We start from the raw sequence: 60,948 nt of genomic DNA on the forward strand, positions 1-60,948 counted from the left end.
GGGTTTTGTGAACCCATCTGCTAGGTTCTCTTGGCTCGGACAATACCTCAACTTCACCAAGCCTGCCTGTATGCCTGTAGCAGACAACACACAGAATTCAGCTTCCATCGATGACATATGGTTACTTGTTACTCCTCACATTTACTCTGTTCTTCCTGCACACATGGGACAGGAGGTTTAAATTTTAATTTACAGATTTAAACCTCAATCCATCTCCATGAAGGGGTAGGTCTTGAAGATCCTGGATCTGTAGGGGTGCCTGCAAAAAGTCATGACTGACAAGGTATCTTCTATTTTTCCTCCTCAGGTCAACAATACTACCCGTTGTTGCTCCTTATTCTGCTTTGTTTTTCACCATATGTTGTTGCTTTTGTCTCTGTTGCTGCCCGTTGCTGCTTTTCAAGGCAATGCAAAGCCCATTGGCAACGTGGAGGAAGTGATGTGGAGTTGATAAGTCTTCAGCCATTAAGCAGTTCTGATTCTGAAATTCCATCCCCTGAGACTTCTGAGGACTAGGCAATCAACTTTATCCCATCAGCTCTTGCAGCTCATGCTCCTGATTCCAGCTTGGAGCCAACTTGGAAGCTGAACCTGCTTTGTAGCCAGTGATGTTCTAGGATCTTCTTCTCTAATGGACAGACTGGGCAGGCCTCTGAAGCACAATACTGTTTTCAATAATAATTAAGGGTGATATGTCTTGTACAATGCATTATTGATTATGCTTCTGGTTATGAATAAACTAGATTCACAACTGCAGGAACAAGCAGTGCTCTCCTTGTCCAAAGTATTTCCTTCACCTTTAGTGAAAAATGTGCTGGTATGTCATAATATGCATAGAATGGGATACTCACTACATTCTCTTGTCCCAATCAATACATCAGGAGAAAAAGTAGTGAGGAAAGCACAGTGATCTCCTTATTGCTCTCTTAAGGGTAGAACTTGTACATAAACAAAGTGGGAGCATAACAGGAATACATTTATACATATGTTGGATCTTCACATGCTACGCACCTACCTGGACTTTATGGCAGTATGTTAAATGTTTTGCCCTCAATAATAAGTCCACCATTGGGACAACTCTCATGAGAAAATGGCAGCCTAAAGGGGCTTTTCTGCCTCTGATTCGGAATATTGACTAGATGGCATATAAGAAAACCCATGTGGTGTCCAATATGTTGGTTGAAGGGAGAGAAGGAACCATGCCAAAGGCATTGCAAAGCCACTAAGCCTTTCCTTGATGCTGTCAACAAGTCTGATACTGACAACTCCCTAAAGAAACCACTGGTTAGGCAAAGCATGGAGGCTGTCAGTGAAAGCAGCTCTGAGAACATTGCCAGTGAAGAAGGGACAAAGCATTGTTGAGCTCCCATGTGAAAGCCTTGGGTGGCTGACTCCTGCAGGTATGTGGGAATGTTCAGGGAGGCAGGAGAGGATATATTGTTTAAATATATCCCTTCCAACTTGTGTTAACAAGTTCTATAATTTAGCAAAGTAACATTCCCCTTTTAAACATACACAGCGGATAGGTTTGCCAGGCTTGCTTAAGCCTCTATAATAAGTTTTCTGGTTATTCCCCTTTATTCCCTCCTAAATGTGGGATGGTACACTGGGGCAGACAAGTCACAACAGTTCCTAGAGTGTCCACTAAGGAACTCACCTGGAGGAACACCTGACTAAGTTAAGTTCCTGTTCCTCCAGATATGCAGATGAGATGGATTAGCTGCCAGACAAAAGCCCCTAGCCAGCAGTCATTCTCTCTCTTAGCCATCTCTTCTTCAATGGGAACACATCTCCAGAAAAGGATGGTTCTCCCTCTCAGCCTGCTGCCAAGAGAGAGACCAGATGGAGCCTTACTTTACTAAGTAGTCTCCACATGTATATATATGTAACTTTTCTAAGCAAGACTGCCTTTCTGAGATTATGCTGTTAACTCAGGATGAACCTGTAAGTAAACTCTATCTTATTTTATGAACACTGTGTTGTGTGTTTCTTTTAGGAGGGACAAAGGGGATTTGCCAGGAAGTAGAATATTGTTGTAGAGGTTCTAACAAACCTAACACTCACAAGCTTGTATAGGATTTATCTAATAATATATCCTAATCCACATCCCTAACATTCCCACACTAAAAGGAATAGTAATAATAATAATCATCATAATAAATAATAATTTATTATTTATACCCCACCCATCTGGCTGGGCTTCCCCTGCCACTCTGGGTGGCTTCCAACAAATATTAAAATACATCAAATATCACAGATTAAAAACTTCCCTAAACAAGGCTGCCTTTAGGTATTTTCTAAATGTCAGGTAGTTGTTTATCTCTCTGACCTCTGATGGGAGGGTGTTCCACAGGGCGGGTGCCACTACCGAGAAGGCCCTCTGCCTGGTTCCCTGTAGCTTTGCTTCTCACAGTGAGGGAACCGCCAGAAGGCCCTCGCCGCTGGACCTCAGTGTCCAGGCAGAGCGATGGGTGTGGAGACGCTCCTTCAGGTATACTGGACTGAGGCCGTTTAGGACTTTAAAGGTCAGCACCAACACGTTGAATTGTGCTCGGAAACGTACTGGGAGCCAATGTAGGCCTTTCAAGACCGGTGTTATGTGGTCTCGGGGGCTGCTCCCAGTCACCAGTCTAGCTGCCGCATTCTGGATTAGTTGTAGTTTCCGGGTCAGCTTCAAAGGTAGCCCCACATAGAGCGCATTGCAGTAATCCAAGCAGGAGATAACCAGAGCATGCACAACTCTGGCGAGGCAGTCCACAGGCAGGTAGGGTCTCAACCTGTGTACCAGATGGAGCTGATAGACAGCTGCCCTGGACACAGAATTGGCCTGCACCTCCATGGACAGCTGTGAGTCCAAAATGACTCCCAGGCTGTGCACCTGGTCTTTCAGGGGCACAGTTACCCCGTTTAGGACCAGGGAGTCCTCCACGCCTGCCCGCCTCCTGTCCCCCACAAACAGTACTTCTGTCTTGTCAGGATTCAATCTCAATCTGTTAGCTGCCATCCATCCTCCATCCGCCTCCAGGCACTCACACAGGACCTGCACCGCCTTCACTGGTTTTGATTTGAAAGAGAGGTAGAGCTGGGTATAATCCGCATACTGATGAACACCCAGCCCAAACCCCCTGATGATCTCTCCCAGCAGCCTCATGTAGATGTTAAAAAGCATGGGGAGGACAGAACCCTGAGGCACCCCACAAGTGAGAGCCCAGGGGTCTGAACCCCCATCCCCCACCACCACTTTCTGAACACGGCCCAGGAGGAAGGAGCGGAACCACTGTATGACAGTGCCCCCAGCTCCCAACCCCTCTAGACGGTCCAGAAGGATGTTATGGTTGATGGTGTCAAAAGCCACTGAGCGATCCAGCAGAACTAGGAAACAGCTCTCACCTTTGTCCCTAGCCCACTGGAGATCATCAACCAGTGCGACCAAGGCAGTTTCAGTCCCATGATGAGGCCTGAATCCCGACTGGAAGGGATCCAAGTGGTCCGCTTCTTCCAGGCATGCCTGGAGTTGTTCAGCCACCACTTGCTCAATCACCTTGCCCAAGAATGGTAAATTTGAGACTGGGTGATAATTAGCCATATTTGCTGGGTCTAAAGATGTCTTTTTAAGAAGCGGTTTAATGACCGCCTCTTTCAGCGGGTCTGGGAAGACTCCCTCACAGAGGGAAGCATTCACCACCCCATGGAGCCCATCACCCAGCCCTTCCCAGCTCGCTTTTATTAGCCAGGATGGACAAGGGTCAAGGAGACAGGTGGTCAGTTTCACTTGTCCAAGCAGCCTGTCCACATCCTCAGAGGTAAGAGATTGGAATTGATCCCATAGATAGAACATGACTAGACAGGGCTCTGGCACTCTCCCACCCCGGCCCTGCTCCCACGGTGGAGGCTACCTCTTTCCGAATCTGAGCGACTTTATCTGCAAAAAACTTTGCAAAAGCATTGCAGGAGATATTGGGGTCCTTACCAGGCCCCGATGACGAAGGTGGTTCTGATAGATTCTGAACCACCTGGAACAGTCTCCTGCTGCTGTTTTCTGCAGATGCAATGGAAACAGTGAAGAAGGTCCTCTTTGCCATCGCCATTGCCACTTGGTAGGCTCGAAGTTGAGCTCTAGCCCGTGTCCGGTCTGATTCAGAATGACACTGGCCTGCTCTGCCCCCATAAGTACAGCTTAAAGGGAGAATGGTAGATCAGGAATTCTGAATACTTACAAACAAGCCTTCAGTCTTAAGAGCTTTTGAAGCACTATGCCCACCAAATAACTTACTCCCATGTAAACCTGTGTAGGAGCAAACAGAAAGTGTGTTTACTCAGAAGTAAGTCCCACGGAATTCTATGTATGACAGGACAGAAAGCTTTTCCCAGTAGGTAAGCCTTGCAACCTAGTTCCCTATTTGCTTCCTCAGAAGTCAGTATGATTCATTCAATGGAGCTTCCTAGCGCATATTTTCTGCACACTTACTTGAGAGTAAGCCCCTTTAAATTGAGTGAGATTTACCACTGTAGAGCCATGCTTAGGGTCCTGTTGCGGCACAGCCTCAGAAAAGGCCTAATTCTGCAAAACTTGGATTAGGCAGAATTTGAGCTTGCCCAATGGAACGAATTTCCAACTAAACTCCAGCATTTGGCAGCGGTCGAGTTCTTATCATTAGCGGCCCACTAATCAGGGCCACGGGCGGTGCCGGAGCAATCTGGGAGGAGTCCTCCTTAATAGATGGGTGGAGATCGAGGCTTACCTAACCAAGGCAATTTGCGCTTCCCGGACCCCTTAAGGGATACAGGTATATAAAAGCTGGTTTGCGAGTCTTGCAGCAAGCGTGTGGTTGGTCATAAGGCTACTTAATTGCTATTGGGCTGGGAGGGCTCGGCGTACTCAAGTGCACTGCGGGAAAACTTGTTCTCTGTCTAGAATAACTCGCCGGCATGGAAAGGGTTTTGCTTTGCGTTGTATTCCTGCTGCTGATTTCTAGAGGGGCGCCTGAAAAGAAGGGGGGCGAGCTGTCCACCGCCTCCACGGGTGAGACGGAGCCTCCGGCGACAGTTTCGGAGAGGACGGAGGGGCATGGCAGACCCGACCCCAGCTTCTCCGGCAGCACCGCAGAAGTCGGACTAAATCAGACGGAGAGCCCCACCGATGGAGAGTTACAGTCGAACACAACGCACCTTCCGCTTCCCGAGAAAGGTAAGCTGCCTCCACCCCCAGCCTAGTAGTTGCGAAGGGGACTTTCTAGAACCCCAAAAGCCACTTTACTTTCTCTTCGAGTCGAAGACTTCGACCTTTCTGTGGAAACCCTGACTCCCCTGTTCAGAAGAGGCTCTACTCCCGTCCAAGGAAAACAGAGGAGTCTTTCCTCCTTCCAGCACCTGTTTGCAATAGTGGCTCTCAGGCAGCTTTCCTCTTAACCCAGGGTCTCCAGGTGGTGGAATCCAAAGATGCCTTGGACAACAATTCCCATCAGCCGCAGCAAGCATGGCTGTGGTCCCAGAAACACAGCTGTTGTAGTCCAAAGTATCTGCTGGGAGACAGCAGGCTGCTAAAGGCTGCTTTAGATCCATGCCTGGGATATAACTAACTAGTGGTTTTGCAGTTGCTCAAGAACCTGCGTAGTGCTCAGGTTTGAGCCCAGGATTGCCTCCCTTTCCTTCTGTAGGACATTGCAGTGTTCCTGCAAAAATCTTCTGTTGTAACCTTTTAAGAACTATTAAATACCTGAGTTATTAAATACCTCAGAGAGCTTGGCTGATGTATAAAGTGAGCCTCCTAAATAAGTAACCCCACCTTGGTCTGCTTGGGCAGCAGTGTGTGGCTGCCTTAACCTGACATGACAAGGTGTGAGTATTTTGCATATGCAACATTATTCTCCTAAAGCCAGGCAGCTGGGACTTTGACACTGTAAGATGAAGGACAGAGGTGAGTCTTGATTTATAGGGGTCCTGACTGCACAATTTTTTCTTTTTTCTCTCTCTTCCCAGATCGAATTAACTACATCTGGTACTACGTTGCACTGTGTTGTTTTTTTGCCTTTGCTTGTTCCTTTTCCCTCCCTTGCTGTCCAACGCTGCCTTCAGAGGAGATATCCTGCAGTTCGTCTGATGAGATGGAACAAAGTAGATCTGAACGTGATTCAATAGCTTCAATGGATGCTGTCATTGACCTGCCTGGGACTTCTGAGGACTTAAGGCAATCACCTTGAGACCACCAGCTATCGCAGTGCATGCTCCTCAATTTACTTGAAGCAATGCTTGGAAGCTTTTTAGCCAGTTTAAAATGCACGTTTAGTGCCATCATTGCATGTATTTTCCCATCAATGTTCCTTATGCTTAATAAAAATTGAAAATGGCATTTCAAAATGGACTACTTCGGGTGGTTTGTTCAACATCTGGTGATCCCCAGCCCTCATTGCCACTTGGTATCTGGTCTACATTTTCAGCTCCATGTTTTCAAGATGCAAGGTTTAGAAGTCCATGTTACCAGTCAAATCTATGACTGGGAGGTCTCACTGATGTTCCTCTTAGGCAGATGTGGGACATCTTTTACTTTCCAGATGTTGCTGAACTACAGTTCCCATCATTCCTGGTGACTTCTTATGCTTGATGGGACTAATTGTAGGGAGCAACACTGGGCAGGCCCAAGGGTTAACTTTCAAGTGGATTGAGCACCCAGTAAGCGGCAACTCACTCAGCATAGCCATCTAAATTTCTAGCAGCAAGAAATAGTAAGTAATAAGGCCTTATTTTAGAGTCTTAAATTCACAAATTCTCTTTCAGCAATATATAGATTCCCCTCCGTTTGCTTCATTCTCATAAGAGCTTTTAGTCTCTGTATTTTTAGTAGTTCCTTTTCTCCTAGAACTATGAATCTAGCCTGCCAATTGTTGCATATCTTTCTAGTCCTCCTACTTTTAAAGAAATCAAACAAACTGAAGACAGCTGAAGTAGCCCTGTGGCCCAAACTGATGTCACAAGCCACTTCCTCGGGCAGCGGCACCAGCAAACTGCTATGTACAGCAGATGTGTGGCATCGCTACGTACAGCGCATGCGTGCCACACTGCACATGCGTTGAATGTAGTGGTTTGCTGCCGGCACCGCTCAAACGCTGTACGGATGGTGGTGAGATCCTCTGCTCGCAGCTGCAGCCGCAAATGGAGGATCCTCCCCATGCGGTGGTGGAGCGGCAGGGCAAGCACCCCATGGGGTGCCTTTTTGTCACCTCCCAGACATGGAACTCGGGGCGAACTAATGCCCCCCCACACCTTGTGATGCCACTGCATATCCCCTCCCAACTTAGAGTGAAAAATTGAACTTTCCCCCATAGGCATCTGGTTGGCCTTTGTGAGAACAGGATGCTGGACTAGATGGGCCATTGGCCATTGAACATGTTCCATAATTTTCACTATTTCTTTTAGATTTAACTTCATTTTCTGCTGCTGAATCCATAGCCATCTTCCTAGTTTGCACAATGTTGTTGAGAAACTTATCTACAACAGAGCTGCATTCATTAGGAGTAACCTTTCAGGTGTTGGGTAACTGGGGTTTTATTAGTTTATTCACATAGTCAGACAGAATACTTCTTTTGAAACATAAAATTCTGCACAATGATGAAAATTGATTTGATTTATTATATTTCTATGCTGCTTTTCATTCAAATGAATCCCAAAGCAGCTTACAAGCAATAAATAACAACATGACAATCTATACAACACTTTTAACAAAGTAACAACTAAAAATAAAATAAACATCATAATTAAAGCAAAAAAATTCTTTTTAGAATTTTTTAATGTTATTCATACTTTTCAAATATATACATTTCACTTATTTTGCATTCATTCTGACATTTTAAAACTTGACTTCCTTCCCCTGCTTAATGCAGTTCCTTAAATTTATTTTTACTGTCTTCTCAATATTCAAATTAACTTTGAATATCAACAAAATGAATTTCAAAAGGGACAAATGTCAGTTTCTATGCTTTGGCAGAAAGAACTAACTGCACAAATATAAGATGGGGACACCAGACTTACCAGTAGTATGTATAAGAAGGATCTAGGGGTCTTAGTAGATTGCATGGTTAACATGAGTCAACGATGTGGTGCAGCAGCAAAAAAAAGCAAATGCCATTCTGTTCTGCATCAACAGAAGTCTAGTGTCAAGATCAAGGAAAGTAATAGTACCACTCTGTTCTGCATTGATTTGACCACACCTGGAATACTGTGTCCAGTTCTGGGTGCAACATGTGCAGAGGAGGGCAACCAAAATTATCAATGGTCTGGAAACCAGCCTTATAATGATTGAGGGAGTTGTGTGAGAATGTTAAGGAAGGAGAGGATATGTTGTTTTGATATTCTCCCCCTTCACTCATGCTAGTGAGTAAACAGCAGAGCATGTTCCCTTTGTAATTTATTGTAAGAAAGTTTATGATTCGTTAGAATCCTTTAATTAAGCAATCCAGTCTTATAATAATAACACAACACAGTCTTCTTTAAAAGTAAGAATAAAGTTTTACTCGCATTCAGTTCCCAGCAGTAATCTCAAGGCAGGCTTTATCTTGTGATTACAGTGAAAAGAAGGCTGAGCCAGTGGCGAACGGTGCTGCTTGGCTGCCCAGGGCGGCACCCCCTGGGGGCAGGGCATCGCTCCATAGTGCACATGCATCCTGACATCACGACGCACAATGTGCGCGCCAGGACGAGCCAGGACAGACTGTGCATGTGCAGTCTGTCCAGGTTGGTACTGCTGGTCTGCTCAGCCGGTGCGCTCTGAAGCAGAGCGCACTACGGAGCGGGTTGCCGGGCAGTGGCGGTGCCGGCAAACCGTGAGAAAGCTGCAGAGAGGAGGCGAGGAGCGGGCCAGGGCCCGGGGCTCCTGCCCCTGCACACTGCCCCCCTGCTGCCCCCGCCAGAGTGGAGCTAGGGGCAGCCCGCCCCCTTCGCCACTCCCTTGCTAAGTGCCTGGGCTGAGCTACATCACAGACTTTCCGCTTGTGGGCTTCATTCTATGTGAAGGTTGAGCCATGCATGGCTAAGAGCCAGGAGAGTCCAAGGGTAAGAGTCCAAGAGTCCAAGAGAGAGATTGTTGCATAGCCAGCCCTTTTATCTGGTCAGCTAGGGTTATGCCCATTTACCTGGTCACACAGGAGCCACATCCCCCGGCTGTGGGTTCATTCTAGGCAACAGGAAAATGTTGTACTTGACTGCTCAAGTAATAATACAGCCCACATAACTTGCTGGTCAACACAGAGTTTCTCTCTGCACAGTTTGGGCATACCCAGAGATATGAGTTTCCAAGAGACTTTTGGAACTTTTTTGCTTATACAAATATTTCACAAAACAAAATGAAAATCCCTACACTGTAGACCAATATCAGTGGCCCCCAAACTTACCCAGCTTTCGGCCAGATGTCCACTGCACCGATTGCGTGGTGGGCTGGAGGGTGAGGGAGTGCACGTGGGAGCGTGTGGCTGTGTGCGCCCATGCGCAAACGCTATTTCTGGCACACTCCTGACCTGGAAAGCGCCAGGAATAGCTTGTGCGCATGTGCAGAAGCCTCCTCCGACCCAAAAGTACACCAGAAATGACACGCATGTGCACATGCGCATCCATTGCTTTTCTGGGTCAGAAGTTGGCAGCTGCGCCTCACTGCACTGGTAAGAGCGGGCGGTGGCAGCGGGCAGTGGGGGTCCCCAGGGGCCGCAAAAAGAGCCTCGGGGCCTTATGTGGCCCCCAGGCTGTAGTCTGGGGACCCCTGACCAATATGATGTTGCTGTTGCTGTTGCTGTTGTTGTTGTTTAGTCATTTAGTTGTGTCCAACTCTTCGTGACCCCATGGACCAGAGCACACCAGACACTCCTGTCTTCCACTGCCTCCCACAGGTTGGTCAAACTCATGTTCGTAGCTTCGAGAACACTGTCCAACCATCTCATCCTCTGTCGTCCCCTTCTCCTTGTGCCCTCAATCTTTCCCAACATCAGGGTCTTTTCCAGGGAGTCTTCTCTTCTCATGAGGTGGCCAAAGTACTGGAGCCTCAGCTTCAGGATCTGTCCTTCCAGTCAGCACTCAGGGCTGATTTCCTTCAGAATGGATAGGTTTGATCTTCTTGCAGTCCATGGGACTCTCAAGCATCTCCTCCAACACCATAATTCAAAAGCATCAATTCTTTGGCGATTAGGCTTCTTTATGGTCCAGCTTGTGGGAATGTTAGGGGTGTGGATTAGGATATATTATTAGATAGATCCTATCCAAGCTTGTGTTATCAAGCTTCCAATATCAGCAGAGTGACATTCTCCTTTTGTGCGCAGCAAGACGAGTGCGTTTAGGTTTGTTAAAACGTCTACAATATTATACTTCCTGGCAAATCCCCTTTATCCCTCTTAAAAGAAATACATGACACAATAGTCTTAAAATAAGAGAGTTTACTCACATGACATCTTGAGTTAACAGCATAATCTCAGAAAGGCAGGCTTGCTTAGAAAAGTTACATTTATATACATGTGGAGACTACTTAGTAAAGTAATACTCCTTTTGGTCTCTCTCTTGGCAGCAGGCCGAGAGGGAGAACCATTCTAACTGGAGATTCTCTGGAGATGTGATCCCCTTCAAGAAGAGATGGCTAAGAGAGAGAATGGCTGCTGGCTAGGGGCTTTTATTTGCCAACTAATCCATCTCATCTGCATGTCTGGAGGAACAGGAAACTGAGCCTTGGTCAGGTGTTCCTCCAGGTGAGTTCCTCTTAGTGGACACTCTAGGAACTGTTGGGATGGAACTGTGGGATGGAACACTTGTCTGCCCCAGTGTTCCATCCCACACAGCTCTCACTTCCATACATCACTACTGGGAAAACTATAGCTTTAAGTATACGGACTTTTGTCGGCAAGATGATGTCTCTGCTTTTTGAGATGCTGTCTAGGTTTGTCATTGCTTTCAGTGGAAGAATGGCAAATAAAGATGTTGGAATACATGGAACTTGCTGATCTGACCGGAAGACTGTGTGACCGGGGAGAGGAAAAGGTGGAACAGGAATGGAAGAAATTTAGAATTTATTATAAAAAATATTGTAGAATTGATGTATGAGGGGAATTATAAGCAATTGTGAAGCTGCAGATAAAGAAATTAAGTGAGATATAATTGAAAATTGGTTAGATATTACAGGCACGTCCAACAGGTAGATTGTGATCTACCAGTAGATCACTGGATGTCTGTGGTAGATCACTGCTAGATCACTGGCACCCCTAAAAAAAGCTCACCCAAAATTTTCCTCCTCCCTAAAAAAAGCTGAACTATGACCTGAAGCCCTAAACAAAAATGGGCCTCCCTCACTCCTAAAAGAAGCTCAACAAGTTTGACCCAAACCCAAAAAAACAGGGCTTCCCTTCCTTAAAAAAACTCAACCTGAACCCCCCCCCAAAGGGGGTAGATCACTCCCAGTTTTTAACTCTGTGAGTAGATCAGAGTCTCTTGGGAGTTGGCCACCCCTGAGATATTATAATGAGATGCAAAATTGAGAAAAGGGCATTGTAATGAGATTTGGATAATAAGATATAGAATATGCCAAGAATGATATGCAATGAACCGTTAGAAGGGGACCCCGAGGAAGTACCCTACTAAAATGAGAAAAAATGATATGTATATGTTGATGTTTTTCTTTTTCTTTTTTCCTTTTTTCCTCTTTATTTCCCCCCCCCCTTATTTTTCCTCTTTTTGTTTCAAATTTTGTATACCGATGTTATAACAATGTACAACAATATGGATGTTATTTTTCCCTCTTTGTAAAATCCAATAAAAATCATTTTTTTAAAAAAGGGTTTTGTTTTTTTTTTGCTTTTCTCCCAAGAAGCAGGCGTCTTTTAATTTCGTGACTGCTGTCACCATCTGCAGTGATCATGGAACCCAAGAAAGTAAAATCTCTCACTGCCTCCATTTCTTCCCCTTCTATTTGCCAGGAGGTGGTGGGACCAGTGGCCATGATCTTGGTTTTTTTGATGTTGAGCTTCAGACCATATTTTGTGCTCTCCTCTTTCACCCTCATTAAAAGGTTCTTTAATTCCTCCTCACTTTCTGCTATCAAGGTTGTCAGCATATCTGTGGTTGTTGATATTTCTTCCAGCAATCTTAATTCCATCTTGGGATTCATCCAAGCCTTTCACATGATGAATTCTGCATATAAGTTAAATAAGCAGGGAGACAATATTCAGCCTTGTCATACTCTTTTCCCAATTTTGAACCAATCAGTTGTTCCATATTCAGTTCTAACTGTAGCTTCTTGTCCCACATAGAGATTTCTCAGGAGACAGATGAGGTGATCAGGCACTCCCATTTCTTTAAGAACTTGCCATAGTTTGCTGTGGTCGACACAGTCAAATACTTTTGCGTAGTCAATGAAGCAGAAGTTCTGTAGATGTTTTTCTGGAGCTCTCTAGCTTTCTCCATAATCCAGCGCATGCAGCACCGTCTTAAGCGCTCCCGGCGCCGTGGTGTGCCGGATCCTCGGGCGCCCGCCGGATCCCTTCGGCGCCCTCCCGCCCCGTTCCGGCGCCCTCCCACCCCATTTCCCAGCGCGGTGGGCGCCGCGCGCAGTGCGGGTGCAACAGGCGCTGCTGCGCGGCGGACCGGTCGGCCAGCAGGTGGGCGCAGCTCGCGGCGCCCTCCTGGCGGGCTGGCGCCATGGTGCCCTGCGCCACCCAGCCTGCACGTAGGGCCGGGCCTGAGCGCATGTTTGCAATTTGGTCTCTGGTTCCTCTGCCCCTACGAAATCCAGCTTGCACTTCTGGGAGTTCTCGGTCCACATACTGCTTAAGCCTGCCTTGTAGAATTTTAAGCATAACCTTGCTAGTGTGTGAAATGAGCGCAATTGTGGAGCATTCTTTCGCACTGCCCTTTTTTGGGATTGGGATGTAGACTGATCTTCTCCAAGCCTCTGGCCACTGCTGAGTTTTCCAGACTTGCTGGCATATTGAGTGTAGCACCTTAACAGCATCATCTTTTAAAATTTTAAATAGTTCAGCTGGAATACTATCACTTCCACTGGCCTGTTATTAGCAGTGCTTTCTAAGGCCCATTTGACTTCACTCTCCAGGATGTCTGGCTCAATATCAGCAACCACACTACCTGGGGTGTACGAGACCTCCATATCTTTCTGGTATAATTCCTCTGTGTATTCTTGCCACCTCTTCTTGATGTCTTCTGCTTCTGTTAGGTCCTTTCCACTTTTGTCCTTTATTATGGTAATGTTTGTACGAAATGTTCCTTTCATATCTCCAATTTTCCTGACAGATCTCTGGTTTTTCCCATTCTGTTGTTTTCCTCTGTTTCTTTGCATTGCTCATTTTAGAAGGCCCTCTTGTCTCTCCTTGCTATTTTTTGGAAGTCTGTATTCAATTTCCTGTATCTTTCACTATCTCCCTCACATTTTGCTTGCCTTCTCTCCCCCCCCCCCCGCTATTTGTAAGGCCTCATGATAGAATGATCTTGATACGAATCCAAGGCAGACCTTTTAACATCACAGTAATCCAAGTTTAACTACCAGTGCTGAAGAAGGTAAAATTGACCAGTTCTATGAAGGCTTACAACACCTTCTAGAAATGACACCAACAAAGGATGTTCTTCTCATTATAGGGGATTGGAATGCTAAAGTAGGGAATCAAGAGATAAAAGTAACAACTGGCAAGTTTGGCCTTGGAGTTCAAAACGAAGCAGGGCAAAGGCTAATAGAGTTTTGTCAAGAGAACAAGCTGGTCATCACAAACACTCTTTTCCAACAACACAAGAGACGACTCTACATATGGACATCACCAGATGGGCAACATCGAAATCAGATTGATTATATTCTCTGCAGCCAAAGATGGAGAAGCTCTATACAGTCAGAAAAAAACAAGACTTGGAGCAGAGTGTGGCTCAGATCATCAGCTTCTTATAGCAAAATTCTAGCTTAAACTGAAGAAACTAGGAAAAACCACTGGGCCAGTAAGACACAATCTAAATCAAATCCCTTATGAATACACAGTGGAAGCGAGGAACAGGTTTAAAGATTTAGATTTGGTGGCCTGAAGAACTATGGATGGAGGCTCGTAACATTATACAGGAGGCAGCAACGAAAACCATCCCAATGAAAAGGAAATGCAAAAAAGTAGACCTATATATGTATTTGTTAAAATGTTTGTTTTCTCTATTTAAATATTATTATTTGTTAGTTTTAAAAATCACAGATTACAGGACTTGGGAAATGGATTTGCTGGGGATGGATATGAGTGCAAGGGCTTCCTTCTTCCCCACTCCTCCTTACTAGGCACTTCTAATGGAGGTTTACTCAGCTCCACTGTGAGCAATACTTTCATACAAGTCTTAGGACACTTCCCTTATGAGTAAGTCCCAACTTACTAATCAGGCAAACGTGCTTAGCATCATGCTAAGCATGCACATGAGAGATGAGCACTGCTACACAATATTGAAACTGTTTACACAGAAGTAAGTCCCACTGAACTTGATATTCTTTCCGAGCTTTAAACATGCTAGGATGCAAGGTCTTTCGCTTATGGCCTCAATCTATGCCATTCTGCTCAGACTTACTTTAAGATGGCTTGCGCCTGGCAGTTCTATGCCCCTTACATGGAAGTAAGTCACAATGAACTAAGTGCAACTTAATACTGAGGAGACACGTCTCAGGCTCAGCTCTTGCAAGGAGCAAGTCTTGGACCACTGCTCAGGGTTTGCTTCTTTCTATTCAACCAACATTTGTGCCCAGTTTTTCTAGCTCAGAGGAGCATATTTCCAATAAAAGACAGGCTGACAATGAGGGCTGTTATGGCCTATGAATCAGGACCACGCACTCAGTCGATTCCTCATTCAGAGCAAAAAGGGTCAAAGATGTTCTTGGGATTGGCCCAGTACAGATGAGATGAGTCTCATTTCCTGGCCTCATAAGAGACACTTCTGGGGATGGATAGACTTGGTTCGTATCCAAAACTGGTTGAGTTTGCTGGGCCAGCCTTAGGAAGAAGCCTATTTCATAAGATGTTTGATCTTAGGTACGGGGAAGGTTCTGCTGTGCGCCCTGATCGCATTGCTAACTTTAGGGTGTGAGACTCAGGGTGAGTTATGCAGCACCTGGAAACATGGATTGGCGTTCCCTGTGGGAACTTTCTCATGCCCTGAGTGGAGAGATGATGAGGACGCCAAGTTCTGTTGCGGGACTTGCAGCTGGCCCTACTGTTGCTCATTGGAAGAACCTTGCTTACATCTTTGGGCTATTAGTATCCTTGCTGCAGTTATCGCATATAAAAAAATTTTTACATCATTTTTATGAATTTCTATACCCACCATACCCAATAGAAGGACTTCTGTTTTTTGTTTTTAACAAATGTATATTTCAACATTTTTTATCTCATTATAAATTATTCCCCAGGAGTCCTTCACTTTCTTACATTCCCACCACATATGGTAAAAGGTGCCCTCTTTTTCTTTACATTTCCAACATTTCTTATCTGTTTTATACATTTTAGCTAATTTCACTAGTGTTATATACCACCTATACATCATTTTCATAGTATTTTCTTTCAATGCACTGCAGGCAGTAAATTTTATTCCTTCTTTCCATAATTTCCCCCAGTCTTCTATTTGTATATTATCACCAATATCATTGGCCCAATGGATCATAACCAATTTAACTTCTTTATCTTTCAAATGCCATTCCAATGATAATTTATACATTTTAGATAATATTTTAACCCTATTATTTAATAACTCCAATTCAAATCTTGATTTTGTATATCCAAATCCATTTTTGTTTTTACCCTCTTAAACTTTTCATTGACTTGACAATAATGCAACCAATCATTCACCATACATTTGGACTTAGTCTGACCCCTGTGTTTTCCTCCCTCATGGCTTGGATTTATGGACTACTTAAAATCAGGCTGCATTTTAAATTTTAATACTGTATTTTAATCTGTATTTTAATTAATTGCTTTTTATGTTTTATTGTAATTTTATTGGTGTGAGCCGCCCTGAGCCCGGTTTTGACTGGGGAGGGTGGGGTATAAATAAAAAATTATTATTATTATTATTATTATTATTATTATTATTATTATTATTATTACATCTTCATATGGCTTTAATTTCCATTGGTTCTCCCTCTCTATTACTAGATGTTCATAGGTGGCCCAGTTTTTCCTCATATTTGTCTTTTTTACACTCATTGCCTGAAGCGGCGAGAGCCACCATGGTGTCTTATGTTCTAGTAGATTTTTGTATCTATCCCACACCTCATACAATGACTTTCAAAATATGTGGTTTCCAAATCCTTTATGAACTTTACTTTATCATACCATAAGTATGCATGCCATCCGAATCTGTTGTCAAATCCTGCCAGATCTAAAAGATCTATATTCTCCAACAACATCCAATCCCTTAACCAACAAAGGCATGATGCTTCATAATACAGTTTCAAATCTGGTAAGGAGAAGCCACCTTTTTCTTTTATATCTGTTAACCATTTAAATTTAATTCTTGGCTTTTTCCCTTGACAGATATATCTTGAAATTGCTTTCTGCCACTCTCTAAAAAATGCCAACGCCGTTAATTATCAGGATTGATTGGAATAAGAACAACATTTTCGGTAGCATGCTCATTTTAATAACTGAAATCTTACCCAATAAGGATAGTTTCATTCTTCCCCACACTTCTAAGTCCCTTTTAATACTTTTCCATACCAATGTGTAATTGTCTTTAAATAAATTCATACTCTTTGATGTTAGCCAGATTCCTATTTAACTTTTTTAACAACCTCTATTCCACTCTGATGCTGCAATGTATCAATCAAGTCTTGGTTCGTGTTTTTCACTAACATTTTTCTTTTCTTCCTGATTAGTTTGAAACCTGCAACTTACCCAAAATACCAACTAAAGAAGAGTGGCAAGAGAAATTGATTAACTATGCTGAGATGGCGAGACTAACAGGGAAAATTCAGAACCAGCAGGACCAGACTTTCCTAAAGGAATGGAAGAAGTTTTTGATATACGGTATTTGGAAAGCAATTGTAATCAATTGACATCGCTTGTAGGGTTAAAAGAAGTTTTGTAAGGAGTAATAAATAAATTATTGTGAAAAGAATTAATAAATTATTGTGAAAAGAATTAAGAATAGATGTATTGGACAAAATGCATAATTAGAAAAACTTTAGAAAACCATCTGTCGAGGTTGAAGGTAGTCTTAGGCTGTGATAGCCAAAAAATTTGAAATGATGTTTAAAATGATGTTATGCTGGAAAATATGTGTAAAGACCATTAAAATTTATTTATTTATTTATCTAAAAAGAAGAAGCTCGCTTAAACCAAACTCTCTGCCGCACTAAAGGGCAGTGGGAAGGGATCCTTCTCGACAATGGATGGGAAGTGCTGAGAATGGTATGGTGACTCCACCCTCTGTTGGTGGTAAGTTCGCAGGGGGCAGGGAGGGGATCTTGGCAGCAAAGAGACGTAACCTTTTGAGGATAAGGGAAATGGAATTATGGAAACTGAAGGTGCTGTTAGGAGACCCCTTACAGGGCTGCAGTTCCTAGAGTTCCCTGGGGAGAGGGTTTATTGTGAAACCACTCTGAGAATTTTAGCTCTGTGTGGGGAATGAAGGCCTCCTAAGATCTCTCAGTGTTTACAGCTACTGGGATTCTTTAGGGAAACCCATGGCTGTTAAAGTGGAATTGTGTGGTGTGAATGTGGCCTAAGGCAGCCCTTGTGAAAAATGGCAACTTGAAAGGGTTTCTCAGTTGCCACCTCTTAACTAGAAGGCTCTGTCTCTAAAGGACTGAGAGATGTGGGTAAGGAGGAGGAAGTCATAAACAGGAATCAACTAAAGAGTAAACATCGAAGTAATAGAGAAGCCAGCTAAGAGGTCAAAGGAACAGGGATAGTCTGGGAATCTGGAGGTCTCTGCCAGGCAAAGTCCTCTTCTGCAAGTTGAGTTGCACCAAAACTTCCTGCCCCCATGAATTCCTGGCTTGTCCTTCTTCTACCCACCGACCCCTTGACCAACTCTTCCAAATCTCAGGACCCCTTTAAAACTCTAGACATACTGTGACAACCATGATGGTTGTATTCCTATGCAGGTTGAGCAGGATGGCTCTCCTTTTTTTCTTTTTTAAAAATAATTTTTATTAATGATTTTTTTAGTTTACAACAATATGCACATTGTTTCTTTTTCCAAGTTGTGTTTTCTGCAGATCAGTTAACTTTGTTGTGAGACATTAGTGTTGCATGCAGTATTAGGAAGAGAAGAGGGAGAAAGAAGGGGGAAGGGAATGGTTAGTGGGATGGGGTGGCAATGCTTCTATTCTTCTACTTAGTGTATGTGTGGGGTTTTGTGTCAGCGTCACTTGTGTGGGTTCTCTCTCTAATCGTTTGTTGTATTTCCTTGGTAGTGAGAGTGGTTGGGGTGGCCTAGGGTGTGGTTGGTTGTCTTTGGTTGGCTGTAGTGAGATTTGTTTATGTGTGTGAGTGGGGGTGGGGTGGGGATTTTTGAATCAGGTTAGCCAGATTGATTCATTTGCTGTCGGAGGATTCTTGTTGTCTTGTTGGGATGTGTATGTGATAAAGGGGAACCATACTGGAGTGGCCCTGTGGTCTCTTCCAACTCTATGATTCTATGGTTCTATGATTCTATGAAGGCATCTTCCTCTATTTGTCCCAATGTCAGTTTCAGTTTATTGGTTAGCTTTTCTGGTAAGGCTGTTTCCCATACAATTTGATACCATGGGTCCATGTTTACTACACTGGAGGATGGCTCTCCTTGAATTAAGACTGGCACTGCCTTCAGATTGTGGCCCTATGCAGCAGCGTGTCTGCATTAAGCTTTCAATTGCCCTCAGGGAATTTAACTTCTCCTCTTGGTAGAAATGTGAACCCTTAAATCTTGCTGAGCTTATAGGCATGTGCCACAGATGTGAGGAAGAGATTTTCCTGAGGCTGGTGTACTTCACTTGCTGCTACAACTAGCTCATCTTATTAGTAGAATTGAAAAGGTGAAGTGCTTTGGAGGGGAGCCAAGGATAGTAGCCCTTTTGGAAGGCACTACTGTAGGTTATGGTTCTGTTCTAATTTGGAGACTAAATATCCGACACTGTGACTTTCAGTGTCTTTCATTGCACACAACACATTTGGGACTTAAAAAACAATTAACAACCTGCATAGCCACAACCCAAAGGATATTGCCATTTTTATTACCAAACTTGGTTATACACAGCTTAGATTTTGCATTTAAATCCATTGAATTGGATCCTACCCTCTGGATAAGCAGAAAATGAGTGTGTGCCATCTTGCATGTGATGGCACTTCAGAAAATTGAAGATAGCCCAAATAATTGCCAAAGATTTTGTGCTACATACCCAGTAAGTAGAAGATGTGCATGAAAGAGAGTCAAGAGCCAGTCCAAATTGGTATTTTGGGATGAAATCTATAATAAACTTTTAAAAACGTTTCAAGTATATTTTACAAAGAAACCAGAGGCCTTCCTCCTGGAGATTCTGGGCCCTGAAATACCAAAAAATGTGAGGGAGATACTCTTGTATGCCACAGTGACTGCAAGAATTTTAATAGCTATGAACTGGAAGGGTGAGAAAATTCCGAACAAGCTGGATTGGCAAAACAAAATGATGGAAGGTGCAGAATTGGCAAAATTAACAGAAAAATTGAGAAACCACACTGATAAAACTTTTATTAGGAAATGGGGCATGCTTTAAAAATATATTGTGGATCATTGTAAAAACATGGTGTCTGTGGCAGCCTTTGAATAATTTCTGTGATACATTGGATAAGTACAAGGAAATATTTTATTTATGAAACTTAACAAAGATAACTGAAATAATTAAGTGTGTTAGGTTAACCAAGGTTAACCAAGGCATGAGAGGTTGACAGGAAGTTGTTGGAATCTGGAGAAGAGTGTGATCTAGTGTAACAAAATTACAATTTTCTTTTTCTTGTGGATAATCTTGTCTTATTTTACTTTTTTTCTAATTTTCATTAAAGCATTTTAAAAGCAAAAAAAAAGGTGCCAGTCCAAATTGGTTCCATACTGATTTCTAGTGTTTGATGCATGTACTTATTTTATTTTATGTATCTGCTACATTTAATTCCGTTGTTACTTCAAGGAAATGAAGGCAGTTAAATGAGTTCCTGTTTTGTAGTGGGTGGTCCCTTCCAACTCTACAATTCTATGATTCTACATCATTCTCTCCACCTCAATTCTACCCTGGCAACAATCCTGCAGGGTAGGTTAGATTGAGAGATACTGATCGCCTGGAGATGAGTTTCCTGGCCCAGTAGGGATTTGAACCTAGGCCAGCACTCTGACCACTACACAACACTGCCCCTTAAAAAGCCTAACGGAACAACAGAGACCTCTAAGTGGTCCTGCATCATTCTAGACGGAGTTTTCCTCGCGATCAAATATCTTCGAGCTCCGTTTGTTTGTAACTCCTGAATAAACTTGGGTGGACTCCTGTGAATAGCCCCCTAGGAATTGGGAAGGAAATAAAATTCAGTTCGCTTCTGGAGCTTCTGGCGCCCACTTCCAACGAGGAGAGAGCGTTTCGATGTCCCTAAGCCCCACCAGTACTTCGTACTAGAGCACACTGAAGGCACAAAGTCCCTGGTTCAATCCCCGGGCAAGGACGGGAATGCCCCACCCAATCGGCACCCGTTTGAAAGTCCAGAGAAGCGCTGCTGGATAAATCGATCAGGTGAATCGACCAAGGGTTTGGCTTCCAGTGTAAGCTGGCTTTCTGCAGGGGGCGCTTGTGCAGACAGAATCGGGGCCGCCCCAGCGGAGACGGCGGCCTTGCAGCCCTTATCAGAGGAAGTTTGATACCAAGGACAGCGCTAGCCAGCCAGACGTCGTTGGCTCGCTGGAAAGGGTCGGTTCTTCGAGGTGAGCCCAGCTGGGAGTTGAGCCGCCATGAAGTGGGCTCTGTTCTTCGTCCTGTTGCTGCTGCGCTTTCTGCCTTGTAGCGAGCCCCAGAACACGGTTCCTGCTACAATCGAAGCCCCCTCGCTGCTGAACGAGACCGACGGGTCGACGTGCGCCAAGTGGCTATACGGGACGGAGCCGCCGCGGGTGGAGGCTTTCCAGTGCGTGGAGCAGCGCACCGGCATCGAAGTCAAGTTCTGCTGCGGGACCTGCGGCCAGCCAAGCAATTGCTACTCCGAAAAGCTCCTCGAGGGCCCCCCAGCGCGCCCCACCGACGGCGGCCTAGAGCTACTCCCTCCTTCATCTCCAGCACCACGTAAGGCGGCCACCTCCCTTGGCACTTATTAGCACCTGGGGGGCCACTATCTGGGCCTCGGTCTGCACGCAAACCCGCTGTTCTCTCTCTTTTAGACACTCCCTGTCCGCTGCCCTTTCGGTCTATCGCTCTCTTCCCCGCCCTTTAACTTGAGATGCAGTTCAGAGGCCTCCACTCTACGGGGAGGGCACCTTCGAAGCCCCTTTCGCCTCTCCGAGAAGGCTGCGCGCTTTCGCTTGGGAAGGGAGGCTGGGAACGGGCACTCCGGGAGGGGGGGGGGGCTAGGAACGGCAAGTCCAGTGCTCAGAAGACTTGGGGGGCAAGAACCGCTTCGAAGGTGCTTCAGGGGGGGGGGTGTCGTGTGAGCCCGGGCTTAGACTGCGCTAAGACGTCTTCTGATGCTGTGAAAAAATTCGTTGGTTTTTCACGTGCCTGAAGACTCTGGGTTGGCACGGACGGACTAGCTTGCTGACGACTCTGCAAGTATCTCCGAAAGAGGTGGGCAAGATTTGTATACCGGATGAGGGACGGGAAACGTTTCCCGATGAAGTCCGGAGTGTCCTGCTTTCTGGGTTGCTTCGGTGCAGGCTGCCCCATAGCTGCCAAGTTCTCCCTTTTTTTAAGGGAAATTCCATTATGCTGAATAGGCTTCCTCGCAAGAAAAGGGAAAACTTGGCAGCTATGCGAAACTCTTTGCTTTCCTGTCTTGGAGTCTTGACTCCTGAATTGAGACACGGGGTGGGGGTGAGGTTTGGTTGCGGTATGAGATACTCCACCTCACGATGCTAGCCATACCCGCCCACCGGAGGGGGGTAAAATCCCTCTCTGCATTCCTACAGAGTCCTGTTTGTGCCGTTGAGCAAAACAAGTGAGCAAACTGATAACAGAACAAGCACTGATCAATATATTTCTTCTGTTTCAGACTGGGACAGGGTGACCTGGTTTTGGGGAGGAGCTGTTGCCAATGCGATATTTTACTGGGCTTTTATCCGCACTTGCAGAAGATTCTGGCGGAGGAAGACAATTACCCGTGGAAGACCCGTGGAGGGCCTCGAGCTAGACATCAGCCCTTCTGGGAGATTAAGTGAGCATCGTGACCCCGTTTCGCCATCGTCTGAAGGTGCAGAGGGTCCTGCTGCTGCATCCGGCAGCGCACCGAATGTGCAGCCCCAAGCTGGGGACTCTGATAATGAGACCATCATGTGGTATCCAACAGGATTTGTCCCACTCCGAATTGGCCCTACTTCTCCCTCTAAGCCAAAGCGGGGTGGCAAAAAACGTCGGGCTAAGGCAAAGAAGAGATCCTCCTCTCATTCAAAGAGTTAGGCTTCCCTGTCAAAGTTGAGCCTAGTACCAATCATCCACAGCATGCTTTGTGGAATCATTGAAATTGGTTAATCCTAACCATCTATTAACTAAATAAAAAAAAATCCTTCAGTAGCACCTTAAAGACCAACTAAGTTTTTATTTTGGTATGAGCTTTCATGTGCATGCACACTTCATCAGATACACTTCATCAGATACATCAGATTCATCAGGTGTGTATCTGAAGAAGTGTGCATGCACACGAAAGCTCATACCAAAATAAAAACTTAGTTGGTCTTTAAGGTGCTACTGAAGGAATTTTTTTATTTTGTTTCGACTCAGACCAACAGGGCTACCTACCTGTAACTACATCTATTAACTAGAATTACAACTACTATTGGTAAAAAGGTAAAGGACCCCTGGGTGGTTAAGTCCAGTCAAAGACAACTATGGGGTTGCGGCGTTCATCTCGCTTTCAGGCCAAGGGAGCCAGCGTTTGTCCACAGACAGCTTTCCGGGTCATGTGGCCAACATGACTAAACTGCTTCTGGCGCAACAGAACACTGCGACAGAAACCAGAGCGCACAGAAATGCCGTTTACCTTCCTGGCGTAGGTGTGCTTTCGAACTGCTAGATTGGCAGGAGCTGGGACAGAACAACAGGAGCTCACCCTGTTGTGCGTATTCAAATCACCAACCTTCCAATCGGCAAGCGCAAGAGGCTCAGTGGTTTAGACCACAGCACCACCTGCATCCTTACTACTATTATACAATACTGTCCGGCCCCCTTTTTAGGATGCTGGTTTCTTGCAATAAGCTGTTTTTTGTTTTTTATTATGTATTGTCACTTAAATGTGCATTCATTGTGCTATCAGTGTGGATCAGCCCCCCCCCCTTTAACTTTTCCTACAGGTGATTTGCTGTCAAATGTATCAATAAAAATGTTTGTTTCTCAACCTGGTCTCTTCAATTCTACTTTTCCCAACTTCTGAGTAAATTTGCAGCTGGGACTTGATATGATGTGATCCAAGGGTTTAACTGTGTCCATTAGATCTCTAGCCTTGATTAATCCCTGCACATGAAATTCTGTTAGCTTACTAATATGTTTATGTTTCACCCTTCCTCCAAGGAGCCTTGTGCTGTAGGTTAGAGGGTGAAACAGTGATGGCCTGATGTTGCCCAAGGAGTGCCATGGAGCAGGAGGGATTTGAACCCCGCTCTATCCAACCCTAACCCAACACTCTGACCACTACCCTATACTTGATTAAAGACCCTAGACAGCCACAGGTCTCCCTGGTAATTGTCTCAGGCAAAGATGTTGTGGAACTGGTGGGAGGGTCTTGGGTGCTCTCACCCTTAATGTTCCTGTTTCTCTCTCTGTGTGTTCCTTCCTTGCCCTCCATGAGGTGGGCCTTAGGATGATGATAGGCAGTTGTAAACCTCCCCTCCCTCTTCCACAATTCTGATGGAAGAACACTCTCCCCAAACATAAATCCACATGGGAGTCATGTTGTTGTTTAGTCGTTTAGTCGTGTCCGACTCTTCGCGACCCCATGGACCACAGCACGCCATGGGAGTCATAGGGAGGGAAAATTCAACCAGCTGAGGTAGCATCACTCAGCAAGGGGGAAGAGGTGGGGGGAGAAAAGCATGAAGTATGTCTGATTCTACCCTCTGCTGAAAGATTACTCCAAGAGAATGCAGCTCTTGTTGGGAGAAAGGTGGCCCACTCCTCTTCTCACTGCTACAGTTTGTTTAAATCTATAGCACTGGGTGTTGTCAGGGCACAAGCACAGCATGAGAGCATACCAAACCTCAGCCAGGATGAGCTTCATGATTTAACAAAGCAGCACATCCAAATTGCTCTGCCAGTCTGGAGCCCAAGGTCAGGCCGGATACCATCAAAAATTGGGAGCCTTTCCCCCTCTCTGCCGAGTGGTGGCAAAAACCCATTGGATTCCTGGCACTGATCCAAGGTCTATACTGTAGTTCCTTGGGGAATTGAGACATGGTGGGGACAGTCATAACTTTAAGAAATATGGTTTATTCACCTATTTACACCTTTAATCTTTATGGAGAGGGTCCAGATCTTACAACATGGTCATTTCAAGAGGGCTTGTGCTCCATAGAAGTGTAGCCGTGGAATCTGTGACACCTCTCCCAGCCAGCCTGCAGCAAGCCTGCCCATCATGGATCCCAGCCCTTCTTCCTGCTTCTTCCTCCCGGTAAGCCTTGCCCAAAACTCTCTTTTCCTGTCACCTCACACCCAGTTACCCTGACAATCTTCCAAACTGAGTCTCTGTTCACACCTCAGGAAAAGGGGAATGACAGTTCTCTTGATTGCCAATATCCCTCAATGTTCCTGTATTGTACCTTAATGGTCATAGGTTGGCCAGGTCATTTTGCAAAGGCTGGCTCATAAATTCTTCTGCAGCTTAAATTCTCCCTTCATGTCCGAGATAATAATAACAATAAACCCTACCATTTATTAATTTCTAGGGTCAAATATGATGGCAGTGAGATTGTCTCAGCCCCTCACCCATGGAGCAATTTGCCCCTCTTGCCCCTCCTCTCTTCCCTTCTGCTGCTGTTTCTGCTGGCATGAGCAGCAGGACTGCAAATCCAGTGGTGGCCCTGCCATTTCATTCAGCTCTGAAGCTCCCTTTGGATTGCAGTGTGGAGAAGGGACACAGGCCACATGCATAGCCTCTGGAGCAGGGGTTCCCAACAAAATTTTCTCGAGGACCCCTCATCGAGCCGCTATTGTGACAAGGACCCCCATTAATTCCTAATCCTAAAATTAAAAAGTGAGAGCCAAATTAAGAGTCTTTTTATATTTTATATTTATACGTTTTTTACAGTTCTTCCTCTTCATCTGTAGGCCTTTGTCGTTTTAACGAACCACTTTTAAACCAACGGTCCATTTTTAGCTACGCGAACTGTAGCTTCCGCGAAAAACAACACTTTGTTTACAAACACTACTGTTTTGCAAAGAGGCAGCGCGTGCCAGGGAGGAGGGAGGGGAATGGAGAAGACAGGGTACCTGCGCAGTAGCGCACAAATGAAGCCGACGCGCGCAAAGCATCTTGGGGAGGTGAGCGTTTAGAATGTGTTTGTAAAGTGCCACCTAACGGCATACAGCAGAACTACTGCCTCTATCTAATTCTAGTTTTGCGCTAGACTCTGCTCATGCAGGAAGCAGCCAAAACAAAAAATCTGTTATCATACGAAATATATTTAATATATTTTTTATTCTAATAGCATCTTGCGGACCCCTCTGGCATAGCTCGCGGACCCCTGGGGGTCCCCGGACCACCTGTTGGGAACCACTGCTCTGGAGTGATGTCAGAGAAGGTGAATGCATACTTCCATCAATACGATGGCATTTCTAACATCAAAGAACTTCAAAACAGGAACTTAAAGGTTGGTGAAGCATTATAGAGGTATTAAAGGTAAAGGGACCCCTGACCATTAGGTCCAGTCGTGACCGACTCTGGGGTTGCAGTGCTCATCTCGCGTTATTGGCCGAAGGAGCCGACATACAACTTCCAGGTCATGTGGCCAGCATGACAAAGCCACTTCTGGTGAACTATAGCAGCATACGGAAACGCCATTTACCTTCCCGCTTGTACTTGCATTTTGACATGCTTTTGAACTACTAGATTGGCAGCAGCTGGGACTGAGCAATGGGAGCTCACCCCATCAAAGCTGCCAACCCTCCCTTTTTTTTATGGGAAACTCCCTTATTCCAAGCCACAGCTGTCAACCTTCCTCTTTTTTTCTGGAAATTCCCTTATTCCAGCATCGTTTCCCGCTGCTATCCTGGATTGTTAGATATACCATAGACTGTCCCCAGGACAGGTGAGGCTGCTGATCCCTTATTTTCAAATCCAAAAGTGGACAAGTGAGGCTGCTGATCCCTTATTTTCTAATTCAAAAGTTGACAGCTATGCACCCCATCATGGGGATTCGAACCGCTGACCTTCTGATCGGCAAGCCCTAGGCTCTGTGGTTTAACCCACTGCGCCACCTGCAACCCTATAGAGGTATTACTTGCATACAATTCTAAAGAACTGGAATAGTTACTGCAGGTAACACAGAGCATCTCAACACCAACAAAATGTGCAAGTTAAGTATGGAGCCACCTTCCCCTGTATGTCCATTCTAGGCAACAGGAAAATGTTGTACTTGGCTGCTCAAGTAATAATACATCCTACAAAGTGTTTGTACACCAAGTGCAAAATTGGACAATTTTCTTACCTTCTTGCCTCTGTTGAGGACTTTATTGTTGCCATGGTCAATGACTGAGATTGCACACAGGTTGTGAAACATTTTAGCAAGGATGTGGGAGGTCAAGGAACCAGGAAAGATCTAGTACTATCTAGGAATCAAAGTTGAGAGAGAAGAAGATGGTTCTTTTATTGTAAGTCAGAAGCAGAAGGTTGCTGAACTGATTGACAATCTCGAGACACAAGAAGTACGGTACATCTAGTTGCCACACCCATGAACACTGACTTCTCAAAGAATCAAGAGGATTCAAAGCCTTTGCCTGACAACAATAAATACTGGTCACTAATATGTTGACCCTTATACCTGGCCACAACCTGCAGACTGGATATAGCCTATGCAGTGGGAATTCTGTGCAGAATGGTAAATGTTCCCACTGAACATTACTGGGCGGGTGTGAAGATGGTAGTTTCCTATCTTAAAGGTGTGGGAATGCTGAATCCACCAAAATTACTCAAAAATACTCATCTCTGAGCCCCATAACCCTTTGTGGGAATGTTGAGGATAGTAGGAGAGGGTATATTGATTAAATATTATCCTTCCTCACTTAAGCTAGTGAGCTAGTAGCAGAGCACATTCCCTTGTACATAGGAGGAAGCTAGTTAATAGATTCATTAGAAACATTTGAGTTAAGCAATCCAGTCTGGCTTGTCCAGATTGGATTGTTCCTAGTAAATCCCCTTGGTTTCCCCCTTAAAGGTAATAATGACACAACAGTCTTCTTTTAAAAGAAATTATAAGGTTTACTTACATTCAGTTCACAGTATGATCCTGAAGGCAGGCTTTAGCTTTTAGTTGCAGTTAGAGAGAGAGGTGTGGGTTTATCCTCTTGTGATGGATGAGCCCATGTGCTGGTGGCTGAGAGCCAGCACATAGCAAAAAGCATCAAGAACGTCAAGAGAATGAGAGAGCATCAAGAGAAAGGGGGAAGGTGGCTGTGTGATTGGCCCCTTTATAGGGTCTGCCAGAGTAACTAACGCCCATCTACCTAGTCAACTGCAGGGGGGAGGTTGCTCTAGAAAGTCCTCCTGGCTGGACCAACATTCCCCTGTGTGTCCCTCTGGGCTGGGCAGTTATAAACAGAACTGTATAGCTTTGTCTTCTACAGAGTCTGAATGCATTGCAGCCACAAAAGCCTGCAGAGAAATGTCCTGGCTTGAGCAACTGACCAAAGACTTTAGGTTAGTGAGAAAGGGGCCTGTTTGCCTGATGGAGGGCAACCAGAGTTACCTAAAGCTGCCCCAGAGTGAGAAGTTCCACACAAGGTGCACAAAAGGTCCACACAAGGTGCACATTGGGGTGCAGTATCACTATATACATGAGGTCATTCCAGATGGACTTGTGGAGTTGGCTTGTTGCCACACAAGAGAGATGACTGCAGATATCCTGACCAAGCCTCTACCGAGAGACAGTTGCAGAATGCTTGAGTGAAGATGAGTTTCTGGGTGGTTTCATAAAAGTGTATATGAATGTATGTTGTTTTGCTTGACAAGGGGTGTGTAGGATATAACGATTCATATTTGCTAGACAGGCACATGATAGGAGCTGAAGCTCACAGATATTTCCCGTAAGTTTGCTAGAGAGAACTCTGAGAGCCACTTCCACTATGCCCTGTTAGAGGGCGGGTGTAACCATATATAAACTCATTGCCAAGGCAAAAATGTGAGAACATCTGCATGTCTGGGCTCCATTGCTCAGACACCACCTTAATCTAGACCAGCCATCCCCAAACTGCGGCCCTCCAGATGTTTTGGCCTACAACTCCCATGATCCCTAGCTAACAGGACCAGTGTTCGGGGAAGATGGGAATTGTAGTCCAAAACATCTGGAGGGCCGAAGTTTGGGGATGCATGATCTAGACTAAAGTAGGTCTAAAGCAGCTGTATCTCTTACTCATCAACAAATATTATGAGTAAATAATTGTTATATAATATGTATGATCATTGTTTTAAGGGAGAGGGGAAAGACCAAGATAATCCAATCTGCTTTACAGCATCTTAATCTAAGAAGCTAAAACTAACCTACGATTGATTCCCCATTAGGGGTAATTAAAACCAGAGTATAATTAAAGAATGGGAAGAAGTAAGGGAATATATGAAAAAATATGGTTCCGGAATTGAATTGTTAATAGATAATATGTGAAATGTGCAGGGGTGAACAAATAAGAAAATAAAGACAGAATAAGAGGATTAACGTGGATATAACACAACGAGAAGAAAAATTTGGATATTGAGATCACACACGGGTGAGGGAGAGCGGGATTCAAGAGGGTATGGGGGTGTAGAGATAGAGGATGGAATTTTAAGATAGATACGTGATGGAGCATTAACATGTCATATATGTTTGATGATTGTATGTTTGGAGATTGATATGTTTGTATGTTTTTTCTTTTAATGTATATGTGAAAATTTAATAAAAAAACAAAAAACAAAACTAACCTAAGATTCCCTTTTAATCTCTTCTGAATTCACAAAAGTGACAAAGGAAGGATAATATCTAATAAATACATACTCTCCTACCATCTATAAAGGTAAAGGGACCCTTGACCATTAGGTCCAGTAGTGACTGACTCTGGGGTTACTGCAATCATCTCGCATTACTGGCCGAGGGAGCCAGCGTACAGCTTCCAGGTCATGTGGCCAGCATGACAAAGCCGCTTCTGGCGAACCATAGCAGCACACGGAAACGCCGTTTACCTTCCCACTGGAGCGGTACCTATTTATTTACTTGCACTTTGACATGCTTTTGAACTGCTATAGGTTGGCAGGAGCTTATCCTGTCGCGGGCATTCGAACCGCCGACCTTCTGATCAGCAAGCCCTAGGCTCTGTGGTTTAACCCACAGCGCCTATACACATGTCTATATTTTCGATGTAATCTTCTCAACGGTCTAACAAAGTTACAAAGTTACGGCTTGCTACAAAGTTATAGCTACCTACCATTTACCTCTAGTTTGAATCCATAGGTTTGGATCCTACCCTCTGGAGAAGCAGAAAATGAGCTTGCAACATCGTGCATCCCTACAGACATCCGTTCAGATATTTGAAGATACCCAAGTAATTGCCAAAGATTTGGGTGGTGCTACCTACCCAGTAAGTAGAAGATATGCATGAAAGACCCAGTTGCCAGTCCAATTTGGTACAGTACTGATTTCTAAGTGTTCAACGCATGTATTTATTTTATTTTTGTATTTCCTACAATTGAATCCTGTGTTACTTCAAGGAGTTGAAAGCATAGTTCCTGTTTTGCAGGAGGTTGGATGACCCTCGAAAACCCTTCCAACTCTACAATGCTTTGTTTCTACATAATTCTCTCCCCCTCAGTTCTACTCTCACAAGAACCCGGCCCTCAAAGTAGGTTAGAGTGAGAGAAACTGACTGCCTCAAGGTCACGGGCAAGCAGGGATTTGACCCTAGTACTGTATTCATAGGCCAGCACTCTGACCATTGCATCACACTACCCCTCAAGAAGCGCCTCTGAACAATGGAGACTTCTGAGTTCTCCTGCCTTGGAGCCAGCTGTTTCTAAAGAGTGATGTGTCTAGAAGGAGCAGTTCTTGCGAGCAAATATCCGCCAGCTCCGTTTTTGTTTGTTTGCTTGCTTGCTTGCTTGCTTGCTTGCTTGCTTGCTTCTAATTCAAACGGGTGTTGTGGCTGTTACTACTGAGGAAACTTACAGAGCTCCACAGGAATCGACAGGAGATGGGGAAATCGTCCGAGCGCATTAAGAGCCGCTTCATTCGACTTTTGAAGCTATTGGCACACACGTCCATCGGGGACGGAGCGTTTCGATGCCCCTAAACCGCACCAGCTCTCCGTACTAGAGCACCTGCGTTGAAGGCGCAAGGTCCCTGGTTAAATTCCCGGGCAGGGACAGGAATGTTCCACCCACGCCCCCCTTTGAAAGTCCAGAGAAGAGTTGCCAGATAGCGGAGAGGACACCCAGGGAGATCGACCAAGGGTCTGGCCCTCCGTGTAAACTTGCTTTTTGTTCGGAGCGCTTGTGCAGACAGAATCGGGGCCGCCCCAGCGGAGACGGCGGCCTTGCAGCCCTTATCAGAGGAAGTTTGATACCAGGACATCGTCCCTGACTGGCTGCGCTTGAGTGGGACGGACCTGTCCGTGTGTGGGGCGGATTGTACCAGCCAGCCAGACTTCACTCGCTTACTGGAGAGAGTCGGTCGGTTCCTCGAGGTGAGCCTAGCTGAGAGTTCCGCCGCCATGAAGTGTGCTCTGCTCTTCGCTCTTCTGCTGCTGCTGCGCCTTCTGCCTTGTGGCGAGACCCAGAGCACGGTCCCTGCTCCCACCAAAGTATCCTGGCCACTGAGGGAGACCAATGAATCGACGTGCTCCAAGTGGCTGTACGGGACGGAGCCGCCGCGGGTGGAAGTTTTCCAGTGCGCGGGGCAACCCGACGGCGCCGAAGTCAAGTTCTGCTGCGGGACCTGCGACCAGACGCGCAATTGCGCCTTCGAAGAACTCGCCGAGGGCTCCCTGGCGCGCCCCACCGACGGCGAACCAGAGCAGTGCCCTCCAGTGCCAGGTAAGGCAGCCACCTACTTTCGCATCTTTGGCACCTCTGGGGGATATTACTTGCGCCTCATAGGCGTAACCAGTATTTTTGTTAGGGGGTGCAGACCTCAGATTTGTTATTATTTGTATTCATTTTGATTAATTGGGGAGGCAGCTGCCCCTCGGGGGCAGGGCCCATTCTGCGCCTCATTCTGCATGCGAAACTGCCGTTTTCTCTTTTTTGGACATGGGTCCCCCGCTCCCCTTTCGGTCTATTTCTGTTTTCCCCGCTCATTAACTTGCGTTGAAGCGCAGAGGTGTACACTGGACGGGGAGAGCTCTTTAGGTGCCCCTTTAGCCTCTTCAAGAAGGCTGCGCGCTATCGCTTGGGAAGGGTGGCTGGGAACGGGAACTCCATAGGGTGAAGTCCAGTCCGCAGAAGACTTGGGGTGGGGAGGGCAAGAAGGGCTTCGAAGGTGCTTCAAGGAGGGTTGTGTGGGCCCAGTCTTAGGCTACGCTAAGACGTCTTATGGTGCTGTGAGAAATTCGTTGGTTTTTAACGTGCGAGAAGACTCTAGGTTGGCACGGACGGACTAGCTTACTGCCCGCTCTGCAAGTAGCTCCGAAAAAAATTCTCCCAACGAAGTCCAGGGTGTCCTGTTTTCTAGCTTGCTTCGGTGCAGGGACATTTGTCCCAGGGAGTCTTCTCAGCTGAGTGCAGTCAGGCTCCAGTAAGTATATTGACTCCTGAAGTTAGACACGGGGGAAATTGTTGCAGTGTGAGATACTTTGCCTAAGGATGCTCCATTCCTGGAGAGTCCAGTTTGTCCCGTTGAGCAGAACAATCGAACAAATGGGTAGCAGAACAAGCACTGATCAATATCTTTCTTTTGTTTCAGATTGGCTGTTGGTGACCTTTTTTTGTGGAGGAGTTATTGCTACTGTGATATTCTACTGGGGTTTTTACCGCCCTTGCAGAAGATTTTGGCTTACGAAGACAATCACCTTTGAAATACCGGAGGGGATCGAGGGAGAGATCAGTTCTACTGTGAGACCCCGTGGCTCCGATACCTACACCAGATTGGATCCGCCATTGCCTGTTGGTGCACTGGGTCCTCCAAGTCTCCGTGACGGTCCTGCTTCTACCTCCAGCAATGCACCCAGTGAGCAGCCTCAAGCTCGGATGCCTGGGAATGTGGCCGTCATGTGGTTTTCAACAGGACTTATCCCAATTCGGATGGAACCTTCTCCCCCGCAGCCGAACCAGAGCGGCCCAAGACCCCTGACTGGCCCCGAAACCTAGGAGGTCCTCCTCCCAGTCAAGGGGTTAGGCATCCCTGCCAAAGCAAAGCGGCTTGATAAACGGCATGCTTTGTAGAATCAGGGACACCTGCAGAAGCAAATCAGGCAAGCCCTGATGACTTCCTCCTGAATCATTTTACTTCTAGAATACATGAAATCATGTTTGTATCTGAGGCACTTGTCAAATGTATTTGCAAATAATCAATAAAAGTGTGTGTTTTTCAAACTGGTCTCTTAAATTCCTGCTTTCCATCTTCTGGCTAAATTTGAAGCTGGTACTTGATATATTAAGCACAAGGTTTAATTGCCTCCCTTAGATCTGTAGCCCTGATTGGATCCCCACAATTTGCCTATTAGTACAGTATGTATATATTTAACCCTTTCCCCAAGGAACCTTGTGCTGTAGGTTGGATGGCGAGAGAGTGAGTGTCCTGGTGTTGCCCAAGGAGTGCCATGGAGCAGGAGGGATTTGAACCCTGCTCTCCCCATCCCTAGCCCAACACTCTGACCACTACCCTATACTTGATTAAAGACCCTAAACAGTCACAGGTGGGTCACCCTGGTGATTGTCTCAGGCAAAGATGTTGTGGAATTGGTGGGAGGGTCTTGGGTGCTCTCACCCTTAATGTTCCTGTTTCTCTCTCTCTGCTCCCTCCTTGCCCTCCATTAGGTGGGGCCTTAGGATGCTGAGAGGCAGTTCACCCCACTTCTCAAGGAGCAGAATGTTTTAAACCTCCCCTCCCTCTTCCACGATTCTGATGGAAGTGCCCCCCCCCCAGCTTCAGTCATCACGGGAATCATGGGGAGGGAAGATTCAACCAGCTGAGGTAGGATCACTCAGTAAGGGAAAAGAGGGGGGGGCAGGGAGGAGGGGGGAAAGAAAAGCATGAAGCATCTCTGATTCTACCCTCTGCTGTTAGATTACTCCAAGAGAATCCAGCTGTTGATGGGAGAAAGGTGGCCCACTCCTCTTCTCATTGCCACAGTTTATTCAAGTCTATAGCACTGGGTGTTGTCAGGGCACAAGCACAGCATGAGAGCATACCAAACCTCAGCCAGGGGGAGCATCATGACTTAACAGAGCAGCCCATCCAAATCGCTCTGCCAGTCGGGAGCCCAAGTCAGGCCAGATACCATCATATGATGGCTTCACCCATGGAGCAATTTGCCCCTCTTGCCCCTCCTCTCTTCCCTTTTGGTGCAGTTTCTGCTAGCATGAGCAGCAGGACTGCAAATCCAGTGGTGGCCCTGCCATTTCATTCAGCTCTGAAGCTCCCTTTGGATTGCAGTGTGGAGAAGGGACACAGGCCACATGCATAGCCTCTGGAGTGATGTCAGAGAAGGTGAATGCATCCTTCCATCAATATGATGGCATTTCTATCATCAAACAACTTCAAAACAGGGAATTAAGGGTGGGCAGAGCATTATAGAAGTATAGCTTGCATAGCTTGCATACAATTCTGAAGAACTGTAAAAGAAGCAGCAATGTGACCTGCCCTTTTTTTAGTGGAACTGAGAGCATTTCATGCCAGCTGGGGTGAAAGGCAGGGGTCAGACCACTTCCCAGTGGTGGGCTGGGCCCTAAATGGCCGTGGCATGGATCAGATGGACATCACACCTTTTCCTTTGCAGCCCCCCTTTCCCTGCTGGGGAGCCCTTCTTCAGCTCCCCCTCCCCAGCACCTCTGATTATGACTGTCCCTACCGCTCATCTGATTACTGGAAGGGAATGTTGTGGGCTGCGTAAGAAGAGGCAGTGGTCCAGAAGCAGCCAAGGGGGGTCAGATTGCAAACTTCTGGAAAAGAGATAGAAAAGGGGCATATGTCCTGGAGGCTGTGACCAGCGAGTGTGTGCATTGCGTGGAAAATCTACCAAATACAGGCCAGATATGCACATCCCCTGGAACCTCTTGGGACATTATGCATGCTGACTAGGAAACATGCACAATTCCCTCTTCATGGCTGCATTGGGTGCACATTCTCCGTGAGGTGTGGTGAATGTGCACAATGGCCGCTAGTTACACATATTAACTAGCAATCCCCATAACAGATATCATCCATCCTAGGATTCTTAGGACTAATTAAATTTAGTACTTAATTATTCAATGTGTTTTGTTTTAATCTGTTGTGCTTATGAAGAAAGTCCCCCCCTCTATTTTGTTTGTTTTTATTACTGCCTTAGGTGGTCCAAGGCATACAATAATGATCAGTGCAGTCATCATGTGATGTTCAAATCCTCTGTGAACCATCTCTTTGCCTTCTGGGGCTACACTGGCACACATCCCCAGCCTTTCCCCTGGATTTGGGTGCATCTTTGTATTCAAGATGGTGGTGGAAGTGGCCTAGGTCACGATCTCTTTTTTATATTTCTTTTATTAAGTTTTTTTGGGGAAACTATACATATAAAACATAGCAATTTCAAACATTAGAATACAGAGTTCTTTCGAACCCTTAGACCTCCCTCCCTCCCTCCATGGGTTCCATATTTAAGATTACATTTACTGCATCTTTTACCCTTATCTAGCTACCATAAAACAATTCCACATTAGCAGTGTCTTTACATCCCTGCCAAAGATTTTAGTTGTTTACAGTGGTCTTTTAAGTAAATTACAAATTGAATGAATATCTGAATACAAGTCTAATAAATAAAACAAATAACTGGAATCATAGGATTATAGAGTTGGTAGGGACCCCAAGGTTCATCTAGTCCAATCCCTACAATGCACATGCATGTTTACTCTGGAGTAAGCTCAAGAGGTATGGTTAGGTTAAGGTGGCTGTGGGCCCTGGTGAAGTTCTCGTAATAAGGCTACCACTTCCCTGCAAAAGGAATACAGTACATGAAATAAGACTCAGTCTAACCCACCTCATAAGGCTGTTGTAAAGATACAGAAGGCATAAAAGCTCTGCTTGTATTATGGGCATACAATTGTGATTCTTTTAGCCAAGTGTATCATATATCTTATCTTCAGATGTTGACTGTTAGCAGTTATGTGCTTGCTTCTGAACTAGTTGAAACAAGATGGAGCTGGTAGACCCCCACAAACCTGGGCCAGAGGTGAGATAATTCTCTGATTCAGCCTCTTTTTTTGCTTTTGCTGGCAGAGAACTGTTCAGAAGAGAAGGAGCCATCTGCAAAGGCTTCCCAGTTTTTGGAGTCATTCAATGGCCCATATGTAAAGATTTACCGGTATGTTGGGACTTGCATCCTAACCTACTGCTTCTCATTGGAAGTCTCAAATAGGTCACCCTTGATGCCCTGCCAAAGGCAAGCCATCAGTGCCTGTGAGGTGCCTCAATCACCATGGCAACATGAGAAAGGGCCTTTTCTGCAGTGTCTCCCTGCTTCTGGAATGCTGTCCCAAGGGAGGCTCCCCTGGAACCATAATTCTAGTTACAGGTAGGTAGCCATGTTGGTCTGACGTAGGTGAAACAAAATAAAAAATTCATTCCAGTAGCACCTTAGAGACCAACTAAGTTTGTCATTGGTAAGAGCTTTCATGTGCATGCACACTTCTTCAGATACCTTGTCTCTGAAGAAGTGTGCATGCACACAAAAGCTCATACCAATGACAAACTTAGTTAGTATCTAAGGTGCTACTACCGGTAGAAGGAATTTGTCTGGAACCATAATTTATCTATATCTATATCTATATCTATCTTTAGGCCCCCAGCAAAAACATTCTTCCATAACCAGGCCTTTTAGAAATGGGCAGGATATTTTAATGTATGGGCATAGCCTGGGGGGGCAGGGGGGCAGCTGCCCCCTGCCTACCTTCCCAACATAAAGCCTGCCCCTCACATTAATCCTGGCTATGCCCAGGATTTATGGTTTAACGTATTTCTTTTTCCTCTTGGTTTTGATGTCTCTTTGGTGGGGTTGTCTATCTGTTTGTTTGGTTTTAAATTGCTTTGGAATACCCTGGGCAAATCCTAAGAAATTCAATAATAATAATAATAATAATAATAATAATAATAATAATAATAATAATTTCCCAAGCTGGCATGGGGGGTGTCAGCATTATTCTGCTTACAGCACTAGAGCTCCTTTGGAACAGATGGGGAAAGTGGCAACCTTGTGGATCTCAGAGATCAGGAGTGGATAACGGGCCTTCCTCTTGTCAATGAAGTACATCCCCCATAAGCCCTGACCACTGATAATGCATCATAGATAGGATGTGGCATCATAGAGTCCCCTGTTTGCAACTATCTAGCAATCATGCATTTGTGATTTGGCTGCAGATTCTCCCACAAAACCCTTCTCAGGAAAACATTACATTGCATACCCAATTTTATTAAACTACCCAGAGTCCCATCTTGATTCAAAGGTTCTGGAAACTGTCTCTTGGTAGAAGTTTCATGAGAATATAAAGTCATTTTCTTGGTATGCCAATAGGTCAATTCAACAAGTCTATTCTGGATTGGCTCTTGTACCAAGTGGTACTTTATTCTGATATGTTCAGTTATCAAGTGGAACTTCTCACTGTGTGTTCACTTCAAACAGCTCTTGTTGTCTGCCGCCAGTTAAAATGGCTTCTCTCAAACCAACCCAAAGTCCTAAGTCAGTTGATCAAGACAAGCAAGCTCTCTGCACGCCCCTATAGCAGCTATATGTTTAGTTTCTGTGGAAGAAAGAGCTACACAATTTTGTTTATAACTGCCCCAGGAAATGGGGCCATTTCCATACCTAAAAACATAACCACTGTTGACTTACAGTCTTCAGTGTCCCCAGCCCAATCAGCATAATCAGTTCAGGATTGCTGTCTGCTGGCAACTTAAGCTTACACTTCATAGTTCTTTCAGATATCTGGCAACTCATTTGACACCTGTCCCGTCCTTTGCAGTGGGAACATTCATTTTCCTTCTAAGGATTCCCACTGCATCTATGATATCTGGTCATGTAGTCTTGAAGAACCCACCCACCCCTACCCATCCAAGGCTAAGGACTTACCCAAAGCCTAAACCACCTAAATTGTGGTGATTTCTATGAGGTAGGCAAAACCCTCAGGCCATAGCCAATTCGCCTGATAGGTAAATTCCTACCTGACCCCGAATACGGCGACCACTACTACCATAGCAAGGCCAATCAATAAGTGAAATGCAGAGCTGATGGAGTCGGTGGGTGGATTGATGCAGTGAGGAGATCTGGGTGCAGGGGGCTGGGGTACCCCCCCCCGGTGCTCAGCCCTCTGAGCCAATCTGCCATTGACCAATTGAGCAGGCTGGCACAGAGCTGAAACTCACACCCCAGCTGGGATTAACTCCCCAATGCCCAGCTCTCCTGTGTTCTGCGGGAGGGAGGCACTGGCCATCCTGCAATTCCACTGCACCCCAAAAGGGGGTGAGTGGACTTATCAAGTACTGTACAAAGGTTTCCCTCTTGCTGACTTGTACTGGTTGTTGACAGGCAATAAATAGTTCAGATTCAACTTGATTCTTAAGATTAGAAAATCAGTGGCCATAAGTCTGGTGATAGGATGGTTTAAGACTGTCAAGTGACCTTCTGCTTCTGTCTTAGAAGGAATGATCCATCTTTCTCCCTTTCAGTTTGGTTCCCTAGATATTATGAGATGGGAAAAAGAACTTTTAAAAAGAACTGGGGGGGGGAGATTTAATTGAAGCTTTTTCATAATGCAATAAAATAAAACAACCTAATCTAAACAAAAACAAAGAGAAAAGACAATACCAAAGGAAGAACAAAAGAAAAATGGAAGAAAAAGTAAAGGAAAATAAGAGAAGAGAATTTTTTTAAAGGACTTGATTCTCTGTATGTAAGTTACATACAAAAATTATTCAGAATATTCACCCTAGAACAGTGATGGGCAACCTTTTGAGCTTGGTGTGTCAAAATTCGCCAAAAAACCGAGCATAGCTCCGGTGGTGTGTCATTTCGAGAAAACCATAATGTCACAATATTTATAGTTTAAATAACAAAAATGTATAACTGTAATATATAACTGTATTTAATAAACCAAAAACTAATTATTTAATCAAACCAAACCAAACCAAACCAAAAAACCCTTATTTATCACAAAGTGCCCAGAGTTGTTGAGCTTTTTGGGGGAGCTGCTGACCAAAGTTTTGGAGTTTTGGGGGGCACGCAAAAATTACTTTGCTTTTTTGGGGGGGCGCCCAAAAGCTGCTGCGCTTTTTGGGGGGGAAGAGAACAGAAATAAATGACAAATAATACCTTTGCTGGAACTAACACACAGCACTGACATAGTCTGCCAAAGCGCCAAAAAAGCAGCACAGAAAGGGTTAAAAAATGAACCTGTTGCACCCAATCAGAAGCAGCCACTGACTCGGCAAATTGAAAAAAAGACCAATCGCTGAACACAATCTCTGGCTACCAGGAACAACAACAACAACAACAACAAAAAGGATCTGGGTTTTAACAGCGGAGACAAGCTGTAGCGTGAGGAGGAGCAGGAGAACAAATGGGGGAAAACAACAACAACAACAACAGCGTGATGCGCGTGCCAGCAGTGAGGGCTCTGCGTGTCACATCTGACATGCGTGTCGTAGGCATAGCTGCCAAGTTTTCCCTTTTCTCACGAGGAAGCCTATTCAGCATAAGGGAAAATCCCTTAAAAAGGGGGATAACTTGGCAGCTATGGTCATAGGTTCGCCATCACTGCCCTAGAATAACACCCAACTGATCTACTTTCTGTTAGGCAATATTGTCCCTTATTCAAAACCAAACAGATTAATCATTTTCCTTTCTACATAAAAAGGCTAAAAGGGTGTTCTCTAATTAGGATTATTAATGCATGTCGGCAATAGTTTTTCCTCTAATCAAACATAGCAACATTGTCTGCAATGACTTCAATAATCATTTCTCCATATTAATCAATAACAAGCCTTCCCATCTTTGTCCACATGAGTCTCTCTGCTGTGATCATTCCATGCCCTAAGAGCATGTTTCAGTCCATATAACCCCTTCTGAAGCTTACATACTAAAGAGGCTTCACTGGGTTTAACAAAACCCTTGGACTGTTCCATGTAGATCTCCTCCTCTGAGATCTCCTCATGCAAAAATGTAGTAGTCTTAATGTCAATGTGCCTCACTTCCATTTGTTTTGAGATTGCTGTGCTTAAAGTGTTCTGTTTGTTGTGTATCTGACTACAGGAGCAAAGGTTTCCTCACAGTCTTCTCCATGCTTTTGCAAGTAGCCATTTGTGACTCTTGCTTTGAAGCATTGAACTTCCCTTCTACACCTTGTTGTTGTTGTTTAGTCGTTTAGTCGTGTCCGACTCTTCGTGACCCCATGGACCATAGCACGCCAGGCACTCCTGTCCTGCACCGCCTCCCGCAGCCTGGTCAAACCCATGTTCGTAGCTTCGAGAACACTGTCCAACCACCTTGTCCTCTGACGTCCCCTTCTCCTAGTGCCCTCAATCTTTCCCAACATCAGGGTCTTTTCCAAGGATTCTTCTCTTCTCATGAGGTGGCCAAAGTATTGGAGCCTCAGCTTCACGATCTGTCCTTCCAGGGAGCACTCAGGGCTGATTTCCTTAAGAATGGATAGGTTTGATCTTCTTGCAGTCCATGGGACTCTCAAGAGTCTCCTCCAGCACCATAATTCAAAAGCATCAATTCTTCGGCGATCAGCCTTCTTTATGGTCCAGCTCTCACTTCCATACATCACTACTGGGAAAACCATAGCTTTAACTATACGTACCTTTGTCTGCAAGGTGATGTCTCTGCTTTTTAAGATGCTGTCTAGGTTTGTCATTGCTTTCCTCCCAAGAAGCAGGCGTCTTTTAATTTCGTGACTGCTGTCACCATCTGCAGTGATCAAGGAGCCCAAGAAGGTAAAATCTCTCACTGCCTCCATTTCTTCCCCTTCTATTTGCCAGGAGGTGATGGGACCAGTGGCCATGATCTTGGTTTTTTTGATGTTGAGCTTCAGACCATATTTTGCGCTCTCCTCTTTCACCCTCATTAAAAGGTTCTTTAATTCCTCCTCGCTTTCTGCCATCAAGGTTGTGTCATCTGCATATCTGAGGTTGTTGATATTTCTTCCGGCAATCTTAATTCCGGCTTGGGATTCATCTAGTCCAGCCTTTCGCATGATGAATTCTGCATATAAGTTAAATAAGCAGGGAGACAATATACAACCTTGTCGTACTCCTTTCCCAATTTTGAACCACTCAGTTGTTCCATATCCAGTTCTAACTGTAGCTTCTTGTCCCACATAGAGATTTCTCAGGAGACAGATGAGGTGATCAGGCACTCCCATTTCTTTAAGAACTTGCCATAGTTTGCTGTGGTCGACACAGTCAAAGGCTTTTGCATAGTCAATGAAGCAGAAGTAGACGTTTTTCTGGAACTCTCTAGCTTTCTCCATAATCCAGCGCATGTTTGCTATTTGGTCTCTGGTTCCTCTGCCCTTTCGAAATCCAGCTTGCACTTCTGGGAGTTCTCGGTCCACATACTGCCTAAGCCTGCCTTGTAGAATTTTAAGCATAACCTTGCTAGCGTGTGAAATGAGCGCAATTGTGCGGTAGTTGGAGCATTCTTTGGCACTGCCCTTCTTTGGAATTGGGATGTAGACTGATCTTCTCCAATCCTCTGGCCATTGCTGAGTTTTCCAAACTTGCTGGCATATTGGGTGTAGCACCTTAACAGCATCATCTTTTAAAAATTTTAATAGTTCAACTGGAATATCATCACTTCCACTGGCCTTGTTATTAGCAGTGCTTTCTAAGGCCCATTTGACTTCACTCTCCAAGATGTCTGGCTCACGGTCAGCAACCACACTACCTGGGGTGTACGAAACCTCCATGTCTTTCTGGTATAATTCCTCTGTGTATTCTTGCCACCTCTTCTTGATGTCTTCTGCTTCTGTTAGGTCCTTACCACTTTTGTCCTTGATTATGGTAATCTTTGTACGAAATGTTCCTTTCATATCTCCAAATTTCTTGAACAGATCTCTGGTTTTCCCCATTCTATTGTTTTCCTCTATTTCTTTGCATTGCTCATTTAAGAAGACCCTCTTGTCTCTCCTTGCTGTTTTTTGGAAATCTGCATTCAGTTTCCTGTATCTTTCCCTATCTCCCTTGCATTTTGCTTGCCTCCTCTCCTCCGCTATTTGTAAGGCCTCGTTGGACAGCCATTTTGCTTTCTTGCATTTCCTTTTCCTTGGGATGGTTTTCGTTGCTGCCTCCTGTATAATGTTACGAGCCTCCATCCATAGTTCTTCAGGCACTCTGTCCACCAAATCTAAATCCTTAAACCTGTTCCTCACTTCCACTGTGTATTCATAAGGGATTTGATTTAGATTGTATCTTACTGGCCCAGTGGTTTTTCCTACTTTCTTCAGTTTAAGCTGGAATTTTGCTATAAGAAGCTGATGATCTGAGTTACAGTCAGCTCCAGGTCTTGTTTTTGCTGATTGTATAGAGCTTCTCCATCTTTGGCTGCAGAGAATATAATCAATCTGATTTCGATGCTGCCCATTTGGTGATATCCATGTGTAGAGTCGTCTCTTGTGTTGTTGGAAGAGAGTGTTTGTGATGACCAGCTTGTTCTCTTGACAGAACTCTATTAGCCTTTGCCCTGCTTCATTTTGAACTCCAAGGCCAAACTTGCCAGTTGTTCCTTTTATCTCTTGATTCCCTACTTTAGCATTCCAATCCCCTGTAATGAGAAGAACATCCTTCTTTGGTGTCATTTCTAGAAGGTGTTGTAGGTCTTCATAGAATTGGTCAATTTCACTTTCTTCAGCTCCGGTAGTTGGTGCATAAACTTGGATTACTGTGATGTTAAAAGGTCTGCCTTGGATTCGTATCGAGATCATTCTGTCATTTTTGAGATTGCATCCCATTACAGCTTTTGCCACTCTTTTGTTGACTATGAGGGCCACTCCATTTCTACTACAGGATTCTTGCCCACAGTAGTAGATATGATAGTCACCCGAACTGAATTCGCCCATTCCCTTCCATTTTAGTTCACTGATGCCCAGGATGTCGATATTTATTCTTGTCATCTCATTTTTGACCACATCCAGCTTACCTCCATTCATGGTTCTTACATTCCAAATTCCTATGCAATATTTTTCTTTACAGCATCGGACTTTCCTTTCGCTTCCAGGCATATCCGCAACTGAGCGTCCTTTCGGCTTTGGCCCAGCCGCTTCATCAGCTCTGAATCTACTTGTACTTGTCCTCCGCTCTTCCTCAGTAGCATGTTGGACGCCTTCCGACCTGAGGGGCTCATCTTCCAGCGTCATAACTTTTATATGCCTGTTGTCTTTGTCCATGGAGTTTTCTTGGCAGGGATACTGGAGTGGCTTGCCAGTTCCTTCTCCAGGTGGATCACGTTTAGTCAAAACTCTCCACTATGACCTGTCCATCTTGGGTGGCCCTGCATGGCATAGCTCATAGCTTCTCTGAGTTATTCAAGCCCCTTCGCCACGACAAGGCATTGATCCATGAAGGGGATTGTTTTACTTGTTTTACTTTAAAAAACCAATTTTCTGCCTATCACCCTCTTCCCAGGAAGTCGGTCAGTAAAGATCCAGGTTTTTCTCTGGTGCATTGCATCTATTTCTTCCTGCTCAGCATCCTTTGATGGCTACGCTTCAGTGGCTGACATCTGCTCTCTCTTTCCAGGTAGAAAGCTCTAGGGATTGTGCAGATCTTGCGGTCTAGGAGAATCTTGGTGGCTGCCCAAATAAATTTGTGAACATCATTTGGCTCCTCCATGATAATATGACAGCAACAATCGCAGATAACAATGGCTCTCAAAGTGAACCATTCACAGTGAGATCAGGTGTTAAACAGGGTTGTGCTGTCACCACAACTCTATTCATTATTTTCATTGCCATGATACTACACTTTGTTGAAGGGAAACTCCCCACTGGAGTAGAAATCATATATCAAGCAGATGGAAAGCTCTTTAATCTGAGCAGGCTGAAAGTGAAGAGTAAGGTTACCTTAACTTCTGCCATAGAGCTTCAGTATGCTGATGACAACGTAGTGTGTGCACGCCCAGAGGATGACCTCCAAACCATCCTAAATATCTTTGCAGAAGCTTACAAAAAGCTTGGCCTATCACTCAACATTCCAAAAATGAAAGTGCTACACCAACAAGTACAAAATAACCCCTCTGCAGTGTCAGAAATCCAACTCAATGGTTTAACATTGGAAAATGTTTATCACTTCTCCTACCTGGGCAGTTATCTTTCCACAAGGGCCAACATTGATGCCGAAATCCAGCTTCGCCTGAGCTCTGTGAGTGCGTCTTTCTCCTGATTGAAGTGCAAAGTGAGGACTGGGACATTCTCAGGGAAACCAAAATGCTTGTTTAGAAAGCTATTGTACTACCAACCTTACTGTATGTTTGCGAAATGTGGACCACTTATAAATGCCATCTCCAACTCCTAAAAAGATTCCATAAACGGTGTCTCCGAAAATTTTTACACATCACTTGGGAAGACAGGTGAAAATTTTTACACATCACTTGGGAAGAAGCAAAGATCACCAGTGTTGAAGCAATGATTCTTCAACATCAACTTTGTTGGACTGGTCATGTTGTGCAGATGCCTGATTATCATCTTCCAAAGCAACTACGGTACTCTATTCCAAACTTAAAAATGGAAAGCGTAATGCTTGTGGTCAACAAAAGAGGTTTAAAGACTGTCTCAAGGCAAATTTTTAAAAATAGAGTATAAACACCAACAATTGGGAAACACTTGCCTGTGAGTGCGCCAATTGGAGAACAGCCTTTACCAAAGGTGTCATGGGCTCTGAAGACACTCAAACATGTGGATCCAGAATTGGCCTCCACAGTCACTTACGGACTCATTGTTAAAACTGTGTTTATGGAAGACAATCTTACTCGGCTATGAGTGATAGAAGAAGAAGAAGAAGAAGAAGAAGAAGAAGAAGAAGAAGAAGAAGAAGAAGAAGAAGAAGAAGAAGCTGGGAGCCTGACCCTCTGCTTCTACTTCCTCTTCATGGCTCCGTCTGGATGCTGTGCAGTAGGAAACAGATCTGGACTGACATACAGTGGTACCTCGGTTTATGAACTTAATCCATTCCAGAAGTCCGTTCTTAAACCAAAACAGTTCTTAGATCGAGATGTGCTTTCCCTAATGAGGCTTCCTGCCGCCAGTGCCCTTCCACCGTTCGGATTCCATTCTTAGACCAAGGTAAAGGTCTCAAACCGGGACACTATTCCCAGTTTTGCAGAGTTTGTAAACCAAATTGCTCTTAAACCAGACTGTTCTTAAACCGAGATACCTCTGTATACCTGTTTTGGGAAGCACCCAAGAGCTTGTGATTCTTCCTCTTATCAGCTTTGCACCATTCATCAAAATGAACTACATGTCTTACTTACTCTGATCTCTCCCATCTTTAAGTCTAAAATTCTGTATCCTTTGCCTCCAGAAGCATATCCTCCCACAATTCCTAGTTCTGCTCTGGAGTCTGGTTTTTGCCCAAGGGAGGGGGGGGTGTCACATATGTTCTTGCATGCTGAAGTTCAAAAGGTGAGTGTTATGGGAATGTTGTGGGTAGCAGGAGAGGATATATTTATTAATTTTATCCTTCCCAGCTCATGCTAGCAAGTTTCTTCATATACCCTGTTTCTCATATTTTAAGACATACCCATAAAATAAGCCATAGCAGGATTTTTAAGCATTCAAGTAATTTAAGCCATACCCCGAAAATAAGCCATAGTGATAGGCGCAGCAGCAGGAGGAGGAGGAGGGGGGGAAATAAGACACCCCCTGAAAATAAGCCATAGTTCGTTTTTTTGAGGAAAAATAAATATAAGATGGTGTCTTATTTTTGGAGAAACACGGTAGCAGAGTGCATTCCCCTATTACACAGCAGGAAGCTGGTTGCAGACTCATTAGAATCTCTTAAGTTCTATTATTCCTGGTAAGATTGCTTGAATCCCTCCTAAAAGAATAAAGACACAACAGTCTTATTCGTAAGTAACAAAAAGAAGTTTACTCACAATCAGACAGAGCACAATGTGATCCCTGAAGGCAGGCTTAAGGCTTGCGGTTACAAATAAGTACAATTAGGTTTACCCCATTTGGGAGATAACCCAGGGACTTCTGGCTGAGAGCCAGCAGTGCAGTCCAGGTGAAGCAGGAAGCAGGCAGGACGAAAAAGAAACAGAGGAAGAAGGGAGGTGGCTACGTGACATGGCCTTTTACCAGGTCTGGAAAGGTCACACCCACCTATTTCATCACATGCAAAAGAAGAATGCTCCAGCCCGGTGTAACAGGAAGTTCAAGTGGCTGGACCAACATCCCCTGCATGTCCACTCTAGCAAAACAGGTAATGTTGTACTTAACTGCACCAGTGAGTTACATCGCACAAGTGTGTAGCTCCCTTAGTAGGCAGTATGTTTGCAGGTACACTGCAGTGGAAACAGTGTCTCTCCACATGTGTTTGGGGAGATTTGTATCACTTACCAAAAACTTTCTATCTGAGTTCTGTTGCAGGGTGTAGGGTGCCCTCCTCAGCTGTGTAATGCCTTCCTCTTCCAAGAGGTTTCTCATGTGGTGTGAAGTGTACTCACCACCATTGTTGCTCATGAAAATTTTGGGTTTCTTCTTGAACTTGTTGTTCACCATGGTGAGGTATTTTCTGAACATCTCCATGGTTTCACATCTCTCCTTAAGAATATATGCAACATTTTATCTTGAGGAAAGCATCTAAGAAAATTAAAAGTAAAGGTAATTAAAAGTAAAGGTAATAATTGCGCGCTCATCTCGCATTATTGGCCGAGGGAGCCGGCGTATAGCTTCTGGGTCATGTGGCCAGCATGGTTCTGGTGAACCAGAGCAGCACAAGGAAACACCGTTTACCTTCCCGCTGTAGCGGTTCCTATTTATCTACTTGCATTTTGACGTGCTTTCGAACTGCTAGGTTGGCAGGAGCTGGGACCGAGCAACGGGAGCTCACCACATCACAGGGATTCAAACCGCTGACTTTCTGATCAGCAAGCCCTAGGCTCTGTAGTTTAACCCACAGCGCCACCTGGGTCCCTCTAAGAAAATTAGGTGGTGCTTAATTTTCCATTGTGAGGGAACATTAAGTGGAAAACATATTTTAGTGTGTGATCCACATCAAGTACTGTAGTACTTTGCTCTGTGCATGGAGGAAAAGAAGGTTTTACCTTTTCCCAGTAGTAATGTAGTTCACACACTTTTTGGTTATGGACACATCCTGAGTTACCTTTACTCTTCTTTCAAGTTCCTTGTGCAGTACTGTCTAGCCATAATGGCTTTGATGTCTCAGTGGCCAGGTTTTCTGTGCCAAAGTTCCACATTTGTGTCACCCTTCTGGAGGGATTGGGTCACACATTAACTCTGGGGTTCTGAAAAATCAGTATCATATACACCATTAGCATACAATCCCCATCTCAAATTGGTCTAGAGAAAACCAAGCCAACCATGCTTGTTCTCTGACAACAGAACCAAGATGAACACTCATCCTGAAGTGTGAAAGGGAGGAAGTTGTAAGTGGGTTGCAAGTTAATACTGTGTCCGGCTAAACTTTAAAGGACAAAGAAATCAGCATACAGGTCAAACATGCAGGAATAGCCTAGGAACCTGGAGGTCCTTTATCTATTATAACCCAATGTTAAGCCCCTTACCCAAGATGAGCCCCTCAGGTCGGAAGGCATCCACCATCTGATCACTGCAGATGGTGACAGCAGTCATGAAATTAAAAGACGCCTGCTGCAATGACAAACCTAAACAGCATCTTAAAAAGCAGAGACATCAGGGGCAAACTTTTTCAGCAGGGGGCCGGTCCACTGTCCCTCAGACCTTGTGGGTAGCCAGACTATATTTTGAAAGAAAAAAAATATGAACGAATTCCTATGCCCCACAAATAACCCAGAGATGCATTTTAAATAAAAGGGCACACACTGCTCATGTAAAAACATGCTGATTCCCGGACCACCCACAGGCAGGATTTAGAAGGCGATTGAGCTGCATACGGCCCCCGGCCTTAGTTTGGGGACCCCTGGCATAGAAGCAAAGAATTGCAGAGTCAGAAGGGAACCCAATGGCCATCTAGTCCAACCCCCTACAATGTAGGAATTTTTTTGCCCAACATGGGGCTTGAACCCATCAGTGGCAGAGCTAGCCTCTCTGGCACCCATAGCAGCACACATGCCGTGCAGCTGGGGTGGGTGGGGCAAGTTGCCCAGGGGGGTGATCGGCATGGCGATCGGCACTCAGGGAGGCAATAGGGGCAACAATCAGCGCCCATTGGGGGTGAGCAGCACAGCAATTGGTGCCCAGGGGGGTGATTGGTGTAGCAATCGGTGCCCCTTGTGGGCGATCGATGTCCAGGGAGCGGCGCGGCGCGGCGATCGGCGTCCAGGGGAGTGATCGGCACCCACGGGGGCAGCATGGCAATCTGCCCAGCGGGGATTTTGTCATCCCCCTCAGGGATGACACCCGGGACAGACTGCCCCCTCTGCCCCTGCAACCCATGATCCTGAGATTAAGAGACAGTGAGGCTAACCAAGGTTGATTGTGATCAATTGCAGAGCCCCACACTTTCAAGTGGGAGGCAAGGACTGCAGAAAGTGGCAGTAATGTGCTTCCTTTCAAGTGGGAGGCAAGGACTGCAGAAGTGGGAGGCAAGGACTGCAGAAAGTGTGGGATGGAACACTGGGGCAGACAAGTCACAACAGTTCCTAGAGTGTCCACTAACAGGAACTCACCTGGAGGGACACCTGACTACAGGTCAGTTCCTGTTCCCTCAGACATGCAAATGAGTTGGATTAGACAAAAGCCCTCGCCTGCAATCACTCTCTCTCTTAGCTACTTCCTCCTTCGATGGGAACACATCTCAAGAGAATCTCTAGTTAGCATGGTTCTCACTCTAGGCCTGCAGCCAAGAGTGAGACCAAATGGAGTCTTACTTTACTAAGTAGTCTCTAGATGTATATATACTTGTAACTTTTCTAAGCAAGCCTGCCTTTCTGAGATTATGCTGTAACTCAGGATGAAACTGTAAGTAAACTCTATCTTATTTTATAAACACTGTGTTGTGTATTTCTTTTAAGAGGGACAAAGGGGACCTTTGCCAGGAAGTGTAATATTGAACTATAAAGTGTAATATTGTTATAGAGATTCTAGCGAATCTAACGCACATGCTTTGCTGCGCACAAAAGGGGAATGTCACTCTGCTGATATTGGAAGCTTGCTAACACAAGCTTGGATAGGATCTATCTAATAATATATCCTAATCCACATCCCTAACATTCCCATAAAGGGTTATTACGGCCCAGGACTGCGTATTTTTGTGTATTTTTGAAGGATTGCTTTGGATTGTGATTTTGAACTGAGTAGGATTTTTTCAGTTAGAACTTCCTGGTGAGCACATGGTCTATTGTTCTCCAGTGTGCCTAGGGGATTAGCTACCCCTCCCCTCCCTCAGAGTTTACAGCACTGAGAACTCAGAGGCAGTGAAGATTATTTTGCATTTTGAGATATTTTTAGAGATTTTGATTTTGGAATTTTTGGCAAATTTTTGAATTTTGAGAAATTTTTAGAATTTTGAGATTCCAAGATGGCTTTTGCAGATTTTGATAGTGGAGTTAAGCCAGGATTCATGGCTCTAGATGATGACAATTATGTATTTTGGAAACAACGCCTGATAGCATTTTTAGATGCAAGGAATGTTTTGGATGCCATTGAAAAACCTATGCCTACTGGCACAACAGCAGAGGATTTAGCTAAGATAGCAAGTTGGAAACGCATGAACAGCGAGGCCAGATACATAATTTTGAGTGGACTTCGCAACAGGCATCTAACATCAGTTAATAGCAAAGATGATGCAGCTAAAATCTTAAAAGATATTGAGCGCAGGTATGGAGCATCTACTAAGAACTCCTACAGGAATTTGATGAGCAAATTAACTGCGCTGAGGATGAATTCAAGAGAAGAATTCACTGACCATATCAGCAAATTTAGTGAAATTGTTCAGAGGATTGATCTTACTACTAAAGCCCTTGATGAAGAAACAAAGGTTTCATTTTTGATAGCATCTCTAGGACCAAGCTTCAGTTCATTCAAGAGTTGCATGGATCACAAAAAGGACCTGACTTTTGAAGAACTGATTGATCATTTGAGAGAGGAATGCAGAGATTACCTTGATTCTTCAGAAAGGAATACAGGGAGAAAGGACACTAATTATGCTTCCAAGCATTTTCAAAGGTCCAGACAAACGCCAAAGGAAATAATTTGCTTTAACTGCAATTTAAAAGGGCACATGGCGAAGGAATGCCGGGCACCTAGGAATAAATCCCGCCCCTTTCCACCAAAAGGCGAAAAGAAGGGGGGTCGTGGGCGTGCAATGATATTGCAAGAAAGAAATGTAGCTTTCCAGAGCTGTGAAGGAAAGCGCAATAAGTGGCTTCTGGACAGTGCAGCAAGCAGCCACTTCTGTTATAAAAGGGAATATTTCAATGAAATAGACACTAATAAACAGTCTGAAATTGAAATTGCTGATGGAAATGTTATAAAGTCAATAGGTGCAGGATCTTTGAACTTGAATTTCAAAGTGAACAATGAGTCTTTTGATACTACAGTGAGTAATGTTAAGTATGCACCAAAGATGAACTGTAATCTAATAAGTGTGTCTAGCTTGGACAAGAAAGGTTTTGAAATTATATTTAAAAATGGACAATGCAATGTGATAAAAGATGGTGAAGTGTTTATTCAAGCCAAACTAATCAATGATGTGTATGAGATTGATATTTCAGAGAATGAGTCTGCAAGGGTTGCACAACCCAGCAGAAAGGATCAACCAGATCTGGAACTCTGGCACAAAAGGCTTGGACACAGGGATACCAACCTTATCCTGAAAATGCAGAAGGAAAATCTGGTAAAAGGTCTACAGGTAAAGAATTGCAGTACACCAATGCCAAACTGTACAACTTGCATAACTGAAAAGGCAGTCAAGCCTTCCTTCCCACGTTGTACAGAGAAGAGAAGCACAAAAGTCATGGACACTGTTCATACTGACCTATGTGGTCCGCTGAATGTACCTTCCCTAGGAAACAATAAGTACATTCTGATATTTATAGATGACTTCTCAAGATATTGTGTTGGATATTTTCTAGAGGAAAAGAATCAGACACCGGAATTGTTCAAACTGTACTTAAACATGGTGAAGAACAAATTCCAGAGAGCTCCTTCCACCTTAATTTCGGATAATGGTGGAGAGTTTTGCTCACGGCAGATGAAGGCCATCATGGCACAAGAAGGCATAGCACATGTAACTACAGTTGCTTACACGCCTCAACAGAACTCCATTGCTGAGAGAAAGTTTAGGTCTATTATGGAGATGACAAGGTGCATGTTAAAAGAGGCCAACTTGTCACAGAAGCTATGGGGTGAAGCGGCGAATACGGCGATTTATTTGCAAAACAGATTGCCTACAAAGGGTGCAGAACGCACACCATTTGAACTTTGGCACGGGAGAGTCCCAAGTCTGCAGCACATACGTGTGTTTGGAAGTGTCTGTTATTACCACGTGCCCAAAGAGCGCAGACACAAGCTTGACTCCAGAGCAAAAGCAGGTATCCTGGTTGGATATGCTCCTGGAGGAAAGGGATATAGAGTTCTAGATCCAAAGAGTGGCAGAGTAGACCCATACCATGTGGTTCATTTTGATGAACTAGGAAAGTTTGATACAAAGAACACTGTTATTGACTGTTCTAGAGAGTCACCAGATGAAGAGTTTATAAGTTTTCCTTTAGCACAAGGAACTAATATACCTTCTAGTGTCACAACACCCCCTACAGGCGACACCCCAGAAGACGCAGAGGTCCAGACCCCTGGCGGCACCAGAGACGAAGAGGAGGAGCTGTACGTGGACATGCCAGCGTTGGAGGAGGATGAGGATGCTGATGCGGTTGCACAACCAGAGGTCAGATGCTCATCCAGAACCAACAAGGGCGTTCCGCCACTACGACTGTCCTACTTTGCAGGGTCGGCGTCTCCACCAGAACCTTCCACTTGGGAAGAGGTAGAGCAGATGCCAGCCACCGAAGCCAGTCTCTGGAGGAAAGCCGCGCAGGAGGAGATTGACGCACTGCACAAGAACAAGACCTGGACACTCACAGAATTGCCTGCTGGTAAGAAAGCAATTGGGAGCAAATGGGTGTTCAAGGTTAAAAGGGGTTCAGAAGGGGAGGTGCAACGTTACAAAGCAAGACTAGTGGCACAAGGTTTTTCACAGCAATATGGCCACGACTATGACCAAGTCTTTGCACCGACAGTGAGATACAGTAGCGTAAGATTACTTTTAAGCATCGCAGCATCTAAAGGGATGGAGGTGAAACACATCGATATAGCTACTGCGTTTTTGCATGGGGAAATTTCTGAAGAAATTTACATGAAGCAGCCTAAAGGTTTTATAAAGCCAAATGAGGCACATTTGGTTTGCAAGCTTCAAAAGGGACTGTATGGTTTAAAACAAGCAGCCAGAGCCTGGAACTTGAAATTGCATGGAATGCTGGTGAAACTTGGGTACAAGCAAGGTGAAGCTGACAAGTGTTTGTACACTAAGCAGAGTAATGGACAATTTTCTTATATTCTTGCCTTCGTTGACGACCTTTTAATCGCAACGTCAAATGACAGGGATTATAAAAATGTAGTCCAGCACCTCAACAAGGAAGTGCAAGTGAAGGAATTAGGACCAGTTGAGTATTACCTCGGGATTCAAGTGGAAAGAGAACAGGATGGTTCATTTCTACTCAATCAGAAGCAAAAGATAATTGAACTGTTGGAGAGTATGCAATTGCAGGATGCAAAACCCGTCGACACCCCGATGGCTACAGACTTCTTAAAGAACCAAGAGGATTCGAAGCTGCTGCCAGACAACACAGAGTACCGGTCAGCGATTGGTAAACTTTTGTATTTAGTTACCACGTGCAGACCTGATTTAGCCAATGCAGTAGGGATTCTCAGCAGGAAAGTGAGTAGTCCCACTGAGCATGATTGGGTTGGTGTGAAGAGGGTGGTTCGATATCTTAAGGGTACAATGGATTGTAAATTAAAGTTACCAGCTGTCAGTGACCCTAAGCTCATTGGGTACACTGATGCTGACTGGGCGGGTGATAATTCTGATTATAAATCCACAAGCGGGCATGTCTTTATGTATGGGGGCGGAGCTATCACATGGGGCAGTTATAAACAGAAATGTATAGCTTTATCGTCTACAGAATCGGAATATGTTGCGGCTACAGAAGCGTGCAGAGAGATTTCCTGGCTGGACCAACTCCTAACAGACTTTGGCGTGGAGAGAAAGGAACCTATAAGCCTGCTGGAGGACAACCAAAGCTGTCTAAAGCTGGCGCAGAATGAGAAGTTCCTAGCACGCTCAAAACACATTGGGGTCAGGTACCACTACGTTCGCCAGATGATACAAGATGGACTTGTCGAACTGTCGTACTGCTGCACATCGGAGATGACAGCAGACATCCTAACAAAACCCCTGCCAAGACAGAGTTTCCAGAACCTGCGTGTCAAGCTGGGACTCTTGGGTGGTTGAATAAAGTTGCTTATGTTTTGTTTTGTATGTAATGAATGTTGTGAATTGCCTGAGAAGGGGTTTGTGGGATGGAACACTGGGGCAGACAAGTCACAACAGTTCCTAGAGTGTCCACTAACAGGAACTCACCTGGAGGGACACCTGACTACAGGTCAGTTCCTGTTCCCTCAGACATGCAAATGAGTTGGATTAGACAAAAGCCCTCGCCTGCAATCACTCTCTCTCTTAGCTACTTCCTCCTTCGATGGGAACACATCTCAAGAGAATCTCTAGTTAGCATGGTTCTCACTCTAGGCCTGCAGCCAAGAGTGAGACCAAATGGAGTCTTACTTTACTAAGTAGTCTCTAGATGTATATATACTTGTAACTTTTCTAAGCAAGCCTGCCTTTCTGAGATTATGCTGTAACTCAGGATGAAACTGTAAGTAAACTCTATCTTATTTTATAAACACTGTGTTGTGTATTTCTTTTAAGAGGGACAAAGGGGACCTTTGCCAGGAAGTGTAATATTGAACTATAAAGTGTAATATTGTTATAGAGATTCTAGCGAATCTAACGCACATGCTTTGCTGCGCACAAAAGGGGAATGTCACTCTGCTGATATTGGAAGCTTGCTAACACAAGCTTGGATAGGATCTATCTAATAATATATCCTAATCCACATCCCTAACATTCCCATAGAAAGTGGCAGTAATGTGCTCAACATTTGAAAGCAACATGGCCTAATGAGGGAGGGAGCCATCCAGGAAATGGCAGCATAGATGAGAACTGTCAGAAATAGAACTGTAGAGTTGGAAGAAAAGCCCAATGGTTATCTCATCCAACCCCCTGCAATGCAGGAATCACAGCTAAATAACCTCTCACAATTGGGCACCCAACCTCTGTTTAAAAACCTCCACCACCCTCCAAAGAAATCCGCTGCGCTGTTTAACAGCTCCTCCATTAACAAAGTTACTCCTATTGTTTACTTCTAATTTGAATCCATTGGTTTGGATCCTACCCTCTGTAAGCACAAAATGAGCTTACAGCATCCTGATTGTGACATCCCTTCAAATATTTAAAGATGTCCCAAGTAATTGCCAAATATCTGAATGGCGCTTAATACCAAGTAAGTAGAAGATATGCTTGAAAGAGAGTCAGGAACCATTCCAAATTGGTTCAATACTGATTTCTATGTGTTCAATGAATGTATTTATTTTAAGTATATGCTTTGCTACTTCAATGAGTTAAAGGCAGAGTTCCTGCTTTGCAAGGGGTTGGACTAGATGACCCTCGTGGTCCCTTCCAACTCTACAATTCTATTATTCTGCATAATTCTTTCCACCTCAATTCTACCTTCATAACAACCCTGCAAGGTGGGTTAAATTGAGAGAAACTGACTGCCTCAGGGTCATGGGACAGCATTCTGACCACTGCACCACACTGCCCCTTAAGAAGCGCCTCTGAATAACGGAGACTTATGAGTGGTCCGTCCAGGCTTGGAGCGGCAGAGCCAGCTGCTTTTCTAAAGAGTGATGCGTCTAGACGGAGTTTTTCTTGTGAGTATATATCTTCAAGCTCCGTTTGTTTGTAACTCAAACGTGTATTTTGGCTAATAGAGACCAACTAAGTTTGTTCTGTTACTCCTGAGTAAGCTTGGGTAGACGCCTGAGGATACCCCCCCCCCAAAGAACTGGGAAGGAGACTAATTTCATTCCGCTTCTGGAGCTTCTGGCGGGAAGGGAGCGTTTCGATGCCCCTAAATCCCACCAGCTCTCCGTACTAGAGCACCTGCGTTGAAGGCACAGGATCGCTGATTCAATCCTCGGGCAAGGACTGGAATGTTCCACCCACCGCCCCCCTTTTGAAAGCCCAGAGAAAAGTTGTCGGATAGCGGAGAGGAAACCCAGGGAGATCAACCAAGGGTCTGCCCCCCCCCCCGTGTAAACTTTTGTTCGGAGCGCTTGTGCAGCCAGAATCGGGGCCGCCCCAGCGGAGACGGCGCCCATGCAGCCTTTATCAGAGGAAGTTTGATACCGGGACCCTGTCTCTGACTGGCTGCGCTTGAGTGGGACGGACCTGTCCTTGTGTTGGGCGGGATTTACCAGCCAGCCAGACTTCACTCGCTTGCTGGGAGAGAGTCAGTCGATTCCTCGAGGTGAGCCCAGCTGAGAGTTCCGCCGCCATGAAGTGTGCTCTGCTCTTCGCTCTTCTGCTGCTGCTGCGCCTTCTGCCTTGTTGTGGCGAGACCCAGAGCACGGTCCCTGCTCCCACCGAAGACTCCTGGACGCTGAGCGAGACCAATGGATCGACGTGCTCCAAGTGGCTGTACGGGACGGAGCCGCCGCGGGTGGAAGTTTTCCAGTGCACGGGGCAAACCGACGGCTCCGAAGTCAAGTTCTGCTGCGGGACCTGCGACCAGACGCGCAACTGCTCTTTCGAAGAGCTCGCCGAGGGCTCCCCAGCGCGCCCCACCGACGGCGGACCAGAGCAGTGCCCTCCTTCCCTTCTAGTGGCACGTAAGACGACCTCCTCCCTTTGTATCTCTTAGTAGCCTACCTCGGGCGAACACTACCTGCGCGCTACGCCTAATTCTGCATGCGAATCTGCTGTCCTCTCTCTTTTAGACGTGGGTTCCCCGCTCCCCAGCTCGTTCTCATTTCCTTCTAACGTATTTCTGTCCTTCCCGCTCTTGAAGCGCAGAAGACTCTGGGTTGCCGCGGCGCGGACTAGCTTGCTGACGGCCCCGCAAGTAGCTCCGACAGAGTTTGGCAAGATATGTACACGGGGTGGGGGGTGGGCAACTTTCCCGAAAAAGTCCGGAGTGCCCTGGTTTCTAGGCTGCTCCCGTATAGGAAGATTTGTCCCAGGGAGTCTTCTCAGATGAGGATGTTAGGATGTTTATCTTGATACCTAAAGGAGGAGGGGAAGGTGGTTCCTGTACTCAGTATTCGGTGGAGATGCGTTATTTCTTGGCGTATTGACTCCTGGAAGTGAAACATGGGAAGCATGGCTTCAGTTTGAGACACTTTATCTTAGGATGCTAGCCATACCCGCCCTCCTCCTAGTTTTGGGGGGTCAAAATCCCCTGCTCCATTCCTGGGGAGTCCAGTTTGTCCCGTTGAGCAGAACTCTCGAGCAAATGGGTAGCAAAACAAGCACTGATCAGTCTTTCTTCTGTTTCAGAATGGGAGAGGGTGGCCTTGTTTTGTGGAGGAGTTGCTGCTAGCGTGATATTCTACTTGGCTGTTTACCGCACTTGGAAGATATTCTGGCGTAGAAAGAGATCCACCTGCGAAACACAGGAAGGGATCGAGCTAGAGGTCAGCTCTTCTGAGAGATCCCGTGACTCCTCCGATGCCTCCAACACATTGGCTCCACCGTCGTCTGCTGGTGCAGAGGGTCTTCAGAGTCCCCGTGGCCGTCCTGCTGCTACAAGGAGTGTGCAGTCCCAAGCTGGGGGCTCTGAGAATGTGACCATCATGTGGTATCCAACAGGATTTGTCCCACTCCGAATTGGCCCTACTTCTCTCTCGCAGCAAAACCAGGGCGGCAAAAGACCCCTGGCTAGGTCAGAGAAGTAGGAGACCCTCCTCTAATTTAAGGGGTTAGGCTTCCCCGCTAAAGCTGATCACATACAGCATGCTTTTTAGAATCAGGGAAGTTAGCTAATACTATGAGGAGGATATCTTGCCATCTATTAACTAGAATGTCTCCTACTATTATTCAATACTATAAGTCACTGCTTTTTGTAATAAGGTGTTTTTATCATGTGCTTTAAGTGTGCATTGAATGTGCACTGAAAAGCTTTTTGTGGCTCAGCCTGTTGCATCACTTTGTTTTTTGACTTTTCCTATTGGAGACTTGTTACCTGCTCTATATTGGCACAAGCCAGGGGTATGTCTTATGGGAGGGTTTTTTTTCTTTTGCCATATGGTAGACTCTGTGGTTTCCTTAATCTTTTATTGTATAACCATTTCTGTGTATGACTCCTGCAGAGGCAAACCAGGAAAGCCCTAGTTGGTCCTGAATCAGATGCTTCTTGAATGCATGGAATCATGTTTGTATCATTTGTCAATGTAGCTACCAAATCCTCAATAAAAAAGTGTGTTTTCAACCTGGTCTCTTCAATTCCTGCTTTCCATCTTCTGACTAAATTCTATTGCAGCTGGGACTTGATGTGGCCCAATGGTTCAAATGCCTCCATTAGACCTTGATTAGCTCCAAAAGATACAATTCTATTTGCTTTCTATTATGTTTATCTTTTACCTTTCCTCCAAGGAGCCTTATAGGTTAGATGGTGAGAGAGTGAGTGTCCTGGTGTTGCCCAAGGAGTGCCATGGAGCAGGAGGGATTTGAACCCTGCTCTCCCCATCCCTAGCCCAACACTCTGACCACTACCCTATACTTGATTAAAGACCCTAAACAGTCACAGGTGGGTCACCCTGGTGATTGTCTCAGGCAAAGATGTTGTGGAACTGGTGGGAGGGTCTTGGGTGCTCTCACCCTTAATGTTCCTGTTTCTCTCTCTCTGCTCCCTCCTTGCCCTCCATTAGGTGGGGCCTTAGGATGCTGAGAGGCAGTTCACCCCACTTCTCAAGGAGCAGAATGTTTTAAACCTCCCCTCCCTCTTCCACGATTCTGATGGAAGTGCACCCCCCAAGTTCAGTCATCACAGGAATTATGGGGAGGGAAGATTCAACCAGCTGAGGTAGCATCACTCAGTAAGGGAAAAGATGGTGGGGGGAGGAGGGGGGAAAGAAAAGCATGAAGCATCTCTGATTCTACCCTCTGCTGTTAGATTACTCCAAGAGAATCCAGCTGTTGATGGGAGAAAGGTGGCCCACTCCTCTTCTCATTGCCACAGTTTATTCAATCTATAGCACTATGTGTTATGTGTTGGCAGGGCACAAGCACAGCATGGGGGCATACCAAACCTCAGCCAGGGGGAGCATCATGACTTAACAGAGCAGCCCATCCAAATCGCTCTGCCAGTCGGGAGCCCAAGTCAGGCCAGATACCATCATATGATGGCTTCACCCATGGAGCAATTTGCCCCTCTTGCCCCTCCTCTCTTCCCTTTTGGTGCAGTTTCTGCTGGCATGAGCAGCAGGACTGCAAATCCAGTGGTGGCCCTGCCATTTCATTCAGCTCTGAAGCTCCCTTTGGATTGCAGTGTGGAGAAGGGACACAGGCCACATGCATAGCCTCTGGAGTGATGTCAGAAAAGGTGAATGCATCCTTCCATCAAAATGATGGCATTTCTATCATCAAACAACTTCAAAACAGGGCATTATAGAGGTATAGCTTGCATACAATTCTGAAGAACTGTAAAAGAAGCAGCAATGTGACCTGCCCTTTTTTTTAATGGAACTGAGAGCATTTCATGCCAGCTTGGGTGAAAGGCAGGGGTCAGACCACTTCCCAGTGGTGGGCTGGGCCCAGAATGGCCGTGGCATGGATCAGATGGACATCACACCTTTTCCTTCTCAGCCCCCCTTTCCCTTCTTCAGTTCTCCCTCCCCAGCACCTCTGATTATGACTGTCCCTACCGCTCATCTGATTACTGGAAGGGAATGTTGTGGGCTGCATAAGAAGAGGTAGTGGTCCAGAAGCAGCCACGGGGGTTCAGATTGCAAACTTCTGGAAAAGAGATAGAAAAAGGGCATACAGGTCTGTCCTGGAGGCTGTGACCAGTGAGTGTGTGCATTGCATGGAAAATCTACCAAATGCAGGCCAGATATGCATATTCCCTGGAACCTCTTGGGACGTTATGCATACTGACTAGGAAATAGGCACAATTCCCTCTTCATGGCTGCATTGGATGCACATTCTCCATGAGGTGTGGTGAATGTGCACAATGGCTGCTAGTTACACATATTAACTAGCAATCCGCATAACAGATATCATCCATCCTAGGATTCTTAGGACTAATTAAATTTAGTACTTAATTATTCAATGTGTATTATTTTATTCTGATGTGCTTATGGAAAATATTTTTTTAAAAGAAAATTACTGCATTACATGTTCCAAAGCATAGAGTAATGATTAGTGCAGTCATCATGTGAAGTTCAAGTCCTCTTTTAACTAGTTTTTGGTCTCTGCAGCTGTCCTCTCTGCTGCTGCTCTTTCATTCGAGCCGGGGCCGCATGGGTTCAGGTGCTGGGAGAAGTCGTAGCAGGTTCCGGGTTCCAGCAAGATCTCTGATCTCACCTTCTTGGGTGAGAACTCCACTGAAAACAGGGGACTTTCCACTACAGTATACTGAATATACTTAGAATGCATACTTCTGAATTGATGCTTTTTAATTGTGGTGCTGGAGGAGACTCTTGAGAGTCCCATGGACTGCAAGAAGATCAAACCTATCCATTCTTAAGGAAATCAGCCCTGAGTGCTCACTGGAAGGACAGATCGTGATGCTGAGGCTCCAATACTTTGGCCACCTCAAGAGAAGAGAAGAATCCTTGGGAAAGACCTTGATGTTGGGAAAGATGGAGGGCACTAGGAGAAGGGGATGACAGAGGATGAGATGGTTGGACAGTGTTCTCGAAGCTACCAACATGAGTTTGACCAAACTGCGGGAGGCAGTGCAAGACAGGAGTGCCTGGCGTGCTATGGTCCATGGGGTCACGAAGAGTCGGACACGACTAAATGACTAAACAACAACACTTCTGGGAAGGCATATAGTTCTTTAATAGTATTATACCTTTACTCAGGAGCAGTTCTGTAATGGGCCCCCTGGCTGTATGTGGTTACACCCCAATATTATTCATTTTACTGATATTTTAATGGTGTTTATTCCTAATAACTGAAGAAGCACAAAGAATCATATGAATCAGCCTAGAGACCCTGCAATCATCATCTGAGGCCTTTCTTTCTGTTGCTGCTTCACAGGAGGACAGGAAGTTGACAATTACAAGAACTGGTCCTTTCTGTAGTAGCTACCCATTTGTGGGCTGCTCTCCCCAGGGAAGCTCCTCTGGAGTGTTCAATACATATATTTAGGTGCCAGGAAAAAAACATTTCTGTATAACCAGGCCATTGGCTAATAAAACAATCTATGTCCTTTTAAACCGTGTGGGACAAGGGTTATTGGTTTGTGATGTTTTTCAGTATTTTGTGTTCTCATTTTGTATTTTTATGTTGTGAACTGCCTTGTGATCTTTGGATGAATTGTTGTATATTAAATAAAATAAAAAAACAAAAAACTAGAACCATAGGATGGAAGGGAGCCCAAGGCTCATCTAGTCCAAACCTTGACAATGCACATGCATGTTTACTCTGGAGTAAACTCAAAAGGTATGGTTAGGTTAAGGTGCCTGGGGGCCCGGGTGAAGTTCTCAAAATAAGGCCCCCACTTCCATGCAAAAGAAATACCTGAAATAAGGTGCCAACGTTTTTCCCAATATTGATAGAAAGGGAATAAGATACTCTGAGCATGTGCAGTTTCCCATTTTAAACTTGCTTGGCTCATCATTGGTTTTAGTTACTTCATGCATGGGACCCATCATCAGCTCCCAGTCTAACCTCATTTGGCACTTTCCATTTCCTAAACTGTGTGTCAAAACCTCTTCTGTCCAAAGCATACACACCAAGCATATTGAAATTCAATTGCGGCACATAGAGAGCATCCTTTACAGGAATCTCTGTTAGTTCAGTTTTACCTGTACTGCATTACCCTGCTTTCATCTGTCTTTTTCACATTGTTTTAATGTGGTTAATGTTTTATTTGTGTGGACAGCACACACACACACC

At 45.1% G+C, this 60,948-nt stretch overlaps 1 protein-coding gene across 1 annotated transcript; it reads left to right on the forward strand.

Moving 5' to 3' along the window:
- Window positions 1-55,343: 55,343 nt before the first annotated feature.
- LOC148686595 (uncharacterized) lies at window positions 55,344-57,307 on the forward strand. Its single transcript, XM_088665435.1, has 2 exons — window positions 55,344-55,712; window positions 56,380-57,307. The coding sequence occupies exons 1-2, from the start codon at window positions 55,379-55,381 to the stop codon at window positions 56,775-56,777; spliced, it is 732 nt and encodes a 243-aa protein (XP_088521561.1). The 5' UTR covers window positions 55,344-55,378; the 3' UTR covers window positions 56,778-57,307.
- Window positions 57,308-60,948: the final 3,641 nt, after the last annotated feature.

The sequence above is a fragment of the Zootoca vivipara genome, chromosome Z2 (assembly GCF_965207765.1).
Source record: "Zootoca vivipara chromosome Z2, rZooViv2.hap1.1, whole genome shotgun sequence".
Lineage (NCBI taxonomy): Eukaryota > Metazoa > Chordata > Lepidosauria > Squamata > Lacertidae > Zootoca > Zootoca vivipara.

Bases quoted from the DNA above. Each gene is read 5' to 3' on its own strand.
- LOC148686595 (XM_088665435.1), top strand. From the start codon at position 55,379: ATGAAGTGTGCTCTGCTCTTCGCTCTTCTGCTGCTGCTGCGCCTTCTG. The intron at 55,713-56,379 runs GTAAGACGACCT...CTTCTGTTTCAG, and splicing joins TCCTTCCCTTCTAGTGGCAC to AATGGGAGAGGGTGGCCTTG.